Genomic DNA, 70,076 nt, shown 5'->3' on the forward strand with positions numbered 1-70,076 from the left:
GCGTTGCATGGCATGTGTCAATGGCGCGTGTGGCAGCTTTGGCCCTAGGCTTGCACGGCTTGGTATGCCAAGTTGCAAGCGTTGCACGACATGTGCCAATGGCGCGTGTAGCGGCTTTGGCCCTAGGCTTGCCCGGCATGGCATTGCCAAGTTGCAAGGGTTGCATGGCATGTGCCAACGGCGCGTGTGGCGGCTTTGGCCCTAGGCTTGCACGGCATGGCATTGCCAAGTTGCAAGGGTTGCATGGCATGTGCCAATGGCGCGTGTGGCGGCATTGGCCCTAGGTTGCACGGCTTGGTATGCCATATTTTGCACAATGATTGCATGGTACATGCAAATGCTATGTTTCGTGTGATGAGTGCACGGTGCGTGCATTTGGCATGTTTGCCATGATTTTACCTACTGATTGCATGGTACGTGCAATTGCTATGTTTTGCGCGGTGTTTGCACGGTACGTGCATTTAACATGTTGCGTGACATGTGTGAGTGGCATGATTGCCATGCTTTGGCGCAGTGATCGCACGGTACGTGCAATTGCTATATTCTGCGCAATGATTGCACGGTGCGTGCATTTGGCATGCTTGCCATGCTTTTTGCGTAATGGTTGCGCGGTATGTGTCAACTTAGGGTTTCGCGCATTGAAACCCTAATTTAGTATTTGAAAAAGGGCACCCTGGTAATTTTTACATAAGCGCGTTAAATGCCCCAATAAATGTACTAGTGTCACAGGTGACGTCATGCTATACGTGAGGTTTTACGGTTTTACCCCTTGTTCAAAAACCACCATCAACAGCTATATAGACTCTGATTATACACATTTGTTATTTCGAGCCGAGTTTATCTCGCGTATACATTTCTCGAAATATGTGTTAGTAAGCTTTCGCTTTGGCCAAGTTCATCTTTACTAATGACGAAAGTCATATTTAGTTTCAATTATTTGAAAATGGCCTTGATGAAAAATGGTTTGTGAATAACAATCATATAACGTCCTGTAAGAATGTTTGAATGATTGAAATGAGAGTTTAGAATATATAACCTTGGAAGGATATAAACATTATGTAGTAAAACATATTTGTGTAAGTCCTTATTCCTTGAACCAAAGTATGCGTACTTTGCTGCTCAGGAAAACCGGAACTAAAGTCCGCGTACCAGTACGCGCACCATCGGAAGTTCACGTCCCGTGAAAATCTGCTGGAGTTTGTGAACTGAAAACAAACTCATTCCGGGTACTTAAGTCCGCGTACCAGTTCGCGTACTTAGGTTGGTTATTTTCTAAAAACGATTATTCGTGAACTTAAACTTATATAAACTAAGGAATGCATAATTGCAAACCGTGGCTATAAAGTTCATGAATTAATTCGAGTGAATCAAATCATTTTTGCTTCGATTGTGTCTTGTATACTTCTATAAGATCTAAGCAATTGAACAACTCTCTAACTAGTTCATTTGAGTCATTTGAACTAGTTTTGGTAAAGAAGAATATGGTTGATATGAAAGTGCTCATATGGCTAACCATTTGGTTAATTATTGTTGAACCAACTAAATGTACATGCTTGGGTACGGTTACACAAACCTAAATAAACGTGCATTTCATTTGTGTGTAACAAGCTAAGTTCGATCTAACGGTTGAAAGATATTAGCTTGAATCTAATCAGGTTTTCATCTAATGGTAAATATTGAATGCTTTGTTACCATGGTAACTTAGATTGCAAACCCTGATTTGGAAGTCTATATAAAGGAGAACCCTAGCAACTGGGAAACCTACTAGTTGTATTAGCTAGAGTCGATTCTCCTTTAACCTTAGGTTTCTTCTCGAGACCCTGTAGGTTAACGACTTGAAGACTTCATTGGGATTGTGCATCCAGACCCAATTATTTTCTTTGTAGTTGCGTGATCTGATCTTGTCGTTTATATCGTATTTGAGTACAATCGTAAGATTGGCTTGAGATTGATTTATCCGATAGACAAGATATAAAAGAAGTCACAAACACCTTCGTCTCATCGTTTGTGATTACGCAATATCTTATTTCACTAGTCGATTAAGATTATTGTGAGGTGATTGATAATACTAGGCCGTTCTTCGGGAATATAAGTTCAGGTTATCAATATGTTCTGGTTCACCTTGATTTATCAAAAGATGGAACAAAAACTCGTAGGTATTTATGTGGGAGACAGATTTATCTATTAACGAAGACTTTTCTGTATGATATAGATTTGTTTATTCAAGTCTTCGACTTTGGGTCGTAGCAACTCTTAGTTATGGGTGAGATCAGCTAAGGGAATCAAGTGCGCAGTATCCTGCTGGGATCAGAGACGTAAGGAGTGCAACTGTACCTTGGATAAGTGTGAGATTGATTGGGGTTCAAATACAGTCCAGACCGAAGTTAGTTTGTAGTAGACTAGTGTCTGTAGCGGCTTAATACAGTGTGTGTTCAATCTGGACTAGGTCCCGGGGTTTTTCTGCATTTGTGGTTTCCTCGTTAACAAAACTTTACGTGTCTGTGTTATTTCTTTTCCGTATTTTATTTTGTTACATAATTGAAATATCACAGGTTGTGCGTTTGAATCAATCAATTGGGAAATCCAACCTTTGCCTGTTGATTGAAATTGATTGATCCTTGAACATTGGTCTTTGGTACCGCTCAAGTGTTTTCTCTTGTATTCATTTAGACTCGCAAATTTGTATTTTCTTGAGTAAGTATTGAATCGAGAAAGTGAGATATAACTCTTTGATATACTTTTATTAAGATTGAGTCTGACTGTCTAGTTGATTCTCTTAAAAGTATATTGGAGTTAGTCCATACAGATTGCTAAGCGAAATATTGGGTCTGATTGTTATACCCCCGCTTTTTCAATTGGTATCACTAAGGGAAAGGACATTGGTGCTTAAAGGTTTATCTAACGAAAGAGTGAAAGCATAGACTAAGGGGGAGTAACATATCATATACTTGTAGTTATATGGAGTACAAAGGAAATAACAAAGACGTGCAGATTGATAAAATCTACCTATCTTACCTTTAGGGGGAGTATTAGATTTGCTATCATAATGTCAACATCGGCATTTAAGGATTGAATGTATACAGGTTATTCTGCTGTCGAATTCGGGAATCAAGCACATGAGTAATGAATTCTTGTAATTTGTTTATCCATATAATGTAAGAGTTTTGTCACTAAAATTGACAAAGGGGGGGGATTGTTAGAGCATAGTTCGGTTGAACCCACCAAGCGTTGGTATGTCAAGTTTGGTTGTAATATTTTAGTGAGCAAAAACTCATTTAAGAGTCGCTTGATTATGTACTAGATTCAACTTCATATATGTTAGCTTGAAAGTATTAGGATATGAGACATTACAAGTATTGCGAAGACTTGAAGAAGTGAAGAAGTAAGGAGCTACAACGACAACATCATCCTTCCACTTGAGGTTAATAATATTTGACTTGAACTGTTTCATTCCCTAAACGTATCTTTCAAGTCGTGCATATTGAAAACAAAACTGCGAAGCATGAATGATGATACTCTAGTTATACATAGTATTAAGGAACACAATACGAGGTTTGTTGCTTAACCATTAAACTTTGTAGATAAGACATCGACATAATCGTTTGAAAGCTATTGTGATTATGTATGGGTATAAGGTGAAGATTTCATCCTAGGAAACAATATTTTACATTTTTTTTAAGGAAGTAAATTCATGAACTTGTTTTGTGAATCGAAAGAGAAATCGCCAGGCATTATTGGTACTGTTATTCATTACATATCTATTGAACTACCAATATATGTGATTAGTATAACCACTCATGACTTGTTTATTTTCTTGGTAAAACTATTCACAAAGGCCTGACTTTTGTATCGATATGACTTTTATTAGTGAAACCAATCTTAAGTAACCACCTGAGATGGTATGATCGATTTAGTGTTATTGGTATGACCGACTCTAGGTAAAGGGGAACCGATCCTAGTAGAGGTGCAACCTATCACAAATGGGAATCGATCCTTGTATGAGGTGCAACACGTTTTTAGGAAAAGGGGAACCGATCCTATGGACATGTGCAGCAAGTACAAGTTAGATACCATATATATGTGGGGAACCGATCCTAGTACCTAGTAAACCGAATTTTGGAAAGCTAGTGTGACTATGCACAGTACTCACATGGAGGTAGAACCGAAACTTGTTTTGGTAGAACCGTTAAACCCTTGATTTGTGATTGAGTGTTCTTGCTCAATCACATAGTTCTTGAAAGTTAGATTGACCAATTCTAAACTTGTTTGGAAGTGTGGCAAACCGGTTTCAAGATTGTAAGTATGAAAGAGGACTTACAAAGTAAAGATGTCGACATACTTTGAACATGTGCAGTAACGCTTATCTTTAATTGTTCAAAGTTATTCCTTAATATCTAAAGGAAGAAAATCCCAGATCGAATAAAATAAATTGAGAATCTTTTATTTAAGGTTTTTAATTTTATTTTAGGAAAATGAAAATTAGTAATGTTGTAGGATCCAAATATCGCACAAGTATTTGTAAGTGTGCGAGATTCATAAAAGGCTTTGCGATAATGTCGCACGGAGAATAGGAAATAAAAGGAAATATGAAATAAAAGGAAATATGAGCTGTCATCCACTAGGTAGCATCCTATATAAAGAGAAAGGTAGGAGAGAGAAAAGTAACTGGTATTATTATTATTTTCTTATTCTTCCCCAAAAACCAGAGAGAGAGAGCTCCAAATACTCATTAATGGAGTCTCAATTGTAATTCATATGTAATTCAACAATCATAGTGAAGATCCCTAACCCCGTGGATGTAGATCACATTGATCTAACTACGTAAATCTTGTGTCTTATTTTCTATTTTCATTATCTTTATCTTTATTTTCATATCAAATAAGTTTAGATCTAGAAATCATAGTCATGATAATACAAGGGGTGTGTTGTAGGATTTCCTGCAAGTACATTTTTGGCGCTAAAAACAGGGAGGAGTAAAGGATTTATCCCTCCTGTAGCTTGTTGGTTCAAGAAGTTTCCATGAAGATTAGCTACTGTTCATATTTTTCTAGATCTACAAAGTTTAAGTTCAAAATTGGAAATTTCATGGAAGAAATCACACTTTCAGGTATTAAACATCATCAACAATTCAAAGACATGAAAAGAGTGAGAGAAAAAAATTAGTTGTTGTGGTGAAATTTAAGGAAAAAAATGGAAGTTTCAGTGGAAGATTTTCATGCTCAGGAGAAGAAGGCAAATGTGAAAGAAGTTAAGGAAGGACGAAGAAAAGATAAGAGGCAGATGCTGCAATTTCTATCACAAATAGAAATTCGCACTGATGGTTCAAGGCTGAGCGAACAACAAATAGGTCACGGGTTCGAATTCGCAGAGACACATATTTTTAATTTTCTTCTCATTTGCATGGGAGAATAAAAGAATAAGGAAAAAAGTTATGCGCTAATTTCGCAGAGAGGTTCTTGCACAATTGGTCCAGAGAGCAGTATGTGTGTTCGTGGTCGCAAGTTCGAATTTGCCTGCGAATATAGTTTTCTTCTTTTTTACAGATAGCGAAAAAATGAATAATTTCGCAATATTGTTTCATTATTTCGCAAACAAGAGGCAGCACAATTGGTCATCTGCGAATTTAATGAGTTCATGGTCGTGTGATCAAGTCCCAACACATGCGTATTTTTTCGCACAAATATTTCTTTGATTATTTTGCACATAAGAGAGTTGATGATAATTTCGCAAAGAAGAAGCTTGCACAGTTGGTCAGGAGGCATGAATGCAAGCAGCAGGTTGCGGGTTCAATTCTTGCTTCTCGCATGTTTATTTTTGTTACGCGAAATTTATACAGAATTGCCTCTCACACAGTTGGAATACTTCGCAAGAACTTTGATTATTTCGCAAGAGAGGCTTAGCACAGTTGGTATGGTGTGAGAATATGCAAGTAGCAGGTCGCGGGTTCAATTCTTGCCTCTCACATCTATTTTTGCTAAGCGACATTTATACTTCATGCAATGTATTTTTCGCGCGAGATTGATAACAACAACGAATCACATAAAAGCTAAGTATCACTTTCCTTGAACATTTTACTTTTACAGAAAATAAAAGATTTTTGATTTGATTTACGAAAGGGAGATATAATCGCAGAATTACAGAAATTTCAGAATTACAAAGATTCCACAATTACAAAAGAAACCGAGAAAAATCTCGCACAGATCATTTTATATATTTCTCTTGAAAATTTGCTTTGTTTCAAATGAGAATGATATCTAACATGGAGAGTAGTAGGAGGAAAAATAAGACCTTCCATCAACAGGCTAGTAAGACCTTCCATCAACAGGCTGCGTAAGACCTCATTAGGATCATTTCCATGAAAGATGTTTATCGGATGAGACGAAACAAGTTATACGAAGGAAATCAAAACAAAGAAAAACGATTTGAACTTGCAATTAAATGAAAATTTTTGATAAAAGAAATGTTGAATACTAATATAAATTCTTATTTGCATTACAGCATTGCATGAGGCAGAGAACGTGGAGTATAATTTCGCAATACTTCTTATTCGCAATCAAGGACGGATACTTCTTATACTTCTCAAAGGATACTTCATACTTCATACTTCTTATATATTTCGAGGATTAAGTACTTCTTATACTTCTCAAAGGATACTTCATACTTCATACTTCTTATATATTTCGAGGATTGAGTACTTCTTATACTTCTTCAAGGATACTTCATACTTCACATACTTCAAGAGATGATACTTCTTATTTACTTAGCAACGCTTCGGAACTTCACAAAAGAATAGAGGCAAGTACGTACTTTTCAAGTCTAGTATTCTTTCACTCGTTCCTTCATCAACAAAGATCAAAGACTACTCCAACAACACGTATCTCGCTCCAACAACTACAACGACGGATTTTTTCCTGAAGATCGCTCTTCAAGCAATATTCAAGAAAAAAAGGCAAAATGTAGGATCCAAATATCGCACAAGTATTTGTAAGTGTGCGATATTCATAAAAGGCTTTGCGATAATTTCGCACGGAGAATAGGAAATAAAAGGAAATATGAAATAAAAGGAAATATGAGTTGTCATCCACTAGGTAGCATCCTATATAAAGAGAAAGGTAGGAGAGAGAAAAGTAACTGGTATTATTATTATCTTCTTATTCTTCCGCAAAAACCAGAGAGAGAGAGCTCCAAATACTCATTAATGGAGTCTCAATTGTAATTCATATGTAATTCAAAAATCATTGTGAAGATCCCTAACCCCGTGGATTTAGATCACATTGATCGAACCACGTAAATCTTGTGTCTTATTTTCTATTTTCATTATCTTTATCTTTATTTTCATATCAAATAAGTTTAGATCTAGAAATCATAGTCATGATAATACAAGGGGTGTGTTGTAGGATTTCCTGCAAGTACAAATGTGCATTTACTAGTTGGAGATTTTCTAAGAGTTTTTCGGTCAATATTTGGACAAAGCATTTCCAGGAATTATGGAAACCGAATCTGGAATATATTGCATATCTTGAGAATATTTTCGATTTTGGAAATTCCTTGGTGTCCAAACTTCCTTGGTCTATAAATATGAAAGTTTGCATTTTGAGCAAATTAATCCTCGTACAACAAGAACTATCTCAGTTGTGTTGCTACTGGTGAAGCCGCCTATTCGGAGAGGAGAGTAACTTAATTAGGCAAAATCTCTTACGACCGCTCAGTTTAAAGTCTTCTTTGGGATTGAGAAGGTCTATTAGTACCGTTGGTGGGAAACTAGATAATTGCGGTTTATCTTTTGTTTTCGATTGATTTGATTGACTAATGGTGGTTGAACTTTGATTGCACCTAGTTTGTTTGTGCTTGAGAATCTTCTCTTCTGATATAAGATTTACTCAAACTAGATCGAAGTTTCGATGGGGATCTTTAGACTGTTTGTAGATCTAAAGACGTCTTGTGATAGTCCATTGTTAACAGACTTCGTTCTGTGCGTGATTGATCACAAGAGATTCAAGTTGATTGTGTGCAGGTGTTTATTGAAGATCTAAGAAGATTTGAAGACAAAGAAGACTTTGAAGATTTCTGATTTGGGATTCATACTCTTTGGTGTGCACAATACTTGTTTCGGTAAAAGAGGATCCAACTATAATCGGTTTATCCTTGTGGTAGATTAGATTGATTAGTTGTGTAGATCAACATCAATACAATTCTTTGTGATTAAAAGTATTGATTGCAAAACCTTAACAATTACTTCGGTAGTTGATAACAAGATAGATCTAAGAACCTGACAAAGGAGGTTATTGAGATAAACAGAAGAGCCTTTGTCGAACTCATATCACTTGGTTGAAAATAGTTGATACCAAACAAATTTGTTGTTCCTTTACTGTTTGGAATACGAACCAAAGGAATTGCTCCAAGTACGTCACTCATTACAGGTCGGAGGCGTGGGAATACAGACGGAACTAGGTGAACTATAGGTTTAGTTTCTTGGTCTCAACTATACGAAGTTGGTTTGATTTTTTATAACGGCTTAATCTTGAGAGTATTCAATTCTGGACAAGGTCCCGGGGTTTTTCTGCATTTGCGGTTTCCTCGTTAACAAAATCTTGCTGTATCATTTACTTTTATTTTCCGTAATTATAATTGTTGTTATTATAATTTAAAGTAAATTACACAAACGTTAATTCCTATTTACTTGATAAGCAATCCTACTGTGTTTGGTTAAGTCCGAACCTTTTATCAAGTAAACATACTTTTTTGTTGTATTGTCTCGATCTCGTATCCATAGACGATCACACGAAGTGTGAACCGATTTTTTGTATTGTCTCGACTCAGTCCATAGACAATCACTTTCGGAGAAAGGACTTATAGGTGGAAAAGTTTTAGATTGAGGTATATTTGGGTACCCTCGTCTTTTCACCTTGATAATCAAAAGATCTTGATCAGGAATCAGAAGAAACTCATTCTGGACTGTGTCAAAGCTAGGCATCTTGCCCGCATCGTTGATCGGAAAGTTAATGTTCTCATTCATGAACATGGAGTCTCTATGGTCAAAAGAATCAAGGATATTAGTGATACCTTTTATGATGGACCCTTTCAAAGGTATTAAGTTATCAAAGAAACTTGATTTTTCTATTTTGTCTAGGAAACTTCTTATGAGAATTTATTCTTGTGTTTTAAAAAGGATAACTAGGGTTTGGAATAGCCATTATTGTGAGTACACATGGCTATTTCCAACGATTTTCATCTTGCAATGTTTTTAGATTTATTTATTTAAATTCTAAAGTTTATTTGGAAGATGATTTTGCAGTATTAATCTTTATGGTTTTATATATTGCAACTTGTTATGGGATATGTGTGTTTGCGTCCGTAAACTATGATTGTCCCATATATGTCAAAAGTTCAGTCTTTCATATGTCATTATGCAAATATTGATAAAGGATTGAATGAATTTTTGACAACAAAAGTTAAGCCTATTATGTCATTATGCAAATATTGATGGAAGATAGTTTTGTTTACAAAGATTAAGTCTATTATATGTCTCTATGAAAATAGTGATGAAAGATATAATGATTCTTTGTCTATTCCGCATTATTGGTCTTCCCTGATCCACATCTTTGTGTAAATACCGTGCGGCTCCATAAGTTCTCTTATGTGAGCATTTCCGATTAAATTAATCATGGGTTCTCTTGTGGTTAATTCAATTGAGTATTTTGGATACAAATTCATTTTTCATGTGATTTTTTAATGTCAAGAAATCCTTCTTTTCTTGTGAAAGTAAGGTCGCTCTTGTTGTTCGTTCGGGAATGACATTTTATGGGGGAGAGTTCTTAATTTAACTTGTGCTTAATTGCCAAATCTTTGTGGGGAGTGCGGCTGTGGAATATTGTAGGAGTTATCGTGTATCTTTATAAATAAACTCTTTGATGAATGCATTTAATTTCGGCTATATGATGGCATCTAATTAAACAAGTTGATATGTTGTTCTCTTTTGGTCATGAAGTATTTCTATGGAAATTTCATTATGACCCCACTAATTTTCGTACCTTTGCCAATTTTTATTGACAAAAAGGAGGAGAATTAATGTGTAGTTCACACTATAAATACATATGGTTTACGGATCATTATATAAGGGGGAGTGGTTTTCATGTGAAATGAAGTATTGACTAAGGGGGAGTGATAAATATCACCATAATATTGTTGTCAAAGTTGTTGTGATATAATTGAACTTTGATGTTGTGTAATAATACTATGACACTGTATAACAATGATTGGGAGCAACTGTTTTATCATTGTTATAGATATGGATCTTCAACAACTATGATGCTGAGTTGAACACGCTCAAAATCATTGGAGTACTTGGAACTGACGAATATTTCGAGTAATGTTGAAGAACCAAGGAAATCAAGCATTTGGATTGAGATCTACAAAGTTAATTTATTATGTATTTCATATGAATTGATAGTTGTCACTAAAATTGACAAAGGGGAGATTGTTAGAGCACTGCTCAGTCGAACTCGCAAGTGTTGCTATCTCAAGCTTGTTTGTCAAGTTTAGTTGCCAAAACTATAAGTCTTTATTTCTAGTCTACTTATAGCTAAGTCTCGGATTAGGATAGAAAGTGTAATTGAGCTTTAGACTTCACGGCGTTCATCGATTGAAGACGGAGAACTACTAAGGGGGGATTGTGGAACTTCATCAACAAAAGTTATGTGGAGACTTGAACTCATCCATCACTCAAAATCCTATCTACTCTATCTCCTATTTGAGACAAAAGTCGTATAGCTATATAGACTTTGATTATACACGTTTGATATTTTGATCTGAGTTTAAATAGCTTACATATTTCTCGAAATATGTGTTGGTAAGCTTTCGCTTTAACCAAGTTCATCTTATATTCTTAATGAAAGTCAAAAGATGATCATGTGAAGATCGCCTGGTAGCATCTTACATGATTTGTGTGAGACATTCATTTGATGTAGACTCGGAATGTTTCGTATTGATCATTCGATCACTTGAAAATTGCTTTGAAGCTAATATGAGACAGCTATTCCCATCTTCCAAGAATGTTTCAATGGTTGAATGAGAGTTTAGAACAATTGGATTTAAGCATAATATGCGTACTTGCATATATGTAATCCATGTCCGGGAACCATGCTATGAAAGTGTTCATATGGATAACTTCGGTTAACTATTAGTGAGCCAACAAGGTGTACACGTTTAGGTACGGTTACTCATATCTAAATGAAGTCACTTTTCATTTGTGTGTAACAAGCTAAGTTCAATCTAACGATTGAAAGATATGACTTGAGTCTAATCAGGTTTTCATCTAACGGTGAATATTGAATGCTTTTTTACCAAGGTAACATTGATTGCAAACCCTAATTTGAAGACTATATAAAGGAGAACTCTAGCAACTGGGAAACCTAATCCCCACACCTCCTGTGTGATAGCAGTTGCGACTAGAGTCGATTCTCCTTTAACCTTAGGTTTTTCATGAAACCCTGTAGGTTAAAGACTTAAAGACTTCATTGGGATTGTGAAGCCAGACCCAACTATTTTCTCTGTAGTTGCGTGATCTGATCTTGTTCTTTCTATCGTGATTGAGTACTATCTTTTCTAAGATTGGCTCGAGATTTAATCTCCGATAGGCAAGATAAAAATTAGTCACAAGCATCTTCGTCTCATCGTTTGTGATTCCACAATATCTTGTTTCGCTACCAAAATTGTGAGGTGATTGATATTTCTAGACTGTTCTTCGGGAATATAAGTCCGGTATATCAATTGGTTTTTGTTCACGTTGATTTATCAAAAAACGAAACAAAACTCATAGGTTTATCTAAGGGAGACAGATTTATCTATACAATAGACTTTTATGTGTGAGACAGATTTGTTTATCAAGTCTTCGACTTTGGGTCGTAGCAACTCTTAGTTGTGGGTGAGATCAGCTAAGGGAATCAAGTGCGTAGAGTCCTGCTGGGATTCAGAGACGTAAGGAGCGTAATTGTACCTTGATCAATGTGAGATTGGTTAGGTCTCAACTACAATCCAGTCTGAAGTTAACTTGGAGTAGGCTAGTGTTTGTAGCGGCTTAATACAATGTGGCGTTCAAATGTGGACTAGGTCCCGTGGTTTTTCTGCATTTGCGGTTTCCTCGTTAACAAATTTCTGGTGTCTGTGTTATTTCTTTTCCGCATTATATTTTGTTATATAATAGAAATATCATAGGTTGTGCGTAAGTTCAATCAATTGTGAATCCAACCTTTGGTTGTTGATTAAATTGATTGACACTTGGATATTGGTTTTATACCGTCCAAATTATTTCTTATATTCCATCGGGCTTGGAAATTCCTATTTGTTTGATTGCAGATTGAATTGAGAAATAGAGATACAAACTCTTGGAAATATTTTCATTGATTAAGTCTGACTGTCTAGTTGATTCTATTGGAATTATATTGGAGTTGTCCATACAGATTGCTAAGCGAAATATTGGGTGTGGTTGTTAGACCCCCGCTTTTTCAGTTTGGTTTTGGCGTAAAGCTAAGCCAATAAAATGTTTTTCTGTTTTGAAAAATAAAATAATTTACTTGGGAATAATAGGCCGTCTAGTTTTCTGATTGTAGAAATTGCTTACGCATCTTAAACATCACGTGTAGGTCTCTGTAGTCGAAGGCTAGCGTACTATTTGACTCGAGTGTGCGGCTAGCATAAAAATTATTTTATAAAGTTTTTCTTTAATAAAAGTTTTGTTGCTTAAAAAAGTGGGAGATGTTGGCATTTATGTGTTTTTCGCAACAAATCTCCATTTGGTTAAACTAATCTTGTTTATACTATGTTAAGTCGGATTAGTCTTAATCCGCATTAAGGCATGATGCTAGATAAGGTTGAGTTTAAGCATGACATGTCCTTTGGCTTGACATGTCATATGAGGTGTCCAACGTAGCCATGAGGTGTCATCCAACTCATGATGGAAAGGTTGGTGGACATATGGAAGCACGACTAGGATTCTTTTCTAGCCTCACATGTTTTCTTTAAAAGAAAATCTGTTTTTCATTCCATCAAAAAGTAATGTGAGGAAATAGAAGTTGATAAAAAGTCATGAAAGGTTTAGTGTCTTGAGTGTTTCTATTTTCTTGTTCTCAACCTGTTTTACTATGAACTATATGTAGTATTATAACTATGTGTGGTGTTGTTTTCAGTGAGTTGTTGAGTATGCTAATACTAGGTTCAAGTCTAATTTCAGCATGTAGTCAGCTTATATGATGTTTAGTGGTAAAGCATAAAGGTTAAGGAGCTGAAATTCCAACAGAGATAATCGGAGAAGCTTGTGACTAAGATCGGTTAAAAAGGTCGGGAGCGATCAACATTAACATCATCAGTAGTTGGTACTGATAGCAGTTGGTGGTGGTATGCATCAACAAGAGTTCAGGCAGAAAGAGAAAATCATGCCCTCATCCAGGTGTCTGCTCCATCATGCCGCTTCAACTATCCAATAACTTCGGTGTACATCTTGAATTTTTCATTCCAGGATTAATTGTGTAAATATAGATCCGAGTGTGGACTCTCATTGTCTTCTGTAATTTCGATGATGGTCTAGAAATGGGAAGGCAGATGTCGTCGGTGATAGGGAAATCATCCTCGATGTTGGTAGAGGAGCCAATGATAACCCTATGGAAGGAATTGAAAACATATAGGTAGTCGTTTCCCATGAGTACCCATTGTTGAAGTCAAGACGAAGCTTTCAACTTGGTAGCTGTTGTTGCTGGCGGAGAAGATAAACGGTAGGAATCTAAGTAATGCTTGAAAGCTTCAAGTAAGTAATTTCGTTGGTGTGAGAAGTGGTGAATCAAGCATCTGATATGAGGGTTTAAGTGCTCAAAAGGAAAAACCTGGACACCCAGTCCCCAAGTCCAAGTAGGAAATGCACAATATGAGGCTGTCTTTGTTTCATGAGATGGTTAAAGTAGCGTTAACGAAAGAAGTCTCGAGGCTGGCATCATCATTAATATTGAGGATGAAGATGGTTGTGGATGCTTTGTTATCATTGATAGTTAGAACTTCAAATTTATTGCAACATGTCTTCAACATCATATCGGTGTTCCGGAGCAGAGTTGGCAGCATGGGCGCAGTCCCTACTCTACATGGTACACAAGTGGAGGAGGCCTCTTAATGGGTTGAGGGTCCTGGTATAAATAGATTTCGTAGATTATGCTTGCTACTTATGGTATTGATGACTATGGAGACATTCTGCTGAAATTGGCGGATGTTCTTTTACCAATAAATCTCTTTAGTGTCCTTCTAGTATCTCTAACAATGTCTCAAGGAGAGATAACTTATTTTAATTGATACATGATGAGTAAGTTTCTGATTCATGTTATAAGTGATGCCACGTCTCTGTAAGGTGTCTGCTTCAAGGTCATTTTGGGTTCATACTCCATAGGTGCTGTGATAAGCCATCTTCAAATTCTATCCTCCCGCAACAGGTAAGACTCTCTTCCGGATGAGGTGAACATATCAGGTCGATATTGATGACTGTGTTGGGTCGAAATCAGTCCCAAGTAGCTAACTTGGATTCTACCGGACATGAGATAATTTGACCATGCTTTTATCCACTTGATCTTCTCACAGAGTCTCCGTGTATCTTTGGTTGGTGCTGACGCGCTGGTTCTAGAGAAAAAATTTGGATGAAAGTTGAAGTTGAAGTCTGTGTTAACGTGAATCGTATGAGTTGTCAAGCATGGAGTTGTCCTCGCATATGTATTGCGCTTCATAAATGGTTAGGCACATCACTGGATGTTGTCAATATGTCTGCTCTTTTAGGTATCCGTACGTCTTTTAGTATCTTGATGAGATGATATTGACAACGGTGGTGCATCGACTAGTGTCTTGCAAAATTCAGTATCTTTGAGATGAATAGTAGTTAGCAGTCCCCAATCACATTTTTTTCCTTTACCATCTGAGCAGGTTCAAGGTGTATTCCATTTCCATTTGAAAAAGATAATCGTCCTCCTGACATAACACATTTAAGAGAGATGAGGATATTGTTGCATTGTGCCTTTGAGAAATATGAAAGTCTAAACAACTTGATTGATGGGTTCCGCAGACATGATGAAGCTCCTGATATGGATAGAGTCCATGTGCACCCTTTAAGTTCCCAAGTGCAATTCCCCTGAATCAATATCTTCTTTGAAGATACGTTTCAATCTATCGCAATCACTTGTAGGATGATTGACGAATCTACGAAAATGACAATATTTGGGATCTTCAATTTCTTGTCAGGTTAGTGGTCGTCTGACAGGAGGTAACTTGATTGCACCATCTTGAATCCACACCTCCAGCAATTCAACCACCTCTTCCATGGGGAGAGGAAAGTCTGGGAGCGTCTCTCTTGTTGATGTTATTGGCGTTGAGCCAGAGATGGTGTAGCTTGGACATGATTTTCTCTTCGCGACATTCACGTCTGTAGTTTTGGAGTTGGAGCTGGTGGGGATGCAGGTGCAGGATGTTGCATCTCTGAGGCGATGGATTTCCTCTTGCTCCTTCAAAGCGTACAGAAGGTCGAAGGTTGTATTGCTTGTTGATCCTTTAATGACAAACCATCAACGACATCAACCGGTGCTTCATCGTCTTTTAGGATAATAGCTTTGGAGGTTCCAGGATCATCAGTGGATTGTTGAAGCATTCTTGGCTTGCTTTGGCGTTGCTCGATCAGAGGCTTGAGAAAATTGAGTAACTTCGACGACTATACCTTCTTGATTCTTAGCAAGGATCTCTTGCGTTTGCATCAGATCGGCTATGGTAAGCAGAGCTCGATTGTTTCCGGCTTCTTTCTCCAGAGAGAGGTGAGTTGATAGTATCACCATTGATTCCAGTGTTGGTGAAGGCGGTATCACCTGGATTGCTAACATTACCATCATTTTTGTTGACAGAAGGATTGCTACCTAGAGTACCGATATAGGAGAAAGAAGTAGTGGCACCAGGAGTCCCACCGACGTTGGTATTGAGATTAGGGTTGCATTTTATGTGAAATTGAAAGAAATTGAATCGGGAGAAATTGACTTTGCAACCGAGAGATTAATCTCCCACAGTGGTCACTAATTTGTTGTAGGGTAAAATTGATTCTGCCGAAAATGGAAAAATGGGGTAGGTTGATGACAAATGAGTCTAAATCCTAAACAAATGTAATGTACATGAGTACATTAGATTCGAGAGATCAATCTGTACAATTCTGTCCTAAACCAAGAAATGTTTGTTCCAGTCTTGCTTCGATCACAAAAGAAAGATAAGTGGTAGATTATGTGAGGTGCGATGGTGTATGGATGTATATCATAAGATATGACTCGCTTGTTACGATAAGCGATGTGTTCTCTCCGTGTTTCTGGATACTTGTGATGATGATTACGATTACTTGTTCATACATATATCAGAAAATCTATTTACGTGTAATCATGCATGTACACCCTAATCTCATAGGAAGTGTAAGTGGAGGAGTGAGAAGGTGGAGATCGTGTGAAAGTGATAAAATCGTGTCCCTTTCATGGAGGGAAGACTGGATGGTTGCGTACCCACTACTCCTTCACTTGTTAACTATTCACATTTCTTGACACTTTCTCATAATGGGTGCATTGCACACCGTATTGTCGTAAACCGCCAGACCAATACCGTGATGAACATTCCCCCATTTGTGACATTGTTGATGTCTCGAGTGTTTTGGTAGAAAATACTACTTAGTTGTAAATGTGACCTGTATGACTAGGTTAGCCTGCATGACTAGGGCTTACCTGCATGACTAGGGATTACTTGCATAACTAAGGTTTACTTGCATGAATAGGGCTTATCTTCATGACTAGGGCTTACCTGCATAACTAGGTTGACCTGCATGACTCTTCACACCCATCTGATGAGGCTGACAAGTTGTGAGAGTATGTCATGTCACTGTTTTGAGAGTCTTAATCAAGTTGTGAGAGTTCATCCGTGTCAATCAGTGTTGACATGCTTGGATGAACATGTGATGTCGAATGTGGCTATTGAGTAAGCCAAGCACTGTTTTTAATGATATCAGCGAGAGGTGATGGGTGGTCATGAAAGAGTGCAGAAAAAGATACATGAGTATGGAAGTAGTCACGCATATATAGCAGGACATATAGTCTCATAATCGCATTAACACACTTCTTGAATAAAAGAATGAATGGAAATTTATGTTGATGTATGCAAAAATTCGTGAAATTTCGTAGTAAGAAAATTCAGATGTAAGACCCTTCACTAAAACTATTGTAGATTCTTCATACGAACTCAGATTTTGATCGTTGACCCCACAATTCTAAACATAAGAGAATTTTCTACCTTTTCACTCGGGAATATTTAGGTTTTGAGATTGTTTAGGAGGTAAAAATAGCCCGGCAGTAAAAGTTGGGGATGAATTATGTCAGTTTTCAGCGATGACCTAATTTGCTCTTTAGGCTATATTTTTTAGCTCGTCCATCCAATTGATATGATTTTTAAAATGGTATACTAGAATACCATGCGAAACTTTTGGCATAATTAAAGCAAAATTTCCAACAATAGGTGAAATCCAGTGTTACAGTTGGTTGTCCATATATATCTGTTATGTGATCGATCAAAATTCAAAAATAAATGTGATCGATAAAAATTCAAAAATAAATAAATATTTGTTATGGGCATTTAATGTATGAGTTGGTGTGCAAATACGAGAGGTTGAAAGCGCTTTACTTGCTTTCCATCAAAAGAAGAAAAAAAGCGTTGTTGCTTAAAATTATCGATTCCGCCTCGTGTACCCCCCACTTAGCATCCAATCCTGGTCAATAGTCAAAACTGCCAGAGTAAATAATAGTAAAAAATACTAGAACCCCCTTCTATATGGGTTCAATATATAGAAGCCCCACTAAATGGATCATCCATTGTCAACTCCGTACTTTCAGATTTTGATATTTTTAGGCCCAGAACTTTTAATATTGGGGCCAGGTTTTGAAATTTCCCTGGTCGATGACGTCATAAAAAAGAACTAAAGTACCAAAACTAACCCTCAGATATATACCTAGTTATATTAGAAACAGAATCAGGAAATCAGATTCATTTTTCTTTTCTCTTTCAGAAACTTCCAGAGCTCCAGGCGATTTTTTTTTGTTTCTTCTACGTGCAATCGATTTAGAGGATTGAATCGATTTGATTCCATATATTATACAACTAATGATAAATTAATCTACAAACTCAAATCATTCACTCAATCGATTGATTTGAATCTAAGTTTTGAGTTGGTTCCAAGTTATTTCAGGTTAGGTTTTCGTTTTTATTTGTTCGATTAGCTTTTAATTTTTGTATTGATTGATTCAAGCATCGAAGAAGAACAACCAGATTTTTCTTGAATCAGGTGATTTCACTTTTTTTTTTGAACATTTAGGTTTTTCCTCCTGGATCTAAAAATTGTTGACTCTAGAATTTCCTTATGAATCTGAAATTGCAGCTTCGTCAGATCTTCTTTATCTCTCATCTATTCAGAAATCTTCTATAACTGGTTATTGTTTCATCTCATCAATTTCTTCTTTCATCTTCTTCACGGTTCTTTTAAGTTGTAATTTCTTCTACTTTGTTGTTTCTCATGTGTGTTCTAACCTTAATCATTGCTTGTTGTGCAGGTTTAACAATGGAATTAAGAAGATCTTCAACCACAACAGATATGAAATCGTCGTCATTCATCTTCAGCTTTTACAACAACTAATGAAAATGCACCTAATAATAATAACACTTTCCTGATTGAAAATCAAACTCTAGGTTTGTAATCAACGCAACTTAATCTCTATTAACTATCAAAAATTTTCTTATTCGATGTTCTTTTGAATTTTGACCTAAAGGATTTGATATGCATTTGGTGTTTCGTATATTTATAAAGAAAACAAAAGGTTTCCAACCTATGATTTACTATAAATAATGAAGAATCCCTTTCCTATTTCAGAATCAGTTCTCAAGGTTCCTGATTATGATGAAGGAAAATTCATATAGTTATTGATCATAATGTGTACAAGGATATTTGAATGCATAATAGTACTATTTTCAACCACATCATTAATTACACAATGTCCAGATCCTCCGCGAGTAAATGTGTAACTTCCGGATTATTCATCTGGTAAGGCTTACTACGGCTCAAACCCATCTTTCACTTGGTAACTATTTGATATCCCCTGTGAATGTTGTATATATTACCTCATAGGTAGCTGACATTGTTATATATTCCATATGTATGAAGTTTTGGTATTTCCAAATGTATATCTTACCTCTTAGGTAGTTATGGCTTTGTACTTCGTGTTGTGTTGTTGGTCTTTCTGGCATGGATAATGTTTCTCCTCTTTAGTTCATCTTTGATAGTTGTATTGCTACCACTAGGACGTGTACTGCTCAGTTCCATTTTTAATATCCCAATACTCATGGTGTGAAGTGAAATAATAATTAATGTCCTTGTAATTGTACTTTCTGCTATATTTCATGCTTTTTCGGTGAATCTTATTATTAACGCTAAGCTTTGAAATTGAGAATCTACTCGGCTGTTGTAGATTATAGGCTATTGTATCCATACAACTATATTAAGTTTCCTTCGAGGATTGTTGAGCCTCATCCAGATGGTATGAAATTTACAACTCATAATTTCATTTTTTTTTTGCGAATGTATTTCAGTCGTTATATGTATGTGTAACTAGTAATTACACAAGCTATATGGATGTGTAACCACTAGTTACACAAGATATATCGATGTGTAACCGCTAGTTACACATGTTGGGATATAATGTGTATGTTATATATATTTCATTTTCTTACATTTTTTGCACTAAGTTTCGTACTAGTGGACTTGCATTGTCTTGTGAGCTCTTTCCATGTTTGCCAACTGAGGTTTTTATGTTAATTCGCAGTATGTTATGGTTCTACTAAAAGGACCAGTCCCTATCTGAAGAGAACAATGATTTTGGTGAGCTAAAATCTATATGAGGTGGTAATGCCAATGTAAACAAGAAACTGAGTGCAACAATTCTCGAAGACAAGATCTCTGTGTCCAAATCTCGCTTCTTTATCAAGTTCACTGACACAAAGGCAAGCAATCTAAAACTCCTTGCAGATCTACTTTGGCATATGTTGCGTAGTCATTCATTTACTCATTGATCTAATGCATGCTTACACCGACATTAGAAAATATAGAGAATACCATCCAGTGTTTCAAAACCACTAGAAATGTTCTTTTCAACTTTCAAGTATCATTAAAACATCTTCTGATTGTACTTCCAGTAATTTTTTACCTCTTCAATTAGTATCTTTTGGTACTTATGCCATTGTTTCTTTTGTCTGTGCAGGGGTGAACTTTGGATGGAATTGGTCCGCTTTCTAAAACCTTTCTTGTATCTTAAATTTCTTTTGATGAAATTGTGTGGCTATAAGCATGTGTATCTACTAGTTACACATGCTTTCTAGCATGTGTATCTGCTAGTTACACATGTTTTTAGGATGTGTAATTGCTGGTTACACTTGCATGTTGGATGCGTAATTGCTGATTACACATGTATTTAGTGATGTATATCTGCCATGTATAGATGATTCTTCTCTCAAACTATACATTTCAAAAGGAAAATAATATAAATTTGCTTACTTGGGGTTGTGCGGTTCGCATTTGATGTCCTTATCAACGGTCTAGCAATTATGCCCATATCGATGGTCTAACATTAATTAACAGTATTTCAATGTAAGAATTAAGATCTGCCTTAGTATTGTTCAACAGTCTGCTTGACTTCTCCTTGAGTTATCATTATTTAGCAAGTTGAATTGATTTTTTTTTCTCTTTTGCATTTTGGGCCAACAGGTTATCACAGTGTTCCAACTGGTTTTAGTTGCTGCTGCTCTTGTACAACAAGAATTTGGCACCTTAGAAACTGAAGAGTACATCAAATACTTGAGGTATGCTTTTTTCTGCGATATCAGTTTAAGTTCTCAACTGAACATCCATTAGTGATGACGACTTTGTCGATTTACAATGAGTACTAGCTTAATATAACGACTAATAATCTCATCAACATCTGTGGCTACATAATGAATCACGTCGAATATAAGTATCATCTCTTTAAAGTATCTTAGCTACTATATATTCTCCATGAGTACTCTTAGGTCAAAACTGATGCAATATGCTTATCTTTGATTGAAATATTTTAAATTTTCTGAACTTTATGTGACGAAATTCACTAACTTGGCAAGCTAAATGGGTGTGTGGATACTAGTTACACATGATAATTAGTTGTGTAGCTTCTAGTTACACAAGCTAAATGGATGTGTAGCTACTAGTTACACATGCTAACCAAATGTGTATCTTATAGATACATATGCTAATTGGATAGGATAAAAAGTCTACGTTTTTGTTTGTGCAAGCTCTTACGGAATGAGATATCATGCAGATTGGATGATACTGTAAATTGTATAATAAGATGCACAATCTAATAAGATTAAACTATAAATTGTATGTGCCAGGTACACGAGCCTTCTGACTTTACGAGTGCTATATGGATGTGTAGCTACTAGTTACACATGCTAATTGGATGTGTAGTTGGTAGTTACACATGCTAGCCAACATTGTTTTGAGCCAGATTATTTGTCTGGTTGAGACAGCCCAAATGTCCAAAGATCCTGTTCAGAAATTTGTTGATTTTGTAAGTATCAATGAAACAGTTACTTATGGTGCTTACTTTTATACATATTTAATCTATGAAATGTCTCATGCTAAATTTTTTTGCTTTATCTTCTACAATATTGAAGTAGTGCTGTAATTGTAATTATGTGACTTTACTATTCTCATTATCTGCATGTCTCATACAGGTTGCTAGGATTTTTGTCCCCACAGTTGTCATATTGTCATTCTTGACATTGGTTAGTTGGTGCGTAATTTATTATCTCAGTCACTATGGTTTTCCAGTCAGAAAATGAATATTCAGATTCTAGTGTGTTTTGTTTGGCTATTCAGCTGATAACCTTTTCGACCATCCTGATACTCTTGCAGGTATATCTTTGGAGCATTAGGAGTATACCCAGATGACTGGTTGACTAAAAACAACAATCATTTTGTGTTTGCCCTCATGTTTTCAATCTCGGAGAAACTATTGTAGTCATTGCATGCCCATATGTAACCGATAAACATAGAATTATTGTAAATGAAATTATTATTTCAATAACAACTGAATATATGTTTCTTTTTGGCGTGTAACTGTTGAGATGAACATTTATATGCATGTGTAACTTGTAGATACACATGTTATACGCATGTGTAACTTCTGCTTACACGTGTAACTGTTGAGTTAAATTATTTTAATAATTTTGGGTCTGAATTTAAATTTTATTTAATTATGGGCCTGACAATATGCATAAGGGTATCAAAGTCTTTTAATATTTCGGGGCCTAGATTTAAAATTCTTTTAATTAAGGGCTTGATATTATGGGTAATCCATGGGTCGGACCTTAGCCTAATTTTCCCTAAATAATACACCTGTCCGGTGTTAATTTGGTTTTCATCTGGTAACGTTGTACAAAAATGGTGTCCGGTAGTCCACAAATACTGGTTTACTAAAGTTAAATTTCCTTAATCATAAAAAAAGAAAAATTCACCGCAAAAATATGGATAAGACAAGAGTAAATTATGACACGCAGGAATAGGATGTCGTTCTCTATACCGTGCTCTTTGAAACGTTTAGAATCTGCGAAACGTACATCCTGCAGGATATTGCGTCCATGATTTGGAATCTTAATATCACCACCCTGCAACTGTTTCCAGTAACAACCATATTACAGAGAGCAACACCAAAAGGTTTTCATCCGAAAAAGGAAAACAGAAAATGTTGTCAGTGTAGAAACTAAGCTGTACATGATAGCATCCTAACTTTCTTACGCCAAGTTTATTTTACACCTTCTTTTTGGCAGATCGAACGGTATGTATCAAGTCGGGTATAATGACTCGTTGATTTACAGATCAAATTGTCGTGATAAACGAAGATGCTGGACAAACACCAGTTAAATTCCAGTGTAATGCGATGCACCGTGTAATGTTAGTCTAGTTGTTGTTATAAAAAGTTTGTTTCCTCACGAATTCCCTCCACTACCCTGAAGTTCGTCTTTCTAGTGACAGAGCGAGAGAGCTATAGAGAGAGAGAGAAAGAGAGTCAGAAAGAGAGAGAAATCTTAGAGGTGAAGAAAAACTTGAGAAATTCTGAAGGGGTTTTTTAATTCATCAACCAAAACCCTGAATTAGGGTTTTTAAAATCTTTTCAGGTAAAATTACTTTCCTGTTTACAAGCTTCTTTACTCATAAGTTGTGATTCTCGTTTTCTTCTGTTTTCTTTCTTTAAAATCTCCATGGGAGATTATTCTATGAAGTATTTGAAGTTTCTTAAAGCGATTTTCTGAGTAATAGATGTAAAATCAATTTCTACATTACCGTATTTGTTGATTTTTCGTTTTTTTCGTTCTGGGTTTGTTATAGCTTAATCGGAGAGATTTTTGAGGTTTTGAAGTGTTTTCTAACAGATTAATCGAGTTTCTTATGTTTAGGAAGTATATGAATGAGTGCATTACAGTGATTTCACTATAATGGATTTTGATTTTTGGTGGATGGTTTTTGATTTTGGTTCGCATGGTATCTTGTTAAAATTACTTCTGCAACATGTTTGATGTTTGTTGTTGTGTTATTCTTAGTGGAAACTTTGATTTGTACTTCTATTTCTGCTGTATTAGTTTCTACTTATTGATTTGGTGAACTTTTGGGATGTTGTTTGAGTTTGGAACTCGATTTCTCCTTTTTCTTCTTTGGTTTTGCTTATACTGTACTTTTTATTGAGGATCCGTTTTTACTTTCATGCATATATGAGGTCTCATGGATAGTGATATTCATGCATTTGCTTGTTCTTGAGAGACTGGTGTGTATGTATGTGATTTAAGCTTTGGTTATTTAGTTTCCTGTTTTTATGAGTTGTTCATGTATGTAGAAATATTAGTATTCTGATGAAGTGGTGATGGCTTAGTGGGTGCTTCATATTTGTGACTCATAGTTATAGGTTTGAGTCTCTGAAATTTTGGTGGGTTTTTTACACAACTTCTTGATTTGTGTTATGATTTCTTAGATGCTGTTATATGTTTTCTGTATGGTTATTGTTAACCCTGCCTGTACTCCTTTACTCCTGGAAAGTCTCTTATATGGTAGTGTATCTCGTCCTGCTAGTTACAGATTACTTGAACACTTGAACTCTTGGTTATTCTTAGAGTAGACAATCTCTTGAGCATTGTGCAACGTCCTTCTTCGGTCTGGCATGGGTTTGTGTGCATTATGTTTTATCGGCTATGTCTGGATCACACTTTTTTGCTTAGTAGTGAACTTAGTAATATTATGGCATTTGTGGATATGAGTATTTTTGCTTAGTTTAATTGTTCCATCTACATGTATGCTTGTTCCTTGAATTGTCATGTCGATTGGTTTGAACAAGCATTTACTTTATTTCGTTTCAGGAAACCCATTCTTTCAAGATATGGAAATGACCAGGGATGGATACGAAGATTTGCCTCCTCCACCTCCAATTTTATCACCAAGTGTGATCCCAGAGAGATTAGAGGCACCGGTCCTGACCCCAGAGAAATTAGAGGCACGTGACGTGAAGCCAGAGAAATTAGAGGCACCGGACGTGAAGCCAGAGAAACAATATGTCCCAAACCGTATACCAATGTCCAGGCCTGGAGTTGGCAGAGATGGAAACCGCATCCCGCTGCTTGCTAACCATTTCAGAGTGGCGGTTAATGTTCCAGATGCAACATTCTATCAGTATACTGTATGTACAAAATAAACCCGTGTCTTTAATTTTTGAATGTATGTATGTAGGTGTGTTCAACTCATTAGTTAGAAATGTGCAGGTTTCTATTACCTCTGAAGATAAACGAGCAGTTGAAAGCAAGGGGATTGGGAGGAAGCTTATGGACAATCTGTGTCAAACTTACTGTTCAGAGCTAGGAAGGAAACATTTAGCTTATGATGGAGAGAAAAGCTTGTTTACAGTGGGTCCCCTTCCTCAGAACAAGTTTGAGTTCAAAGTTGTGTTAGAAGAGTCATCTGTCAAACGGTTTGTCTCCTACCCCCTTTGCATTTCCTCATATACCCCTCACAGATTTTTATCCTCAGCATGACATATACTGTTCCAATGTGATTTGTGGGTTGTTTCAGCAATGGGAGTCCTGGCTCTGGTAGCCCCAGTGAAATTGAGCGTAAAAGATCAAAGCGTTCTGCTGCTTATCAAGCAGCGCAGACGTTTAAGGTAGAGATTAGCTTTGCTACAAAAATTCCTATGAGATCTATCTCATTAGCTCTCAAAGGAAGTGATGCAGAAGGTACTGGGGATGCACTGAGAGTGCTTGATATTATACTGAGGCAGCAAGCGGCCGAGAGGTGGGTCAATTTTTTATTGTCTGATAACTTGTTTGTTGATTTTTAGGCTGTATTGATCTCTTATTTTCTCATTCCGTGGTTTTTGAGCATAGGGGTTGCCTTCTAGTTAGACAATCCTTTTTTCATGGTGATGTGAGGAACTTCGTTGATATTGGTGGGGGAGTTACTGGTGTTCGAGGGTTTCATTCAAGTTTCCGTACCACACAGAGTGGTTTGACCTTGAATATGGGTAATCCCATTCTTTTCATTACTACCCTTGTTTCTAGTTTTCACCAACAATTTATTGCTTTATCCAATCTTATTTCATTGCTTTCTACAGATGTGTCCACAACAATGACCTTGACTCCTGGTCCTGTGCTGCAATTTTTACTTACTAACCAGAACGCGAGGGATCCTCGCCAAATTGACTGGGGAAAGGTACTAGTGGCCATTGAATTCTAGTCCTTGAACCTTTTTTCTCATCATTTCTTCAGCTTGTGATGTTTATCATTTGGACTTTCAGGCCAAAAGAATGCTGAAGAACATGAGAATCAAGACGAAGCATAATAATATGGATTTCAAGATCATGGGATTAAGCGAAAAGCCCTGCAAAGAGCTAGTGTATTTCATTTGATCACTATGCCTTCTGTGATTCGTTTTAGTTCTAGTTGATTAGATACTTCTTGATGGAGATTAAAACTTGTTTTCTTGTTCTGTTACAGCTTCCCCATGAAAGTGAGAAATGAAGATGGCGCGGATGAAGGGCAAACTGTTGAGGTTACTGTTTACGATTATTTTACAAAGCATCGTAAGTTAGAGCTTACTACTTCTGCATACATGCCCTGTGTGGACGTTGGCAGGCCAAAGAAACCCAATTACATTCCTCTAGAGGTTAGTACGATGCTTGTGCTATCTGGTCATGTGCAATGTTATCTCTCCTTTCTCTCTCTTATGCTTTTGCTTGTCTGCATTTCAGCTCTGTTCGCTTGTGCCACTGCAACGCTATACAAAGTCTTTATCTACTATGCAAAGATCTTCTTTAGTTGAAAAATCAAGACAAAAGCCTTTAGAACGTATTAAGACGCTGACAGATGTAAGCATCCTTTTGCTGACTTTCCTTGGCATTCATATTTCATTAGTTATTCATTTCTGTACTTTGTCTTTTTCAGTCTATCAATAACAACCGTTATGATGCGGATCCATCACTTTCTGCCTGTGGGGTGTCTATCGAGAAAGAGTTGATTTCCCTTGAAGGACGTGTTCTTGGAGCACCTGCTGTGAGCTTTTTTATTGTTTATATTCTAGATATGGTTGTATGATGCATTGGTTTAATTCGTGAAATTTTACCACTTGGTCCACTTCAATTGCAGTTGAAAGTCGGCAATAATGTTGATTGCATCCCTAACAATGGACGGTGGAATTACAATAGGCAGGTCAGTCATGAGGTTTTGTTTGCCTTTTCGAACATGTCTTATTGTTATCTGATTGAGGAAATTGATGTCAAAGTGGTTCCTTCTTTTCCAGACACTATATGAACCCGTTCAAATTCAAAGGTGGGCACTCGTTAACTTTTCTGCTCGTTGCAACACTAGCCAGATTTCTAGGGATCTTATTGATTGTGCAAGAAATAAGGGAATAGTGAGTCTTCTGACTTTTTTTTAACTGCATTTGCTTTCATACTTGTCATTGTGGTTTATGAGGCATTGTATTAATCCTGTTCCACTTTATGCAGAATATGGAGCGTCCATATTCACTAATTGAGGAAGATAACCAATCAAGGAGATTACCTCCTATTGCCCGGGTGGAAGCGATGTTTGAACAGATAAAACAGAAGCTACCCGGTCCTCCTGAATTTCTTTTGTGTGCCCTGGCAGAGCGGAAAAATTCTGATGTTTATGGTTTGGTGCCTAAAACATAATTCAACATTCAATTCTTCTTTTAATGATCTTTAAAATTTGAATTTGTTTTACTTTTTGTATTGAAGGACCTTGGAAGAAGAAGTGCCTTTCTGAAGCAGGTATTGTCACACAATGCATCTGCCCAATGAAAGTAAATGATCAGTACCTTACTAATGTCCTTTTGAAAATCAATACGAAGGTAAACCTTGTACTCTGCTACTTGTTTTTTTCCCTTCCTCCTTTTTTTAGGGGCTTAGTCTCTTATTTGCATGTCCATCTTGTTTCTCTCTGTTTATTAGCTTGGGGGTAAGAATTCTTTGCTAGCTGTTGAACAAATACCTCGCATTCCCCTTATTAGTGAAACTCCAACTATGATATTGGGAATGGATGTTTCTCATGGGTCACCAGGTCAATCAGATATCCCATCAATTGCTGCTGTAAGTTTTTTTGTTTTAGTTTTTTATCCCTTGGTATTGAATTAGTGTTTCATGAACTTGGAAATTGTATCCTAATTGACATTGCTGGTAAATATGCTGGAACTGTCAGGTTGTTGGTTCTAGATGTTGGCCCTTAATTTCAAGGTACAGGGCATCTGTACGTACCCAATCCCCAAAAGTGGAGATGATCGACTCCTTGTACAAAGTATTACCAAGTGGGGAGGATGACGGAATTATGAGGTGGTAATTTCAACAGTTTTAAATATCATAACATAGCACCTGAGTAGTGTGTCAATGTTTATTTTCTTATTGCTAATCTTCTTTGTTGTGGATTCCAGAGAGCTTTTGGTGGATTTCTACCAGACAAGTAATGGGAGAAAGCCAAGCCAAATTATCATTTTTAGGTATATTAATTTTCTAGATTCTCAATTTTCACTTCGAGCAGTCTTCTTTCCCTTTAGTACAAAGAAACCAGGATATGTGTTTTAATGGATTATGGTTACACTTTTCAGGGATGGAGTGAGTGAGTCTCAATTCAACCAAGTATTGAACGTCGAGTTGGAGCAGATCATTAAGGTTCGTTTGGCTCCAATTTAGTTACAACAATAAGAACCATGGGGATTATTCAACATCTATGGCTCTTTTTCTTGCTTATGGATTCAATATCTGTAAATGTATCTCCATTCGGGCATAATTTTAAACCTAAAATGTTCCTGTTTGCTTTAGGCAATAACTCACTTGGGAGAGACGAAGCTGCCAAAGTTCACACTAATTGTCGCACAGAAAAACCACCATACAAAATTATTCAAAGCTGGTGGCCGCCCCGAGAATGTTCCACCAGGTTTCACTTTGTTATCCTTAAAACTTTGTGCATCTGTACTCTCTACTGCCTTCCCTGTTTTAGAATTTTAGATTTTCAGATTCCATCTTTACTAGTTTTTGTGTATTTATGTTATTCTACAGGAACGGTGGTGGATACAAAAGTTGTGCATCCTAGGAATTATGACTTTTACATGTGCGCCCATAATGGAGCTATTGTAAGTGATCAAATGTTTATGATGTTCGTATGACTTTCTGTCTGTATATTTTTGTATTTGCTAAACTTAACTCTGTAATTTGATGTAATGAAGGGAACATCTCGCCCTGCACACTACAATGTCTTGCTTGATGAGATTGGTTTCTCACCTGACGATTTGCAGAAGCTCGTGCACTCTCTTTCGTATGTGTAAGTACCCAACTCAGGTCTCAAATCTGCTTCTAAAAGCTATAGTGATCTTATTTCCTAAAGCTGATAAATATATTTTAACTTCCTGCTTTATTTCTTAAAGCTAATCAATATGTTCTAACTTCCTGCTTTGCTGCTGATACAGGTACCAGCGCAGTACAACAGCAGTCTCAATTGGTAATTTTATACTTTATCGCTTTCTTTCCCAGAGCTATTAGATTATCTTTTCAGGCTATCAATTTGCAACTTTGACAACAAGTGATAGTCTTCTTATCAAGACCGCCTTTTGTCTGTTTTAAAGTACCTATCTTTGTAAATTTGTATATTTAATTTAAGCGCTGCTGTTCTAACGATGTCTTATGTCATCTTTTGTTGTTCTTCTGTAGTTGCACCCATTTGCTATGCCCATCACGCTGCTTCACAGATGGGCCAGTTCATAAAGTTTGAAGATTTCTCTGACTCGTCATCTGGAATCGGTGGTAATTTGACTTCTGCATCGAGTGTTCCTGTTCCAGAGCTTCCAAGGCTTCATCAGAATGTCCGAAGCTCTATGTTCTTCTGCTGAGGTTAGGGGTACATACCATACACCTACATTTACCTAGATCATATTTACAGTTTGAACTACTTGGCAAACTGAAAATTATCTGGGCATTGTCTGTAGGAGAGTCATGGTTGACTTTATTTAATTTTCTTGGGTTAGAATGGTATATATCAAATACGGGGAGGTGTAAAGAAGGAAAAAAGGTTGACAGTTTACAGTCCATCCATTAGTTCAGTTGATACTGCGAAGAAATGATTTCCCATTAGAGGCGCTAGATCTCTATTAATTATCGACTCATTTTGAAACTCGGAAGTCATGTGTTTTTGTTTGGGTTTTATTTACCTAAACGAAACATGAAACTTTGTTTTCCTTGTGAGTACAAGGATTTTTGTATGGATGCAAATAAATAGCACTGAATTTTGATCTCTCAACTTATTCTCGGTCTTTTTCATTCTTGTGATCTTGTCTCCAAAAGAACATATCTAGAATTCTGGATAGATTGCAACTTTTTGACAAGTTGTAGAAAGTGGAAGATGGTCAATTCAACAGTATCATATATTGTGCTTTTTTACCCAAGTTTTCTATTCCTAACTGGTAAAGGCATGAGACACATCTAACTCCACCAAATAGATTCTGACCAGCAGGTAATACCAGTTTTCCCATATTTTTTTCTGCTTAGTAATCTCTTCAAGTTTTGTTTTTTCTTATGATTTCAGTAATTTGTGTTTGCAACTTGGTTGTTATATCTACATAACAGGATTTAAGAAAAGCTAATTTAGTTATGCTTGTTCAAGTTTGTATGAAAACTTTTGATAGAGTTTGGAGATTGGAACTTGAAGTTCGCCACTAATCAATTGTAGTACTGTTTTTTTCCTTCACTTTTGCAGTTGCGTAGTTTTGAGTGACCATTTTTACATTCTTCAGTAAAAAAAGATTTTGTTGTACATTCATTGATAGATTTTTCTCTTCTGTTCCAAGATTCAGCCATTTCAGAAGCGGCCTGTTCTCATATTCGAAGACTAGATCCCGCCTATTGTACTACTTCAGTTCAGTGTGTAATAAATAGCATCAGTACCAACCAACTAACGTCTCTACTTTTATCAGTCAAAACTCAAAAGACTCGAAAACCTATTCTGACATGAATGAATGACTAAAAAGACTCTACAAAAATTTTACTTTGTTGTTTTTTAGCTTTTGTTGAGAAAATCACTTTTTCATACAAAAGCATAGGTCAAAACACAGGTGTGGTATTGCAAGTTTGCAACAAAGTCATAGTTTTCTCTTCCTGCCTGCGTTCACAGCCATGTAGAAAACATACCACTTTATTTGTTGACTTTTCTTTATTAGCAGGAATCACCAATACTTGAAAAGAAAACATTCTCATTATTGTCATTCATCATGCTTACCTAAGCTTGTAATCAAAATTGTAACCGATTTCTTTTCGGTTTTTAATCATGTAGATTCTGATTTTGGTCATCGCTAATCTTTTATAGACACATCATATTCACATATAGTGTTTTCTTTCAGGCTTAAAACATGCAGAATAAAGGTAATAAGCAAGGTGGTGGTCAAGAGAATTCATAGGCTTCCCCCCACTTCTTCCTTCCCTGAGTGGCATTCAGCTAGTAAATCGGTGAGAAGATCTCATTTAAGAGATTAGTGGGCCGTGGGCCCACCTCTAACCTCCCCACTTTCTTCATCACGTAGAAAAGAATCCGAAAGAAAGAAACCGTACACACTACCCACACTCACAAAATCGTTCTTCTTCCTCCTCCTCGTGCTCGTAGTGATTTTGTGAGTGCACTATGGGGCCTACCAACACTCTAAGAATTCCTCCTTAGATAGCTAGACAGCTAGGCTACCCCTAGGACTGTGTATGAGTTGTGCTGCTGTTAAACCTAAAATAACCCAACTCCAACTTCTCTCTGACTCTGACGTTATAAATACGCGCACCACGCAAATATTATTCGTTCCCATTTTGATTACTTCCCTTTTTCATGATTCAGTGAGGTTATTTCAACACTTTAATTCGGTGGTATTAATTTTAACGTACAGATTTATTTAATTTCTACGACCCACTAATTAATATCAGTACCAGGCATTACCGTTTAACCTAACTTAGAAAAATACTTACTGCACTTTCTAACATATGATCGTTTAGACGAATATTTCTAGTTTAATAAATAAATTCTTTAAATTTCAAAGATCAAACATTCTGTTAAGACGAATTTTAGTGTGCTGACTTGTGTGATCTTATGACAAGCAAACAAAACCGAAGAATATCCGTGAGAATTAACATGGTCAACAGTTTTGTCAAATTCAATATAATAACAAGATTATTATAAACTAATTTTATTACTCTGATTGCCGGTAATTATATGTGGATAATTAAATTTAAGTCTGGGGTCCGTCAATGTAGTGTGAACACGCAATCACGCTGTCAACTCATGCATGCATCTAGACGTAACACACACGAATTTTCGGAGCTGCTAGCAGTACCGAATCAAAACTCAATACAGAACATAAAATATCTAACGGCCCTTAACCGCTTACGCTAACCCATGCGGTTTCGCGCGCATACGGTAACGTCATTTTTAATTGATTAATTAAATTAGTTAAAAAGGTTATTAATAGAGTAATTCATAATTTTGACTAAAAATGAAGGAAATGTACGAAGTTAGAAAATAGATAGTGAGAGAGAAAAAGGAAGAAGAAGAAGACCCTTTCATACTTTTCTCATTTTTTCCCCCTTTTTCTTTTTCTCTCTCTTTAAATTTATTTGAGGAAGAAAAACAAAAAAGATCCCCAATTTTCTCCAAAAAAGAAAAAAAAAAAAGTGAAAAAAAAATGTAGTAAGAGAGAAAAACACGAATCGATCGTTTTTTGTTTTTTAATTAAATTTTCTGGTTTGTAAGTTCCATATAATTTCTGCAACGTTTACTCATTAATGCTTTTCTTTTCTTCTGCTGGCTGTTTTACTTGAATTGGTGAAGGATCACGAAATTTCACGCTGGAATTTGTTTACCCTTTTAAGGATAATTGAATTATTTTACCCATTGAAATAAAAAGAAATTTTGTGAGTTATAATTGTAGTTGAAGTTATAGTGGTAGAAGTAGAACAAGTTTTGGTTGGTGTTTGGAGAAAGTAAGGGTTTGTTTATAGAACTCAGAGAGAAATTCTACTTCTTTGGCTCCTCCTTTAAGATTATTATCGATGCCGGATAATAATTGGCAGGTTCAGAATGGTGTATCATCTACTTCTATTGCCACCTCTGATAATTTAGAAGGTAATTTCCTAATTTTCCTTTCTACTCTGATTTCTTATAAATTTTCATTTTAAGAAAAGATCCGATCTTTGTAGAATTACGTGTATATTGCTGAATTTTCTTAGTTGGGTTCATCTTTTGGTTCGAGTATCTACGGAAATGCCTTTTTTTCTTTTTACTTGCTTTGGGTGTTTTGATTGTTTTGGCAATGTATGTTTATGGAATTATGGTTAAAGAATTGATGGATGTGATGTTTACTATGTTTATGCACAGGATTGCACCAAATTGTTGAATTATGTGGTTATTTTGTGATCTTAGGATGTGATGTTTCGGATGTTCCGTCTTTGTTTTTTTGTTAAATTAGGCAGAATTGCGTTCATACATTAAGAAAATGTGGTCATAAATACGATTTCTGTTGCCGCGGATGATTAAAGCTCTGTCTAACTTGATGATTATCTTAAAAAAAAATTCTTCTGCAGAAGCGATGTGGCAATTGAAAATACAGGCTCAGGAGGGCCAAGACGGAATAGCTTCCAATCCAGCTTCTTATCCTGATCGCCCTGGTGAACCTGACTGTATCTATTATTTAAGGACAGGGTTGTGTGGTTATGGCACTAATTGTCGATTTAATCATCCTGTCTATTCAGGGCAGGTACAAAAATATGCTTCTATTGTAAAAATCCAGTTTTTGTTTAAGTTGCTTGCTTAGTTTGGATTAAGTTGAATACTTTTAGTTCTATTGTTCTAAATGCCCTTAGTCAATGTTCATCTGTACTTTCTTGAAGTCAGGTATTAATGTTGTGATCCAGTTGAGCTTTTAATTATCTCATGTTTTTTCAATGGTTGTTATTTGAATTGAATGTTTAAGATGTTTTTGGTTCTTTTGCATACAGGCTGCTCAGCACAGGGGTGAACTTCCTGAAAGAGCTGGACAACCAGACTGCCAGGTATGTTATTTTAGTAATTACCAAGTTTCTTTAGTAGCCGGAGTTGGTCTCCTCATTACACTTTCAGTGTTAAGTATTACGTACACGCTGATGTTTACCATTACAAAGCATATGTCGCAGTATTTTATGAAGACCGGTACTTGCAAATTTGGTGCAATTTGTAAATATAATCACCCACGAGATAGACATGATGCAGGACAGATTCCACTAAACATTTTGGGTCTACCCATGCGTCAGGTGCTTAATTCCTTGTCAATTGTCTGTGTTGATTTCTGTCGTTGGATCTATATTTGCTTTTAATGATTCACTTTCGTTATCGGTTTAGAATGTTGTGTTCGAAAAGTGTTAACAAGATCACAGATTGCTTTACGTTTGTTGCGCTAACAGGAAGAGAAGCCTTGTCCATATTATATGCGAACTGGTAACTGTAAGTTCGGAATTGCCTGCAAGTTCAATCATCCCCAGCCTGCTGCTGCGCTTGGAGCTGTATTACCAGTCACTGGACCCACTGCTTATGGGTCCGCGGGTTCATCTGTAACACCTCCTTCAGGTCTTCCATATGCAGGTGGTCTTCCTACATGGTCTTTGCCGAGAGGACCATCTATCTCTGGCCAATCCATGCAAGGAGGACCTCAGGCATACATGCCTGTAGTTCTTTCGTCTTCACAAGGCCTGTTGCCTACACAGCCAGGATGGAGTACTTATATGGTAAGTAATGAATCTGTCAACTCCACATGCATATTAGTATCAGGTTGGGATCTCTTTTTGTTCGAATATCTTTTCTCTCGTGAATGACTATCCTCTTACATGCTCTGACATCATCGTCTGGCAAGCAGTTAGCCATTTGAAGGGTTATCGTTGTCACCTTGAAGTTCAATAGTTTGTTCATATACAATGTTAGAGCCACTTTAGAGTTTCTTCATAGTTTTGGCATTCTGCCTCTGGCCTTAAGTTCTTTGTCATTTAGTCTATGCAAATGGAACAAGGTATATACTCACCTTGTATACCTTACCTGAATACCTCTATAACGCATATTTGGATATGGTTTTGTTTTGTTTTCTAATAATATGACCCCATAGTTTTCACTCTTTGCTGTTAGAGTTAACATGTTAGTAACTTATCGAAAGTGTAAATTAAAATTAGCCTCTCAAATTGAATTCATTAGATCCTTTGAATGATGCTTTATTTAGTCTACGTGCTTTGGCTGTCCACGTAGTGGCATATTTTTATTGTTCAACCTCTCAGTTCCTTGGCCAAGTTTTTGTTGTTCCTTCATATTCCATGGCTAATCAAGGTATATTTGTTTATTACTTTTGCCTTCTTGCATTGGTTTCATAGAATTCAGGAGTTACTGTGTTAGGTAAGTTGAAACATTGACGAGGAAGATGAACCTCTCGCCTCAAGCAAATGCTGACTTGAACCCTATTAATGTTGTCTCCCACTTGGCACTTCAGAAATACTTTTGTGTTCCTCTTTAAACCAAATGTCTCTGGAAAGTCCTTTGTGAATTATTCAGAAAATATACGACAGCTAGACTGATTTCGTTTGACGCAGAATTTCAGGATTTTGTAAAGATTGGATATGTTGTAGTTAAAACTAGCTTGTTGTAAAGACCTGTCACCCATAACATGGAGCGCTCAACCATTTCTATTGGATTACTATACACCATTGTCAGATCTCTAGATTGCTTGTAGCCATGTTGTACAGTTCCTACTGTATTTTTATTTTGCTACTTTATTTATTAATCAGGGAACTATGACCCCTGTATCATCTACAAACGTTCTTGGATCCCACCTTGTCTACGCTTCGAAGCAAGGCGAGTCAGGTCCAAATGGGCAGGTGCACTCGTCATCTTTCACGCAGTACCCTGAGAGACCTGAACAACCAGAATGTCAGTATTACATGAAGACTGGAAGATGCAAATTTGGACCCTCTTGCAAGTACCACCACCCAAGAGACAAGATTGCTCCATTGGCTACAAATTCAATGAGTCCATATGGATTACCTTTAAGACCTGTGAGTGCATGTCCTTTCTGTTACATATATCTTAACTTCGCTTCGATACTAATTTTTGTTTCATATTAATTTCTTAATTATGTTCTGTAAATTCTTTTTATGTATCTAGGGCCAAGCAGTTTGCACATACTACAGTCTTTATGGAATCTGCAAGTATGGTGCAGCTTGCAAATTCGATCATCCCATGGCAGGATTCTATAATTGTGGCGGGAGCATGCCATCTTTATCTATACCAGACTCATCTATCATTCCTTACCAAAGAAACTCGCTACCATCCCAGTCACCAGAAACTTCTCCATCCAAATCTTCCAGGTTACCCGACCAAACCGAAGAATCTAATGGCAAACAGCAAGACCAAAATATAAAACCTCCAGAAGATCCTAAACAAGATTCTCTCTCTTCTACAAATCCTAAATCATCTTCACTGGAACCTCTAAACGATCTATCTGATTAAATTATACCTTGCCCATTTTGACCTTTTCTTCTACTTTTTCTCGCTACTTTTACTTGTGTTCAGTTCCTTGAGAGGAAAATTCTCTCACGTCTTATGCTCTGCATCCCTGATATCACCTGCGACTAAGCGAATTGGGTTAGGATAATTTTTGTAGAGATGCATTGGGGTGGGGTGAGACTGTGTAGGCATTCGGGGGACAGCTTTTCTTCTGGTGAATAAAACAAATGCAGGTGAAATCTCAGTTTTTTGGTTCTCAAAATTGTTTTTCGTCCTTCATAAGTTGAGATGTTATCTAGTTGTTCCTATCTTGTGACCACTTTGAGTTTGGGAACTTTCCCTAGGGGTTTGTTTAGAAAGGGGGAGGGTTACTCATGTTTCTACTGTTGGCTCTTTTTAATTTTATTCTCGTTTTCTTTTCTTTCCCGTTTGGGATGTGCTTATTACCAAGACTTGTTGTTCAGAAACACTGGTTTGTGTGCCATATCAGATAAAACATTTTTATGCAAATAATTGTCCATTTATTAGCAGGTAAAAACTGTAATCTACTTTTGGTAGGAGGTACTGAGAAATCCAGGAATATGCATATGTTGCTGTTTGTAGCTTTCATGAAGCAAACGCTTGTCTGCTATTCTTTTTCCAAATAATCTGGGACTCCTTGGAGAGAATTTTCTTCTTTTCAGCTCTCTATTGAACGCACTGGTGTGTTTCTAAGTTTTTCAGTATTGTAATCTGAGTTTCTCCTTAAATGGAGGTGTGCGGTTGAGCTTAAATGTTTGCTAATAATAATGTGAAATAGCTAAATAGGGGAGAGGAAATGGCAGCACCATCTTTTGGATGATTAGCCACGTATGTTCCTTGTTGTTCCTGTTTTAACTTTAGATTTTTAGTAAAGCTTTTGTAAATGTTGTCCCTAATTTTCCAGCTTTGTATCCTCCGGGTATCTCAAATTATTTGGAATCATTTATCCTGGAAGATCCTATTCAGAAGAACTTAAGACAGAAGCTGATAATAATATAGTCATGTGACAGGTTCCAGTCGTCCACTCATCTCCTAAAAATTCATTTTCAACAAAAACTTGTTGGAAGCTGGAACGTGTGTGTTCATGTGGGGTTAACTCACGAGTCGACGTCACTCTACCGAATCAAAACGTGGATTTTTCAAAGAAGAGAATTCGATAGAAAATGGTGGAGTGATTCATATGAATCTATAACCGTAGAGGTGTGGGTCGTATGGCCTCTAAATAACAGCATAACATTCACTCCTTTCTTTTCCCTTTGTTTTGATGTTATCGTTAACTAAAAAATCCAACCACAAACGCATACACTTGAAAACCTTCCTCCTAAGAGTATGGGTAGTCTCCTTCATTTTGAAGGAGCACTTGATCGAAGGAGTGATCCACTATGGGAAAGGAGGAAAACAAGACCAGAAGGGAGGCTCTTCCCCGTCTAAAAAAAAAAATTCAAAAATTCAAAAAAAAAAAATCTCTACGTGAGGGATTGGCTCCCGTCCAAGACAAACTTTTTTGTTACACGGGAGACAGTCTTCCGTGTAGGGTAAAAAATTTGTTATACAGGAGATGATCTCTTGCACCACCTTCTTGTTTCACATAGGAGAGTCTCCCGTGTGGTGTCCACTACCAACCACTCCTTTCCCTGAAGGAGTGTATAAAAGAGTTTGGGGGAGAAGGAGTGTTGGAAGACCCCATAGTAGGAGCAAATTAGCTTTAGTTGGTAATCCCTTCTTCATTTTGAAGGAGTGACACTACCCATAGAATTTTCTCTAAGAATTCCTTTTTTTTTCTTTTTGGAAACTTATGTAAGAATAAAATATATAGTTCAAATTCCAGAAAATGAACTGCGATAAAAATGAAATGACATAGAAAATGAACCGTCAAAATGAGCTATTTAACATCTAACAAAAAAAATGAAAAAAAAAGGTGATCCTCGAAATTTCATTGATATAGAAAAATTGTACACATCATGTTAAGATACATAATTGAAAAACATAATAAAATACATATTTTTGTATCACAATAGTAAGTAAATTGTAATATAAACGTATTAAACACATGAATTTCAAATTAGAAGTTGATGATACTTGAGGGATGGCATTTGAATAAATATTTTGCCATTTGGGTTTAAAGAATTTGTCTTCTTCATTAAGATGGAATTGTCCCATAAGGGAGTAATAAGCACAAAACACCATTATCACAATCAAATCCGGTAGCCATGGATCTTCATGAGAATGTCGTTCTTGATGTACTTGAAACAATTATAACAATCGTCACCATGAGAGCGATAATGAAATCGGAAAAGCCTAAAAATTGCACAGAATATCGATGTTTTATTTAATAAAACTACTAATAGAAATATTTGCTTATTGTATCCAAATCTGATTGGAAGATTTGAATAATTCAGATAATATCCAACATTTTTGGAGTACAATTTCGGAGGATCAAAGATTTAGGAAGATTTGTTTGCAGAGATTTTTTTGGAAAAAACGGTTATAGGAGAGAACGGAGAGAGTATCTAACAAAATGAACTATTAAATAACCCGTTCATCTAGCAAAATGGTATGTCATCCCACAGTTCGTTTTCCAAAATGAACTGATAAATTAATTGTTCATATAGTAAAATGAACTACATCCACAAATTATTTATTCAAGCAAAACGAACTCATTCTCCAAAATAATTTGTCATCTTATAATTCATTTTTCAAACTGAACTTCCTTCCCATGATCATTTATTCTAGCGGTTATATTTTAGCAAATGATCTACCATAGTACAATATCATGGAGAGGTCTTAAAAGTTTGTGTTAGGATCAATTTGTCCACTCCTTTGCGCAAAGGAGCCCTTGCAATAACTGCAGCTGGTACAACAGTATGGATCAGGTACTTATATAAGAAACAACTACACAAGATTTACAAGGAGTGTTACATACTCAAGCACTCTAAGAAGGATTGTGTGAATAATGTGGCAAAACTTGCTGAGATACATAATGAACCATTGAGATATGGAAGTTTAAAGATTTCAAGGAAGAATACAAATGTAAGAGTGAGAAATGGTACTCCCAAAAAATCAGAATACTAGAAAGACGGTGAAACCAATCCCTTTCATCCCGCCAAAAGATAGACTTATGGTGCCAAGTTTGGAGTCAAATACTAGTACTTCTGTTAATGAAGTCATGGGGGATGAAATTGAAGAAAGTGCGAGGCTAGGGAAAAGGCAAAGAAGATCAACCACTCACTATCAAGAAAACAACAGGGTTGAATCTGATTATGTCAATCAAAACATTAATCATCAAAAAGATTCCACTGCAATGATCATGACTACTCAAGGAGATAAGTAAGTTGTTTCTAAGATTGGACAAGCTGTATCAACAACAGGAGAAACTCGGGCACCTCACAGACATTTCAATCATACTCAATATTTTTTCTAAATTGTTGTATTTGCTGTTCTCTTGAAAATATTCTTTGCTCTCATCAACATTTCTTTTTTTCAAAAATATTGTTTACTATGAAGATCCTCTCTTGGAATGTCTTTGGTTTTGGTAACGAAAATACTAGGAATTATCTAAAATATTTGAAAAGATCTAATGTTCATGATATCATCTTCCTTATAGAAACCAAAAATATAACTACAAAAATAAAGCAATACATCAACCCTTACAGTTATCCTAATTATTGTTTTCAATTTCATTGAAGGTAGGCTAAATTCTTTTCAATGTACCATCAAAATGGATGCTATAACTAGTTATTCCTTTGTTAGCTTCCTTTATGGAGCTCTAGATGATCATACTGGGCAAATTCAGTGGAATTTTATGCAGAATTTAACAAAGGAAAAGAAGATGGTAATATGGTTAGTCAATTTCAGTTAGACTTCTATAATGGCCTTATAGATTGCAATGACCTTCACACTATCCCCTACATATGAAATCCTTTTACCTAGACTAGTAGCAGGAAAGGGAAAGAACTCATTCTTGAAAACATTGATAGGTTGGTTGCTGACATTATAATTGGCTAAATGATTTCCCTGATTCTGTTACTTACCATTGAATTCTTTTTGCAAGTGACCACAACCCAATTTTGTTAGCTACCACGAGAATGGAGAATAATAGTCATAACCATTTAGAGTTAACAAAATGTGGTTTAGGGATCCTAGATGCAAAGAAGTCATTTGTGATAATTGAGACTCAAACTTCCAAGGTTCTGCTGCTTTTAGAATATCTAAAACTCTATTTCATACAAAGCAAATTCGTAGGAATTGAAATTATTTACATTTTGGGAATATATCTACGAAGATTAATAAAGTTAATCTCAAATTAAGCTTGTATGTTCTCGTACTACTAATCCTATTGATCCCGAGTTGCTAAGATTGCGGGATAGGCTAAACTATTGGTATGATGTGGAAGCTGATTATTGGAAACAAAGAGGTAAGGATGATGATCTCTTACTTGGAGATAGGAATACTGGTTATTTTCACCAAAAAATAAATTCTAGAAGGAGAAGAAGCCAAATTGATTCTATCAAGAATGAAGTTGGTATTTGGTTGACTGATAGGAAAGACATCTCTCTTAATCTTAAAACTCATTTCTTTAATATGTTTAGATATTCTAATCCTCCTCGTGCTAATAGTTATCATGATTTCATATCTCCCTATATTACTGATGGTGATAACATCATGCTTATAGCTAATTCTACTAGTGAGGAAATTAAGAGTATTGTTTTTGCTATGAAATCTTGGACTACCCTCGGCCCAAACGGTTTTCCTCTAGGTTTTTTATAAACGGATGTGGGTACTGTAGGACCTGATCTGGTAAGTATGGTACAAGCTTTTTTCCATTGTATGCATATCCTTAAGCAAATGAATCACAATTTCATTTCTTTGATTCCTAAAAATAATTTCCCTATGACTGCTGCTGATTTTAGGACAATTAGTCTTTGTAATAACTTTTACAAAGTTATTTCGGAACTTTTGGAAACTAGGATTAAAACAATATTAGAGAAATGTATTTCTCATCAAACTGCTTTTATTGCTCGTAGATATATTACTCAATGAGAAATAACAAATCTAAGAAGGTATGTATGGCTATAAAATTAGACATGTCTAAGGATTTTGATAAAATTGAATGACCATTTCTGTTAACTACCCGGAAGAAACTTGGTTTATGTACTAAATTTTGTGCGATAATTGAACAATGTATTAGTACCGTTATTACTTCTTCTCTTCTTAACGGTGCTCAGGGTGACGTTTTTGCACCTCAGAGCGAGGGGTCTGGGAAAAGGAGATCTTATCTCTCCTTATCTTTTTATTTTAAGTATGGATTCTTTCTCAAGAGCCCTTATGTATGCTGAGAATAGTGATCTCATCCATGGTATCAATGTGAATAAGCATTGTCCAGCTATTTCACATCTTTTTTTTTTTGCAGATGATTGTTTGGTTTTTGCAAAAGCAAATGCTAAAGAAGCTAGGAATTTGGTAATTATTATTGAGAAATTCAGCTCTTTCTCAGGTCAGTCTATTGATTATCAAAAGTCTGGAATTTCTTTTAGTAGAGATGTTAATACTCAGGTAAAAAATGAAGTCTCTAATATTTTGAATATTCAAAAGCTTGTTGTAAATGACAAATACCTAGGTACACCCCTACTTTTGTAAAAAAAAAAAGATTCAATCATTCTCTAATCTTCGTGATAGATACAATGATAGACTGGCTCCTTGGAAATCAAAATTTATAAAGCAACCAGGTAGAACTGTGCTTACCCAATATGTTCTTAGTAGTTTGACTTCTCATCACATGTCTGTTGTTCCGATCCCCAAAACCTTGACTGATATGATCGACATTATTCAGATGAGATTTTGGTGGAAAAAGAAAAAATGTAAGAAGGGCATGTATTTTTAAAAGTGGAAAGAGGTATCCCAACCAAAAGAAATTGGAGGAATGAACATTAAGCAAACTGAGATAATGAATAATGCTCTGCTTGCTAAATTAGTTTGGAGAATGTTACATTATCAAGATGCTATGTGGGGAAAACTTCTCAAAGTAAGTATTTTCATAACTCTGATCCGTTAACTGATGTTATAAGTTCTAACGGTTCATGGATTTGGAATGGGCATATGTAGAGGCCTGGAAATAGTGAAGCAATATGCTTGTTGAAAAGTCGTTGATGATGGAAATATTAACATTTGGAAGAATAGATGGATTCCATCTATGAATTCAATTATTAACTCCAATAATTACTCTGTTAATATGATGCATGTTTCTCCACTCATTGATGTGGATTCTAAATCTTGGAATGTGCAAGTGTTGAATGTTATGTTTGATTACTGTTTCAAAATGTATTAGCATCAGGATTCCATTCACCGGGGATGATCATCTCAGATGGCATCCTAGTCCAAATGAAAACTTTTCTGTGAAGTCAACCTATAGAGCTATTCTAAACACTAGGAATCATGAAACTGGTTTTACCAATACTGTTCAAATTTCTTGGAATTATTTTGGAAAAATTGTCCACCTAATGGCATTTTGCATTTTCTATGGAAGTGTTTGCAAAAATGCTTTCCAGTGGGTGATAAGATAGCTTGACACTGCAACAATTTTGACCTTATTTGTCCTCTCTGTAATATGCATACTGAATCGATGCAACACTTGTTCATTGATTGTAACTTCTCTAAGGAAGTTTGAAGTGCAGTTGATAGTTTCAACATGATCTTGGATAATACTATATATTTTGATTGGTTACTTAGTTTATTTAATGATAATAATCAAGGACTAATATGAATAAAATGATGGAATGGTTTGGTTTTGTTATATGGCAAATTGGAAATGCAGGTGTAGAAAAATATTTGAAAATGAGTAAGTAGTTTTATCCAAAGTAGTTCATTTAATAAAAATGGATCATTCAGACTCGCATAGAACAAAAGTTTATATTACACGTAATAACATTTTTATTTGTGCAGTAACAAACATAATGTAGCATAGACCATAAGATCCCTTTATTAAACTAAACTTTGATGCAGCGGTTAAAGAAGAAACTAATGAAATGGGATTTTGTCAAATATTGAGGTATTTTGCAGGTAATACAGATGAAGTTAGATGCGGGAGTACGAACGCAATAGACCCAGAGCAAGTGGAGGCTAAAGCTTTGCTGGAAGCTCTGATTTGGGATAAGAGTAAAGGGATACAAGATCTGCATTTAGAAGGGGATCTCCAGAATGTGATTCACGCCTTGAATGAAAATTCAGATTCATTAAAATGTACTTCTAGAAATTTGATTTCAAACTGTCTTAGTATCTTAAATTCTTTAATGACTTGGAAATGTACTTACGTGCATAGATATGGTAACCATGTAGCTCATGCTCTAGAAAAACATGTTATAACAAGTCTCTTAAGTGAGGAATGGATAAACAATCGCCCTGCTTGAATAATTCAACGTATCCATACAGACGAATCTATGTAACTTTATATCTGATCAATAAATTCATCTTTCGTATTTAAAAAAATACAAATTAAATGAATTAATATTTAGCTAAACTTGATAATGTGAAGACTAAGCTTTTCAAAAAAAAAAAAAAAAACTTTTTCATTTTCGTAGTGGTGTTTGTATTCATTGTATATGTCTCGTCGAAAGCTTCTTGCATATCTGAAATTTGATAATTATAATTTATATTTTAAGAATATGTTATTTGTCAAGTTTCTCGAATATTATTTCATCCCGTGTTTTTGAGAACCAACTAGCAATTTTTATACAAAATGAATAAAATCTTTTGAAGAAATGGACCATAAAGCATCCGAGTCAGACCTATAAAACCAAATCAATGAATAACTCCCAATACTATAGAAGTTTCTACTGTAATAATTATATTACTGTAAATACATCCAATTTGCGCTAGGTATAATGTATCAAAAGTAGACTTTGCATATTGGCTTTGTTCTTTAAACAAGAGTGGATTTCGTGAATTTATATATTACTGAAAAGGCGACGATTTTCTTCTAAAACCTCTCTGTCCTTTAATAAGGAGATTTCGGTTATCTTTTCAGGCAAAAACTAAGCTAATTCTAACAAGATCAAATTCTCCTTTTAGAGTATATTTAAGCTCCTCTCTACTTTCTCATCTTAGATCTTCGATTATTTTGAGTTTTAGTTTTTGGATATCTTGTTCTTGGGCATTTAAATAAAAAAATTAGGGTTGATTTGTTGGATCTTCTTAGTTTTTTGTTGTTTAATCGGTTTCTTCATGTTGATCACCTATTTATTTTTGCACTCTTATGATGATTTTTAATGGATCTTATGTGACTATAGTGGGTTTATGCCGATGGAAAGTTTTGTTCGGAAAGCTTTATATTTTTGAGAGAAATAAGATTAAGGGTTTTGGATTAATTAAGGCGTTTACATCAAAGAATTTGGCACATTATTCAATACTTATTGGATCACATTTTCTTCCCGAGAAAATTATATCAAAATGTTAGAGCATTGCTTGGTTGAACACACCGGAATTGATATGTAAAGTTAGTTGTTAAATTTAGTCGCCAAAACATTCTTGAATTAGCCTACTAAGGCCAGTTTCAGACTAGATTAGGTTTAGCTAGTAGAATATCGAATTAAAGCTATCCTGGAAGACTGGAGATTGAAGACTATCGATAATTTCAGTAAAGGTTAGCAACAAATACTTGATTCTCTTGTTTACTCTACCTCTCCATCTATCGAAACAAAGTGCTCAATATTTGGAACAATTCCCATGACAGTGAATATACTTTATTATAAACAATAGAGGAGTTTTGATCCCAATACTTTAGATATAATATCTATTGGCCTTGGAAAGGTGTCCATGTTATAGTGAACGAAAAGACGAAACCACGATACCAACAATCCAATATCACCTGATTCCGAGTTATAATGAAAAAGTTATGAGTGATTTACGAAAGATGAAAAGTGTGGTTGAAGATCCAGTTCGTGAATAAGATACGATACACGAACTTTTAGTGACAGTTGGCGAACTAAACCGCAAAAACGTGACTTTATGCCTATCTTAGTCATGTTTTTGATGTTTCTTTCCTAGACAAGGTGGCTTGAATTCTAAGCAACATAACCTTGGTCATTCACTATAAATAGAGGTTTTATGTAACTACACAAATCAACCCTTGGAAAATTGTGTGTGTTTCCATAAGGTTATTTTCCACATATTTGTTCTTCAAGAACAACTGTAAGATTTTGAAGACTTTACTTGGGGATCTTAAATCACAAATTGGATCATTTCTTATGGATTCGTTGAGAATTATTTTGATCTAGTTCATGGCCTATTAGAAGTAGAAGGCGTTCTGGTGAGATCCTCACGGACAAAAAAATTGCAGAACCTGTATCTAGGTGATTACAATAATCCTTTTCCGTCCAAGGTCCTTGTCTTCTGCTATAAGGCGATTCAATGATCATTTATCATAAACTATAAATTTAATAGATAAAAATATCTCTATAATATTTTTAGTATATCTTATGAGGTAAAGTCAATTAGGTTATGGAATGTGTAAACCTTAATTGTAGAGGAACGTCTTCTAAAGAGAATTAATGTTCTGCTAGAAGATTTATAAGAGAAATTCATGTTAGAGCATTGCTCGATCGAACTCACGAGTGTTGTTATATCAAGCTTGTTGTCAAATTTAGTTGTCAAAACTATATCTTGACTTCTAGTCTACAATTAGTTAAGTCTCGGTCTAGGATACTGGATTTGAGAAACGAACCAGTCATCATTTGCGTTCTACCGTTTGAAGGCGAAGATCAACCGAAGCATTTCAAGAACTTCATCAACAAAAGGTAAGTGAATACTGAACCACCTATTTCTCAAGTTATATTCACCTTTCTATCCTTGAGACGATTGTCACATAACTAATTAGACTAGCTTGCATAGACAAGAATTTCGAGTCGAGAACTAATTATTTAGTTTACAAATTTCTCGAAATATAATGACTAAGTTTAATGAAAATTTTTTCATACTTGATCAAATTCAGTGGAGAACAATTTATTGTTCGAAACCAAATCATGATTCAAGTTTATCATTCGAAAATAACTTGGAACCGTGACATGTGTCATTGATGTTATTCAGGAATATTTTGAATTGATTTAGAGAAATATAAAACTACTATATTCGGAATACAAGACAGTGTTATCAGTCTTATAAACTAAGAAAACTGTTATGTATGTCTGAAGTCGTATTACATGTATTCGTACACGTAGAGGAGTAACTATATATCGACTTTCAGATTCGTGTGATATGCATATTCGTATGTACATCATGGTAAAATCTGTTTATTTCGTGACCCATCTAGGAATGTATATTCGCATACAAACCATTTTGGAACTGTGGTAAGGGAACCAGGTTAAAATAATCAAACCGGTATATTCTAGAACCAGTTTAGTACCCAAACCGGTACGCAAGCTGAATGTTCTGTGAATTCTGGAACCGGAAAAGTTAGTAAGTTTGAAAACCGTTACGTGAACTAAAAAGTTCTGTAGACTCCGGAACTTTGAGTTGGTTCAAAGTTTGCAAACCGGTATGTGAACTGAAAAGTTCTATAGAGTTCGGAACTCGGCTATTGCATAAGTTTGCAAACCGGTTTATGAACTGAAAAATTCTGTAGACTCCGGAACTCGGTAATTGCATATAAGTTTGCAAACCGGTCCGCGTACTATGACTCGTCCGATTCACGAACAATTCAAGTAATTTTACTTTGTGCATTTACAAACTATGTCGATTATGATTCAATTGCGATTAAATTATTTCGATGAAGTAATTTTCATTTGATCAATTCTCTAATTAACACTAGACTCGTTTGATCACATGATTGTGACTCAATATTAATGTCTTAGTGAACATGAAAATGAGTGCTAAGCTTTTAAGTTCAAATCCGCTAGTTTTGGCTAACCATGTTGAACATAGTCTTAATACACGGTTCGGTTACGGTTTACCTGACCATAGTGTATATCATGTATATGTGAATAAGATTTAAAGCTTTCATCTAACGGTGAATATTGATTGTTTGGTTCCAAAGTTATCTTAGCTTAAACCTAAAGAAACCTAGGCTTTGAAGTCTATATAAGGGGAACTTTTGGAAACTGGGATCTTTGAATCCTGACACTACTTTTTTGTGTGTCCTAGTTGTATCTAGAGTCGTCCTCTCCAGAAACCCTTTTACGGTTTAGCGATTAAAAAGACTTCATTGGGATTCGTGAAGCCAGGTCCAGTTATCTTTTATCTTGATAACTTGAGTATCCTGATCTTCCCGATCTTGATTGTTTGTAGATCCTTGCTCCATCAATAAAGATAGATATTAATCAACAAAGTATCTTCGTCCCATACTTTGTTGATTCCGTAAGTTTTATACTTGTGAGGTGAATAATAATATAGGTTGCACTTCGGGTTGCATAAGTCCGTATTTTGAGGATAGCCAGACCTTTGTCTAAGTTGTTATCGATTTCCATCGCTTGGATCTTTCGTTTGATCTGATTATCCGTTTAGATCGTAAATCAGGAAATCAATCATAGGCTTAATCCGTGGGAGACATATTTGGTTTCAAGTCTTCAATGGAGTTGAAGCAACTCTTGGTTGGCGTGATACCGTCTAAGGGAATCAATTGCGCAGAGTCTTGTTGGGTTTCAAGAGGCGTAAGGAACGCGACTGTACCAGATTAGTGGGAGACTGAGTTCGGGCTCAACTACATTCCAGAACTAATTTAATTGGTAGTAGGATAGTGTTTGTAGCGGCTTAATACAATTTTGTTTTCAATCTGGACTAGGTCCCTGGGTTTTTCTGCATTTGCGGTTTCCTCGTTAACAAAATTTATGGTGTATGTGTTATTTCTTTTTCCTCTTTATATTGTTTATCTTTATAATTGAAATATCACAGGTTGTGCGTTGATCAATCTTAATAGGTAGGTCCAACCTTGTCAGTTGGATAAGACTTGATTGATCCTTGGACATTGGTCTTTGGTACCATCCAAGAACTCTCTTTGTAGTTAGGTTCACGGATTCAATTCTGTAAACGTTCTAACAACAAGAGAGAGAGAGAGAGAGATAACTCTAGGAACTTTCCTTGATTGAGTTTTTACTCTCGGAGTTGTGTTGAGTTTGTCCATACACATTTCCTAAGAAAAAGTTGGTGGTGTATTTTGGTACCCCCAGTGCTTTCAATTCCTAAAGAGAGTCGATATTCTATTATGTTGTAGACGAAGATTCTAGCTTTGCAAATATGACACCAGAGTGCCAGGGATTGAGACTCATGTTGCAATAGTTCTCTATTTATAGAATATAAAGCTTCGGGTAGATTTTGTTAGAGCACTGCTCGGTCAAACTCGCAAGTTTTTTTATCTCAACCTTGTTGTCAATGTTAGATGCACAAAACCATATCTTGATTTCTAGTCTACTAAGTCAAGTATCAAACTAGGATTAGAGTATGGTAGTTGTGTATCATATATGACCAAATATACCTCAAAGATTGAAGACAAAAGATCAAACAAATACATTTGGAGAACTTCATCGACAAAGAGGTATGTGAGGACTGAACCATCCCGTACTCATGACATTTACCGTTTTATATTATGAGACTATGTCGTATGATTTTATTTTGCAAAGAAGAAATTTTGAGTCAAGCTTGTCTTGATAAATTTCTCGAAATATGATTCAAGCAATGGATGTTAGAGATCCTTGAAAATCTTGGTTAAAACCAATTTATTATTTATGAGTTATTTTTGTTCAAGTTGATCATTCACAAATTGCCCACGTAATGATATTTATTATATACGGCGATTGGGAATGTTTCTAATTGCTTAGAAAGAGTTTTCAGGACTTACAACATTCTGGACAAGGGTAAGTATGCATACCCAATGCGCGTACCTTAGTAATCTGAGTTCCGGAATGGGAGAGGTACGCATACCCAGTACGCTTACCCCATGGTTATGAGTTCGTTAATGAGAGGGAGGTACGCATACCCAGTATGCTTACCCCTGGAATGTGAGTTCGTAAATGCCTAAGGGTACAATATCCGGTACGCGTACCTCAACAACCTGAGTTCACGGGCTGGTCCATAGGTATTTGTACCCTTATATATACTTACCCAGTACAAATCTAAGAAAATGCTCATAAAATATTTTCACAATTATATTTGGCATTGCTACAACTCTATAAACATTTTTAAGACAACTTTGTTCATTAAATTACCATGTGTGTGTTAATCATGGTTTATGACTTGAGTGTTAAAGAACACGACTTTATGCTTGATAGTTCAAAGGGCATATTTACCAATACGAACCATCATTGTACACGGTTCCAAAACTTTAAACGAAAGTGTTATTCTTTTTTTTTGTAATTTGAGACAGACTTCTAATATGCTTACATGAATTCCTTATAAAGAATTTTATTTAAACTAAGAAAGTGTTTGCTTGGATCTCAAGTTATCTTATATTGAATTCAAAACTAACTAGAGTCTTGAAAATCTATAATTAGAGAGACCCATGCAACATGATTTCCTAATCTCTAGCACTTCTTGTCCTAGTTGCTTGCTAGAGTCATCCTCTAAAAACCAAGGTTTTCTCCGAGAACCATAATTAGGTTACGACTTAAAGACTTAACTTAGGGATTCGTGAATCTCGGTATAACTATCCTTTTACCTGATATTCCATGTATTTGGATCTTGTTATTATTGATCTTCGAGGTTCTTATTATCTCGGATCAGGAATGAGATATATAGAAATCGTAAATCTCTCTTCTTATTATACTTTGTGATTCCTTAAAATATATATCTAGACTCTTCTTAAATTTTCTTGGATTGTTCTTGATATGTGGATAGTAATCTAGGCTTCTCAGCTAACTGAGTGTAAGTATTCCGGATTTGTGAGGTTTGCTGGACTTTTTCTATTGCAAACATATTTCCAAACCTAGATCAAAAAGAAAATCAGATAGGTTTATCTGTTAGAGTCAATTAGTTTGAAGCAACTCTTAGGTTATAAAGGATGTTAGTTAAGAGAATCAATTGCGTATAACCTTACGAGGTTCAAGAGACATAAGGAGCACGACTGCAGCTGAATTGATTGGAGGGTTAATTAGGTCTTAACTATATTACAATATGAAGTCCGATAGTATGTTATTGTCGGTAATGGCTTAATAAAATTTGGTGTTTAAAGTTTGATGGAGTCTCGGGTTTTTTCTGCAGGTGTAGTTTTCCTCGTTAACAAAACTTCTGGTGTCTTTTGTTTTTATTTTTCTACATTATATTGTTTTATCTTTGTAATAGGATTATCATAAGTAGTACGTAATTAATCTAGATGGTTTAATTTCTCATTAATTAGAATAAAAAACAAGATACACTCTTGTTGAATCTGTATCTTGAATGATAGATTGCGCAAGTTTCATACTTGATAAAATTCAGATTCTCTTGATTTGGATACAACTAGATTGATCTTGGATATTGATTTTTGAGATCGTCCAAGAACTCTTTTATACAATCAGGTTCACGGACTTTATGTCTAGAAATACAGATTGTGGAAGAGAAAAAGAAAAACTCTATATACATATTGTTCAAGGATCTTTACTTTATTCTACTTGCAATTATATTAGGCTTTGTTCATGCCGGTTGCTGAATAAAAAGTTGGTGGTGTACTTGGTACCCTCTTTTTTTTTAGCTTTGAACTCAATCTTAGATTAGCTTGAGATCCAAGCAAACACTTTCCCTGTTTAGATGAAATTCTTATTCGGAATTGATGTAAGCATGTGAAAAGTCCTCCTTGAAAGTACACAAAAAGAATATGCATTATGGTCCATGGTTCTGGAACCTTGCACAATGATAGTCCACAATGGAAAGTATGCCTTTGAACTAACAAGCACTGGCAGTGTTCAATAACATGCAAGACTAAACAATAATCCACAAGCCCAAAGTGATTTTTTGTGAATAAGGTTGTCTTAGAAGTGTCTATAAGAGTTGTAACAAAAGCGACCATAGTGATATTGATGAACGATTTTTCTTTGTGGGACTTTGGCCGCCCTGAGAGTCGTCATAGAAATAAGATTAGTAGAAGTTCCTGTATCGACGAGAGCTCTCCTGAATTCAGAGTCTTTGATAAAAGCAGTCACGTACAAGGCTCGGTAATGTCCTTCTTCTGCCATTCGGTCTTCTCTAGTGAAGGTAATATTGTTTACGAATGTTCGGACACCATGGATACTTCTTCAACTGCTAGAGATGACGGATTTATTTGCACGTCATATGATATTTGGTTGAGTGCAACAAACGTGTTCATACGCTGATCTATGGAGAAGTGCAGGAGTTCACATAATTTTTTGATTAGATGTGTAACTTCCTGATCCACCGGCTTCTCATAAGTAGTGAAACTGTTGGCTTGAGAATGGGTATCAATGGTGTCAGGAGATGAACGTTCCACCACTTGAGCTCCCAAAATTATTGTCAAATCCACCATGCAGTTGAATAAATTATAAATTTCTCCCTTCAGTCGATTCACATTTCTTGCCAAAATCTCTTGCCTTCGTGCTAGTTCGGTCAATGTTGGAATTTCTCCATCAAATGTATCAATAGAGAGGAAGCGAGTGGTAAATAAGAGCGATGACCATTACCAGAATTGTTCAAAGGAGCATGAAGAGTATTTCCATTCGAAAGATTCTGATCGGAGTTCAAAGTAGTTGGATCAGACATTAGACCGACCATCTCTGTGAAAATTAAGATTGCAACCGAGAGATTAATCTCCCACTGTGATCGCCAATCTGTTGATGGGTGAAAACGATTTACTGATTTTTTAGGAAAGCGAAGACTCGAACGTGCGGACGGAGACTCCTCAAACGAGGAGATTTCCTAAACCTTTTTCAAACAGATGCACTGCATGGGAGTGCTTGAATTCTAAAGATCAATCTGTAAGACTCCGTCCTAAACCAAAAAAATGGTCGTTCCAGAGTCAATTTGGCCATAAAAAAGGATGCGGGTCGATCTGTAGGAGGGAAGCTGAGAACTGTGTGAGATCAATGATGATCAAGGACTGTGAATATGTTGATGATTTCTGCAAGTTGGTGAACTGTTGAGTTCAGATGAAATAAGTTTTGATCGATTGAGTGATAATTCTTGTTGGTCGAAATTGTTGTTGTTCAATCGTGGATTCAGATACTTATTTATATTGCAAGAATAGTAGACAAATTGATCCCAGTATGTATGACGGTTGTTGTAGTGAAAGAGTGGGAAATCATGATTAAACCAGTTCCACGTCGTGTGGAGATTTGGTTGATTGTCCATCAACTATTTAGCTAACTTTCTCAACTGCTTGCACGACTTACTCACATTTCTCATCGTGGGTGTACACACGTGCCGTATGTCTCCAGACCAAAACCCTAGTGAATATCTCCCCATGTGACATGATTGATGTCTCATGAATGTGGAGTCTGCAAGGCAAACGTGTATTTAATTAGTCCGTTGTTGACTTGACTAGACAATGAGTCTTAGCTTTTGAAAAATCGTGGGTCTAACAACCACACCCAATATTTCGTTCGGCAATCTGAATAGAGAAACTCCAATATACTTTCAAGAGAATCAACTAGACAGTCAGACTGAATCTAGATAAAAGTATATCAAAGAGTTTATATCTCAATTTCTCAATTCAATCCACAATCAGCAAATAGGAATTTGCGAGCCCGATTGAATAAGAGAAATAACTTGAACGATACCAAAGACTAATATTCAAGTGTCAATCAATTTATATCAACAACAAAAGGTTGGATTATCTAATTGATTGATCTTAACACACAACTTGTGATATTTCCATTATATAACAAAATATAATGCGGAAAAGAAATAACACAGACACCAGAATTTTGTTAACGAGGAAAACCGCAAATGCAGAAAAACCCCCGGGACCTAGTCCAGTTTTGAATACCACACTGTATTAAGCCGCTACAGACACTAGCCTGCTACCAATGAACTTCAGACTGGAATGTAGTTGAGCCCTAATCAATCTCACACTGATCAAGGTACATTTGCGCTCCTTACGTCTCTGAACCCCAGCAGGATTCTACGCACTTGATTCCCTTAGCTGATCTCACCCACAACAAAGAGTTGCTACGACCCAAAGTCGAAGACTTGATAAACAAATCTGTCTCACACAGAAAAGTCTATTGGAATAGATAAATCTGTCTCCCACATAAATACCTACGAGTTTTGTTCCATATTTTGATAAATCAAGGTGCACAGGAACCAATTGATAAACTGGAATTATATTCCCGAAGAACAGCCTAGTATTATCAAACACCTCACAATAATCTTAATCGTATGGTAGCGAAACAAGATATTGTGGAATCACAAACGATAAGACGAATATGTTTGTGACTGCTTTTAATTTTACCTATCGGAGATAAATCTCAAGCAAATCTTAGCAAAGATAATACTCAATCACCATAGTAAAAGTAAGATCAGAGAACGCAATTACAGAGAAAATAGTTGGGTCTGGATTCACAATCCCAATGAAGCCTTCAAGTCGTTAACCTACAGGGTTTCATGAAAAACCTAAGGTTAAAGGACAATCGACTCTAGTCGCAACTAGTATCACACAGGAGGTGTGGGGATTAGGTTTCACAGTTGCTAGAATTTTTCTTTATATAGTTTTCAAATCAGGTTTTGCAATCTAAGTTACCTTGGTAACAAAGCATTCAATATTCACCGTTAGATGAAAACCTGATAGCTTCAAGTAATATCTTTCAACCGTCAGATCGAACTTAGCTTGTAATAAACAAATGAAATGCACCTTCATTTAGGTTTAAGTAACCATACCTAAACGTGTACACTCAATAGTAGTTAACCGAGATTAGCTTATGAACACTCTCATATCAACCTTATTCATCTTAACCATAACTAGTTCAAATGACTCAAATGAAACTATTTAAAGAGTTGTTCAATTGGTATATTCTCATAGAAGTATACAAGAACACAATTGAAGCAAAATCAGTTTGATTCACTTAAACCAATTCATGAACATTATATCCACGGATTGTAAAGAATGCATTCCTTATTATATAAATGTATTTGTTCATGTCACAACCGATTTTAGAACTTTAACCACTCAAGTATGCAAATGGGTACCCATACTTAAGTAGCCGGACCAAGTTTGGTTTTCGTCAGTATGCGAACGGGTAGGCATACCTCCAAACCAAGCAGAATTTTCCGGACATGAACCTTACGCCAGTACGCGTACGAGTACGTGTACTTAGGTTCCCGGACTTCTCAAACCAATAGGTACGCATACGGGTATGCATACTATGGTTCCCAGACATGGATCACATAAATGCAAAAGTGTATAACATGTTTATAATCCAATGATGGTTAAGTGTTCTAAACTCTATTTCAATTATTGAAACTTTCTTAGAGGATGACAATAGCCGTTTTCACACACTATTAGCATCAAAGCAATTTCAAGTTATTGAAATAATCATAACGAAACATTCCAAGTCTACACCAAATGATTGTATTACACAAACCATGTAAGATGTTACTCGACGATTTTCACATGATCATATTTTGACTTTCGTCAAGAATATAAGATGAACTTGGTTGAAGCGAAATCTCACCAACACATATTTCGAGAAATATGTAACCAAGTTAAAATCAGCTCGAAATCTCAAATATGCATAATCGAAAACTATGTAGTAATACGACTTACGTCTCAATATATGAGATAGAGTAGAAACAAACTTTCCAAGTGATATATGAGTTTTAGTCTCCACATACCTTTTGTTGATGAAGTTCCACAAGCTCTCCTTAGTAGTTCTTCGTCTTCAATTGATGAACGTCGTGAAGTCTAATGCTCAACTACATAATCTATCCTAGTCCGAGACATCACTATAAGTAGACTAGAAATCAAGACTTATAGTTCTGATCACTAACATTGACAAACAAGCTTGAGATATCAATGCTTGTGAGTTCGACCAAGCAGTTCTCTAACAACTTTGGTGAGTCGAGCATAATGAATGAATGTGGTATGCTCTGAAACTCCTGGATTGAGCATAATGGAAATACATTGAGTCTTGAAAAATTGTGATATATCATTTTACCAGTCGAGGTAATAATGATATATTGATAATTTGGATCGAGCATCCCATGAGATTGCTCGACCAAAGACTTTTTTTTATATGTCGAGTATTCGACAAGAAATCAAAGATATTGTTGAATTATACAGAATGCTCGTTTCTGATCTAATATATCATGAATGATCGAATGAATAAGTAGGAATCAGAAATATTGGATGGTCTTCTGTTCGAACCATGTTGCTCAGTCGAGCAAAAATGTTGGTAGCAGGACCAAACATTAAATATAAATTAGAATATTGATTGATGGATCTATAGAACTCTCGAATGTTGATAATTGAATCAACATGAGGAATATTGCTCGGTTGAGCAATTTAATATTGATAGTTGAATCAATATTTCTAAAAGTGAGTTCTGAACCCAGTTGATCATGTATTTTCCTAACTCAAGCAATTTAGTATTGACATATGAGCAAAAATAAATATTGCGCGTTTGAGCAACATTGTTCGATTCATGAATTATCGGTAGCGGGACCGAATAAAATATTGATTAAGAATACTGGTAGCTGGACCGAATATTGTATAATTAATTAGGATGTTGATTGCTGGATCAACATAAAATTATTATTGATTAAAAAAACTGGTAGCTGGACCGAATATTGTATAATTAATTAGGATGTTGATTACTGGATCAACATAAAATTATTAGTGTTTGAACTTGCTCAGAATTATGCTAAGCATTTGGTTTGAAACCCTAATTTTGATCGATTGTTGATCAATGAATGATTTACTGAAAATCAATCATGAGTGAGATAGGGACTGGCTACAGGAGATGGTGGGACCACCATGTAGTACCCAAGTGCTTGAATGAGCATGCACCACAAGTACTTTGTAGACCAGTTGGTGAAAGGATGATTAAATGCTCGTTTAATCATTATTAAAATAGTGCTCGTCTGAGCATTAGGTTGTAAAACCTAATTTTGAAGAGAGAGGGACCGACCAAGGGATATGAAACCGACCCTTGGTTGTCGTGGGACCAACTGATGGCCGATTTATCAAATTCCAAGTTGTTTGGAAAGAGTTTGAACCCAATATGAATTACGGAAGATTAATTAGTTCAAAATCATAAAAGGATGTGGGACCGGCTTTTGCAGGCCAAAGGGCCGACCTTGGTTGGTCAAGGTAGCATGCCCGTGTCACCATGTTACCCGTGACTCAATTCTGAGAATTTTGATATTTTCTGGTGTGCGTTCGAGCAATATCTTGGATTTTCATAAGAGTTTGATCTTGACTGAAACTCTCGATATTGCTTGAATGAGCAAGTAGAAATTTCATCTTGCGACCAATATTTTGAGAATATTAAAATAATAATATTTTAATATTTGTCGTGAGAAGCCCAGATGGCCGTGTGGCAATTTGACTTTTTGGTTTTTTGGTAGTTTGAGCAGTATTTGAGAAATATGGAAAAATTAGGTTTTTGCTCAAACGAGGGAGTTCCATGAGATGAGAGAAGAAATAATAATAAGAAAATAAGGAAATAGAGAGGCGTGGGACTGGCCACGGCCAAGGCATGGCCGTCCGGCCAACGTGCCCGGTTCCGTGCTCTTCCCTATTTTATATTATTATTTTTCATCATGTGAGGAAATATGAAGAAACTAGGAGTCTTGCTCAAACAAATGAGTTTTCATGAGATGAGGAAAATAATAAAATAAGATAAAAAATAAAAGGGAAGGCGTTGGACCGGTGGGCCCGGTTCCGTGCGCGCCTCTCTTTTATTTATTTTTATTACTCCCCCTGTCCTAAAATTTATGTCCTCTATTCTATTTTCGGTTGTCCTAAAATACTGGTCTGATTTTGTTTATAGTCAAACTCTCAAATATACCCTTCAATTTTTTATAATTATAAAATTATTTTTAAATATAACCAATCTAAAATATTAAATGACATTTTCCTAAATAGAAAACAAATCTACTAAATCAATCCATAAATATTTTTAATTTTATCATCTATTTAAACATTTCTATAAATAATAAAATTACCAAATATATATATTTTTTACATACTCCATACTCCATAATACATATATTCCTTTTAATTTTGGTAATAACAAAGCATTTAATAGGGGTAGTTTTGTACACTCCTCCGATCTCCTTAATATCTCGATTTAGTCAAAGCGGACTAATAATTTCGGACGGAGGGAGTATTATTTTCCTTTCCTACTTCGCATAGGTTTCCTCGTTCGTCCATATTTTTGAATGCTCGTTTATGCATTTGGGTGCTCATTTATTCATATTGGTGGGCCCGAAGGAGTGTGAAAATATGAGCGTAATGAAACGGGCCTACAGTAATACCGCAAGTGCACGGTCGTCAGTTGTAGCTCGTGCAAGTACGGGTCGATCCACAGAGATTGGGAGTGTTTGGAGTTTCTAGCTATTTGGGCTCTAAATTGCTATTGGGCTTCTAATTGTGCTTTGGGCTTAGTGGGTTTTTTGTAACAATGAAATGGTTTTGGGCTCAGTGGGCTTTTGGATTGACTGTGAACTTATGGGCTTTTGGTCTTTAGAGTTGCACTGGGCTTTGGGCTAACAGTGAACTGGGCTTAGTAACAGTGAATTGGGCCTTAGACCTTAACCTGAACTGTGGCTGGGCCTTGAACCTGGGCTTTTATTAAGTCCACAGTGGGCTTTTGTTATGAATCTGGGCTTCAGCAGTGCACAGCAGCAGCAGAAGCAGTGCACAGCAGCAGTGGTGGCTTCAGCAGCAGCAAGTAGTAGCACAGCAGCAGCAGCTGGGGGAGAACAAGGCAGTGAATGCAGTAGCAAGAACAGGAGAAACAAAAGAGAAGAAAGAGCAAATAGTGGCAGTGAAACAAACTAACAATGATCATGGGAAAGAAGCAAAAATCAGTGGCAATGAGGCACAAAGGCAGTTAGCCTAAGGCAAGGGAGCAGCAATGAAACAAATGGTAACAGTGGCAGTTAACAGGAAACAAAATCAAATAAACCAAGGCTGTTAGCCAAGGGCAGGGAGGAGTTTGCAGCTGTGGCTAAGCTAAGGCTTAGAATCCACCTTGTGTCCTAGCTAAACAATGCAATTCTAGATTTAAAAACTTAAGCATCCAACTAGAATGGGAAGAAAATCAGCTTGCTCACTGATTTGCCCCTACAGGCATATCAGAGCACCAACTACTTCCCATTACTCAAGCAAAACAGGTCTTCCTAGCAATTCATCATTCATTAGTGCACTAAGGTTTCATCTGAGCCTCAGCAGTGAACTCAGAACATAATTAACACTACAATGGAACTAAACATGATCATTTAAACTACTAAACAGTGAATGAAAATTGCAAATGAAGAACCCTAAAAATTAACAGTGAAATCAAAATTGACATTAAATTAAATTAACCCAATTAGGGGGTATCTCGGTTAACCAAGAACACCCTTTAACATCCTACATCACTTCCTATTTATAGTTTACAACCAAATACCTAATTTCACCAAAACCCTAAATTCGAAACCCTAATTTTTGGGGAAACTCAAATTCTCTCACCAATTTCCTGAATTGAGCTCGACCCATGCTTTGGGTATGTCCCCTCTGCTCTTCTGAAGCTTTTCCTCCCTTCAATTGTGTCTTCTCCTCGCTGTTGGTGAAACCCTAGCTCGAGTTATTTTACTCACCCCAAAACCTAGGGTTTCAGTGGTTGTGAGATGGGGAAAATAACTAGGCTAGGGAGATGGGTTTGAGGTGGTGTCCTTGTGGTCGGGGAAGAAGATGGAAGTGGTGAAGCTCGAGGGGAGGCAGAGAGCAGAGCTCTGTTGGGGGATGGTTGTTGCAGAGGATTTGGGGAGAAGAGAGCTCGATGGATAATGAGATTAGGGTCTGTTTGTTTGGGGTGTAGGTGTTTGGTTGCTAGGGTGTTGATCGGGGATAGCGAACTTTGATGATCTGCGACAAGGAGCGATGGATGGGAAGATGGTAGGTGGATCCAACGGCGATACGGAGGTAAGCGTGGAGCGACCGTCGGATGAAGGGATGTAGCAAAACGGACGACCCAAGATGGAGATGGGCGTTGCGATGTAAAGCGGGGGCTTCAGAGTTTGATGTGCGATGATGGAGCGACCGTAGGATGCTGAAATGCTTCGATCTGACGGCTGAAATCCGAGACGGGCTTGGATAGTGGAAATGTGTTTGAGTAAGGGTTTTGGGCCTTGGGTATGCCAAGCACATATCTTCTTTAAGGACAATTCTTCTTCTTCAAGCCCACTTCTAGCCTTTTGGTCTTGTGCACAACATTCTTCGCGGCTTCCTTGTGTAATTCCTCCCGGCTTTTCACTACTTTTCTGCTCTTTTCCGCTCTGCTATTCATCCAAACTTTATTTATTACCTAAAAATGCAAAATTAAGTAAGAAAAATATTTATTCTTGAAAACAATGAAAATACAGAATATGGGATAAAATGTAGAATTACTGCACAAAAGATGAGTTAAATGCCAACAAAAAGGGATAAATATATACATTATTTGGCACTCATCAAATACCCCCAAACCTGAATTTTACTTGTCCTCAAGTAAAACAAAACTAAGGAAATCCTACCTATACCACTGTCGCTGGTCTCTCGAATGCATTTAGCGTATGCACTAAGCCTTTTAAACCACTAAGTGTCCCTAGTGGACGAGTTGAAGTCTCGTGAAGGTTTGATTAGAACGTACCTACAAAGTTCTAGGTCAAAATATAAGCTCAGATTCCATCAAATGTGACATGTGCAAGACAGTTTAAGCTCACAGCAAAATGGAGATGTCAATCTAGCTATCAAAGGCACAATCCTAGCACTGATAACAAATAAAGACATGTGATAAGAGTGTAAAGTGTATCTACACATGTGTAAAGAAAGATCGGATGTTATGACTACTAATCACCAAGAGATAGTTTCTCAGGCTAAGAACCAAGGTCGAAATCTAGCTAGCTGTCCGGACTTTACGAGAATTGTGAATGAGTTGGAGGTATTTCACAATTACTCGCGTTGTACATCAATGGCATACACCCTTCCTTGCTTATTACAATGAAACAACAAAATGACTATTTACATGACTCTTATTTACATTGACTATTCTCTTTTTATTTTTGGAACAAGAGATGATGGAATTGATAAATACTTGATTTTTTTTTTTTTTTTTTTTTTTTTTTTTTTTTTTTTTTTTTTTTTTTTTTTTTTTTTTTTTTTTTTTTTTTTTTTTTTTTTTTTTTTTTTTTTTTTTTTTTTTTTTTTTTTTTTTTTTTTTTTTTTTGAACAAGGAAACACTTTTGATACATATACAAAAGGAAACAAAAGATTACATGACACTTTGCAAGAGGTAGCCCTTTTTGATGCACCCAGTTAAATTCGATGGTTGTCTTTCTTAATGTAACCTCCACCTTCTATCCCAACCAACCAAAGAACAAGCTAGTCAAGTTTCGTTCAGTATTCTAAAGTGATTGGCAATCGTGACTTCCTATCAAACACCTTGAAGATCGAGGCTATACATGTATTGGTAGATCGTGCGCGTGCAAATTTCTTATCACTATGTGAATTGTGCTAGAATCAGGGTGCCTAAATATCTAGACTAAGACTCCTAATAATTACATATTTGCACAAGAGTCAACATTTCAAGGTAAATGAGCTCCATTTTTATGTTTTGTTTTTTTCAATTTTTAAATTTTTTATTTTGATTTTTCAATTTTTTTTGGAATTTTTCAATTTTTTCAAAAAGATGGAGTTTTGTTTTCAATTATGGCATATTATCGTGGTATCTACTCTATACCCCCAAACCTAAACTAAACATTGTCCTGAATGTTTAAAAATATGGAAAGAATTAAAATGCAACATATGGAAAGGGACATGCTGAGTAGAGTAAAAGGAGAGAGAATACCCGATTTCGGCGAAAGCAGAATTAAAACTCCGTTATCCAAGGCAAAACTCCAACATATTCAGAGTCACAATGGATGAGCACAAAATATATACAAAAGGAAATTGAACTAACACATTATCTACAAGAAAATTTGGTTTTTAATGGGATTGGACTTTTTGGGAAAAATTTGGTTTTGTCGGGAGACATTTGGTTTTGATGGGAAAAAGAAAAATTTTGGTTTTTAGGGAAACATTTGGAAAACTTTGGTTTTTATGGGAGAAATTTTTGATTTTTGAATGGGAGAGAAAATATTTATTTAAGAAAATAAATTTGTTTTCTTTTTTTCTTTTTTTTTTTGAATTTGGGAGCAAGCCCACTGTTGGTCCTCTAATGGAATGGGAGGAAGGCTGCGGCCCACGAAACACTAAGTTTTAATTTTGAAAGTTTAATTTGGCCCAGTTGGTTAAGGCCCGATGTTTGTTTTAAAACTTTGGTTTCGAGGTCCACTCTTGAGTGGAAACAAGCCCACAATCGGTTACAAGCTCAGCTGGGTTTAAACCCAGAGTCCAAAATACAAGTCCAATGAAAGAATTTAAACAAGCCCACAAATTAAACAAACAAGCCCACAAAAATTAATTACAAACCCAACAGAAAATAAAAAGCCCAAAAATTGGCTTTAATATTACAAGCCCACAATTAAAAATTGGAAGCCCACAATTCGGGTTCTCTTAAATGGGTTACCTTTTAAGCACAGCCCAGCTGCTCTGATATTGTTGCAAAAACCCAGTTGGTCTTTGGTTCTTTTCCTTGGTGGCGTCCCAGCAGAGGAAAAACAGGTTCAGAACAGCAGGTCCAACAGCAAATGAAGTGAAGCAGATGCAGATGCAAATGCTATGCAGTGAAATGCAAAAATAGCTAATAAAACTACAAGAAAAACACAGCACCAATCCCCGGCAGCGGCGCCAAAAACTTAGTGGGCCCGGAAAAGCGTGTAAATATGAAGCGAAATGAAACGCGGGCCTACAGTAATACCGCAAGTGCACGGTCGTCAGTTGTAGCTCGTGCAAGTACGGGTCGATCCACAGAGATTGGGAGTGTTTGGAGTTTCTAGCTATTTGGGCTCTAAATTGCTATTGGGCTTCTAATTGTGCTTATGGCTTAGTGGGTTTGTTTGTAATGATGAAGTGCTTTAGGCCTTGGGCCTTTGAATGATTTTGGAATGAACTGTGAACTTGGGCTTAACAGTTCAATTGTGAATTGAGCTTTGGATTCAGTCAAGGATCTGGGCCTTTGGAAATGTAATGAATTTGGGTTCAAGTGAACTGAACTGAGCCTTGAACTCAGTTGGCTTGTATGAGGATCTGGGCTTGACAGTGACAGGCCTTAACTTGGAAAGTGAACTGTGAGCTGGGCTTGATAGAGCTATCAGTTTGGTTTTTGAATGAGTCCACAGTGAACTGGACTGGGCTCTTAATTATCAATGCACTTAGGCCACAGTGAGCTTCAATGGACTAATGGGGAGCAAAACAGAGAAACTAGAAGAGCAAAAGATAGCAAAAGAAAGAGAATAAAAGAGAACACAGACAGAGATGAGGAACATGGAAGAATAGGGAACAATAACTAAAGGATTAACAATGGCAGTGAAACAAACTAACAATGATCATGGGAAAGAAGCAAAAATCAGTGGCAATGAGGCACAAAGGCAGTTAGCCTAAGGCAAGGGAGCAGCAATGAAACAAATGGTAACAGTGGCAGTTAACAGGAAACAAAACCAAATAAACCAAGGCTGTTAGCCAAGGGCAGGGAGGAGAAGAAGTAACAAAACAGTTAAGTTGCAAGTGACTGTGAAAACAAAATGTGGGTTAAACTAAGGCTTTGAATCCACCCTTGTGTCCTAGCCAAACAATGTGATCCTAGGTTGAGTTGAAAATCCTATGCATACATCTAGAATGGGAGGAAAACTAATTTGCTCACTAGTTTGCCCCTAGCATTGACTGTCTTTTGACAGAACAATCAATCACAGGCACTATGAGCATCAATCTCTTCCCATTGCTCAATCAACACACTGCACTAAGGCTCTAACCTAGCATTCCACTACCTAACAGTCCACTAAAGCTTCATCTGAGCCTCAGCAGTGAACTCAGAACATGAGAAAACAGATGGAACAACACATAAATTGGAGAGACTGGCTAATCCAGTTCTCCCAAAACATCACATTAACAACAACAACAACAGGATATTAAAACAGGGAAAGGAATTAAACACATGAACATTACACAAAACAGAACATGAACATTACACAAAACAGAACATGAACATATGCAGAACATCAAAGTTCTGGACACTGGCTATTCCAGCATAAGCTTTTACATTACACCCACAGTCATATTTATACCCAATTACAAGTTAGGGTTCTTCCCAAAAAAATCCAAAATTCACTCACCTAACACACTGATAACAACCCAATCAACCAACCCATGCTTCAATTAGACGTACAATTGATTTCCCCCCAAAAGTTCCCAAATCAGAAAAATTAGGGTTTTAGAAATTAAAATTAGAAATTTACCTAATCTCTGACTCCAATCAAACTTCGACCCATGCTTAGAATTAGTCTTCTCTTGCTTCCCATACCGTCAATTTGCCTCTAGATCGACCTAATTTACCTATTTCACACTTTAGGGTTTCGGTTGAAAATGTGTGAAATAAGTAAAGTAGAGGGACTAGGGAGAGGGGAACAATGATGGGTTATCATTGTTTGACGCTGTGGTGATTATGGTGGTGATGGCGGAGCAGTTGGGAGAGCAGGTGGAGGAGATGGTGGTGGTATGGCGTCTGTAGAGGAATGGAGAAGATGGAGTCGATGGTTTTGGGAAGAAAGGTGCGTTTGGTTGGGTATAGGGTGTTCGATACTTGGGTGTTAGGCGGGTTCAGCGAGGTTTGATGATCTGCGACATGGAGCGATGGATGGGAAGATGGTAGGTGGATCCAACGGCGATACGGAGGTAAGCGTGGAGCGACCGTCGGATGAAGGGATGTAGCAAAACGGACGACCCAAGATGGAGATGGGCGTTGCGATGTAAAGCGGGGGCTTCAGAGTTTGATGTGCGATGATGGAGCGACCGTAGGATGCTGAAATGCTTCGATCTGACGGCTGAAATCCGAGACGGGCTTGGATATAGAAAATGGGTTTGGGTAAGGGTTTTGGGCCTTGGGTATGCCAAGCCCATATCTTCTTTAAGAACAATTCTTCCTCTTCAAGCCCACTTCTAGCCTTTTGGTGTTGTGCACGACATTCTTCGCGGCTTCCTTGTGTAACTCCTCCCGACTTTTCATTACTTTTCTTCTCTTTTCGCTCCGCAATTCATCCAAACTTTATTTACAACCTAAAAATGCAAAATTAATTAATAAAAATATTTATTCTTGAAAACAAAGAAAATACAGAATATGGGATAAAATATAGAATTAATGCACAAAAGATGAGTTAAATGCCAAGAAAAATATATAGAAATATGCACTTTTTAGCACTCATCAAATACCCCCAAACCTGAATTTTACTTGTCCTCAAGTAAAACAAAACTAAGGAAATCCTAACTATACCACTGTCGCTGGTCTCTCGAATGCATTTAGCGTATGCACTAAGCCTTTTAAACCACTAAGTGTCCCTAGTGGACGAGTTGAAGTCTCGTGAAGGTTTGCTTAGAACGTACCTACAAAGTTCTAGGTCAAAATATGAGCTCAGATTCCATGAAACGTGACATGTGCAAGACAGTTTAAGCTCACAGCAAAGGAATATGTCAATCTAGTTGTCAAAGGCACAATCCTAGCACTGATAACAACTAAAGACATGTGATAAGAGTGTAAAGTGTATCTACACATGTGTAAAGAAAGATCGGATGTTATGACTACTAATCACCAAGAGATAGTTTCTCAGGCTAAGAACCGAGGTCGAAATCTAGCTAGCTGTCCGGACTTTACGAGAATTGTGAATGAGTAGGAGGTATTTCACAATCACTCGCGTTGTACATCAATGGCATGCACCCTTCCTTGCTTAATAAAACAAAAAAATGACTCTTTACATGACTCTTATTTACATTGACTACTCTCTTTTATTTTTGGAACAAGAGAGAATGGAATTGATAAATACTTGATTTTTTTTTTTTTTTTTTTTTTTTTTTTTTTTTTTTTTTTTTTTTTTTTTTTTTTTTTTTTTTTTTTTTTTTTTTTTTTTTTTTTTTTTTTTTTTTTTTTTTTTTTTTTTTTTTTTTTTTTTTTTTTACAAGGAAACACTTTTGATACATAACAAAAAGAAACAAAAGATTACATGACACTTTGCAAGAGGTAGCCCTTTTTGATGCACCCAGTTAAATTCGATGGTTGTCTTTCTTAATGTAACCTCCACCTTCTATCCCAACCAACCAAAGAACAAGCTAGTCAAGTTTCGTTCAGTATTCTAAAGTTATTGGCAATCGTAACTTCCTATCAAACACCTTGAAGATCGAGGCCATACATGTATTGGTAGATCGTGCGCGTGCAAATTTCTTATCACTATGTGAATTGTGCTAGAATCAGGGTGCCTAAATATCTAGACTAAGACTCCTAATAAAAATACATATTTGCACAAGAGTCAACATTTCAAGGTAAATGAGCTCCATTTTTTATGATTTTTTTCAATTTTTTAATTTTTTTGAATTTTGATTTTTTAATTTTTTTGGAATTTTTCAATTTTTTCAAAAAGAAGAAGGAGTTTTGTTTTCAATTATGGCATATTATCGTGGTATCTACTCTATACCCCCAAACCTAAACTAAACATTGTCCTCAATGTTTAAAAATATGGAAAGAATTAGAATGCAACATATGGAAAGGGACATGCTGAGTAGAGTAAAAGGAGAGAGAATACCCGATTTCGGCGAAAGCAGAATTAAAACTCCGTTATCCAAGGCAAAACTCCAACATATTCGGAGTCACAATGGATGAGCACAAAATATATACAAAAGGAATTCTAACTAAGAAAATTTGGTTTTTAATGGGATTGGACTTTTTGGGAAAAATTTGGTTTTGTCGGGAGACATTTGGCTTTGATGGGAAAGAAAATTTTTGGTTTTTTTAGGGAAACATTTGGAAAACTTTGGTTTTGATGGGGGAAATTTTTGGTTTTTGAAATTGGAGAGAAAATATTTATTTTAAAAGAAAATATATATTTTTTTTTAAGAAAATAAAATGAAGAAAATAGAATTTGGTTTTTTTGAATGAGAGCACGCCCACTGTTTGTCCTCTAATGGAATGGAAGGCTGCGGCTCACGAAACACTAAGTTTTAACTTTGAAAGTTGAATTTGGCCCAGTTGGTTAAGGCCCGACGTTTGTTTTAAAACTTTGGTTTCGAGGTCCACTCTTGAGTGGAAACAAGCCCACAATCAGTTATAAGCTCAGCTGGGTTTAAACCCAGAGTCCAAAATACAAGTCCAATGGAAGAATTTAAACAAGCCCACACAAAATAAATACAAGCCCACAAATTAAACAAACAAGCCCAAAAATAATTAATTACAAACCCAAAATAGAGAAATAAAAAGCCCAAAAAAATTGGGTTAATTATTACAAGCCCACAATTAAAGAAATTTGGAAGCCCACAGGTTGGGTTCTCTTAATGGAATGGGTTTAGGCTTACCTTTTTAGCACAGCCCAGCTGCTCTGATATTGTTGCAAAAACCCAGTTGGGCTTTGGTTCTTTTCCTTGGTGGCGTCCCAGCAGAGGAAAAACAGGTTCAGAACAGCAGGTCCAACAGCAAATGAAGTGAAGCAGATGCAGATGCAAATGCTATGCAGTGAAATGCAAAAATAGCTAATAAAACTACAAGAAAAACACAGCACCAATCCCCGGCAACGGCGCCAAAAACTTGGTGGGCCCGAAGGAGTGTGAAAATATGAGCGTAATGAAACGGGCCTACAGTAATACCGCAAGTGCACGGTCGTCAGTTGTAGCTCGTGCAAGTACGGGTCGATCCACAGAGATTGGGAGTGTTTGGAGTTTTTAGCTATTTGGGCTCTAAATTGCTATTGGGCTTCTAATTGTGCTTTGGGCTTAGTGGGTTTTTTGTAACAATGAAATGGTTTTGGGCTCAGTGGGCTTTTGGATTGACTGTGAACTTATGGGCTTTTGGTCTTTAGTGTTGCACTGGGCTTTGGGCTAACAGTGAACTGGGCTTAGTAACAGTGAATTGGGCCTTAGACCTTAACCTGAACTGTGGCTGGGCCTTGAACCTGGGCTTTTATTAAGTCCACAGTGGGCTTTTGTTATGAATCTGGGCTTCAGCAGTGCACAGCAGCAGCAGAAGCAGTGCACAACAGCAGTGGTGGCTTCAGCAGCAGCAAGTAGTAGCACAGCAGCAGCAGCTGGGGGAGAACAAGGCAGTGAATGCAGTAGCAAGAACAGGAGAAACAAAAGAGAAGAAAGAGCAAATAGTGGCAGTGAAACAAACTAACAATGATCATGGGAAAGAAGCAAAAATCAGTGGCAATGAGGCACAAAGGCAGTTAGCCTAAGGCAAGGGAGCAACAATGAAACAAATGGTAACAGTGGCAGTTAACAGGAAACAAAATCAAATAAACCAAGGCTGTTAGCCAAGGGCAGGGAGGAGTTTGCAGCTGTGGCTAAGATAAGGCTTAGAATCCACCTTGTGTCCTAGCTAAACAATGCAATTCTAGATTTAAAAACTTAAGCATCCAACTAGAATGGGAAGAAAATCAGCTTGCTCACTGATTTGCCCCTACAGGCATATCAGAGCACCAACTACTTCCCATTACTCAAGCAAAACAGGTCTTCCTAGCAATTCATCATTCATTAGTGCACTAAGGTTTCATCTGAGCCTCAGCAGTGAACTCAGAACATAATTAACACTACAATGGAACTAAACATGATCATTTAAACTACTAAACAGTGAATGAAAATTGCAAATGAAGAACCCTAAAAATTAACAGTGAAATCAAAATTGACATTAAATTAAATTAACCCAATTAGGGGGTATCTCGGCTAACCAAGAACACCCTTTAACATCCTACATCACTTCCTATTTATAGTTTACAACCAAATACCTAATTTCACCAAAACCCTAAATTCGAAACCCTAATTTTTGGGGAAACTCAAATTCTCTCACCAATTTCCTGAATTGAGCTCGACCCATGCTTTGGGTATGTCCCCTCTGCTCTTCTGAAGCTTTTCCTGCCTTCAATTGTGTCTTCTCCTCGCTGTTGGTGAAACCCTAGCTTGAGTTATTTTACTCACCCCAAAACCTAGGGTTTCAGTGGTTGTGAGATGGGGAAAATAACTAGGCTAGGGAGATGGGTTTGAGGTGGTGTCCTTGTGGTCGGGGAAGAAGATGGAAGTGGTGAAGCTCGAGGGGAGGCAGAGAGCAGAGCTCTGTTGGGGGATGGTTGTTGCAGAGGATTTGGGGAGAAGAGAGCTCGATGGATAATGAGATTAGGGTCTGTTTGTTTGGGGTGTAGGTGTTTGGTTGCTAGGGTGTTGATCGGGGATAGCGAACTTTGATGATCTGCGACAAGGAGCGATGGATGGGAAGATGGTAGGTGGATCCAACGGCGATACGGAGGTAAGCGTGGAGCGACCGTCGGATGAAGGGATGTAGCAAAACGAACGACCCAAGATGGAGATGGGCGTTGCGATGTAAAGCGGGGGCTTCGGAGTTTGATGTGCGATGATGGAGCGACCGTAGGATGCTGAAATGCTTCGATCTGACGGCTGAAATCCGAGACGGTCTTGGATAGTGGAAATGTGTTTGAGTAAGGGTTTTGGGCCTTGGGTATGCCAAGCCCATATCTTCTTTAAGGACAATTCTTCTTCTTCAAGCCCACTTCTAGCCTTTTGGTCTTGTGCACAACATTCTTCGCGGCTTCCTTGTGTAATTCCTCCCGGCTTTTCACTACTTTTCTGCTCTTTTCCGCTCTGTTATTCATCCAAACTTTATTTATTACCTAAAAATGCAAAATTAAGTAAGAAAAATATTTATTCTTGAAAACAATGAAAATACAGAATATGGGATAAAATGTAGAATTACTGCACAAAAGATGAGTTAAATGCCAACAAAAAGGGATAAATATATACATTATTTGGCACTCATCAAATACCCCCAAACCTGAATTTTACTTGTCCTCAAGTAAAACAAAACTAATGAAATCCTACCTATACCACTGTCGCTGGTCTCTCGAATGCATTTAGCGTATGCACTAAGCCTTTTAAACCACTAAGTGTCCCTAGTGGACGAGTTGAAGTCTCGTGAAGGTTTGCTTAGAACGTACCTACAAAGTTCTAGGTCAAAATATAAGCTCAGGTTCCATCAAATGTGACATGTGCAAGACAGTTTAAGCTCACAGCAAAATGGAGATGTCAATCTAGCTATCAAAGGCACAATCCTAGCACTGATAACAAATAAAGACATGTGATAAGAGTGTAAAGTGTATCTACAGATGTGTAAAGAAAGATCGGATATTATGACTACTAATCACCAAGAGATAGTTTCTCAGGCTAAGAACCAAGGTCGAAATCTAGCTAGCTGTCCGGACTTTACGAGAATTGTGAATGAGTTGGAGGTATTTCACAATTACTCGCGTTGTACATCAATGGCATACACCCTTCCTTGCTTATTACAATGAAACAACAAAATGACTATTTACATGACTCTTATTTACATTGACTACTCTCTTTTATTTTTGGAACAAGAGAGAATGGAATTGATAAATACTTGATTTTTTTTTGTATTTTTTCTGATTTTTTTTTTTTTTTTTTTTTTTTTTATTTTTTTTTTTTTTTTTTTTTTTGAAAAAGAAACACTTTTGATACAAATACAAAAGGAAACAAAAAATTACATGACACTTTGCAAGAGGTAGCCCTTTTTGATGCACCCAGTTAAATTCGATGGTTG

General features: G+C 36.4%; 2 protein-coding genes across 3 annotated transcripts; both read left to right on the forward strand.

The window, feature by feature from the left end:
• Positions 1 to 23,143: 23,143 nt before the first annotated feature.
• LOC113303076 (protein argonaute 16-like) lies at positions 23,144 to 29,978 on the forward strand. The gene is made up of 23 exons (XM_026552070.1): positions 23,144 to 23,289; positions 24,520 to 24,836; positions 24,919 to 25,124; positions 25,226 to 25,447; positions 25,540 to 25,676; positions 25,767 to 25,864; positions 25,950 to 26,047; positions 26,149 to 26,317; positions 26,403 to 26,519; positions 26,596 to 26,703; positions 26,797 to 26,859; positions 26,951 to 27,064; positions 27,159 to 27,324; positions 27,411 to 27,523; positions 27,624 to 27,761; positions 27,871 to 28,001; positions 28,100 to 28,165; positions 28,274 to 28,337; positions 28,488 to 28,602; positions 28,725 to 28,798; positions 28,892 to 28,986; positions 29,132 to 29,163; positions 29,373 to 29,978. The coding sequence occupies exons 2-23, from the start codon at positions 24,540 to 24,542 to the stop codon at positions 29,549 to 29,551; spliced, it is 2,802 nt and encodes a 933-aa protein (XP_026407855.1). The 5' UTR covers positions 23,144 to 23,289; positions 24,520 to 24,539; the 3' UTR covers positions 29,552 to 29,978.
• A 2,315-nt stretch (positions 29,979 to 32,293) lies between these two features.
• On the forward strand, positions 32,294 to 36,821 carry LOC113303084 (zinc finger CCCH domain-containing protein ZFN-like). 2 transcript variants are annotated; one of them, XM_026552080.1, is made up of 7 exons: positions 32,294 to 32,814; positions 33,273 to 33,445; positions 33,687 to 33,740; positions 33,849 to 33,977; positions 34,128 to 34,448; positions 35,490 to 35,756; positions 35,866 to 36,821. In XM_026552080.1, the coding sequence occupies exons 1-7, from the start codon at positions 32,742 to 32,744 to the stop codon at positions 36,208 to 36,210; spliced, it is 1,362 nt and encodes a 453-aa protein (XP_026407865.1). In that variant the 5' UTR covers positions 32,294 to 32,741; the 3' UTR covers positions 36,211 to 36,821. The 2 variants fall into 2 exon arrangements, with proteins under 2 accessions (XP_026407865.1, XP_026407872.1); XM_026552087.1 differs by having other exon boundaries at positions 32,297 to 32,814; positions 33,861 to 33,977.
• The last annotated feature ends 33,255 nt before the right edge of the window (positions 36,822 to 70,076 follow it).

The sequence above is a fragment of the Papaver somniferum genome, chromosome 1 (assembly GCF_003573695.1).
Source record: "Papaver somniferum cultivar HN1 chromosome 1, ASM357369v1, whole genome shotgun sequence".
Lineage (NCBI taxonomy): Eukaryota > Viridiplantae > Streptophyta > Magnoliopsida > Ranunculales > Papaveraceae > Papaver > Papaver somniferum.

Bases quoted from the DNA above. Each gene is read 5' to 3' on its own strand.
- LOC113303084 (XM_026552080.1), top strand. From the start codon at position 32,742: ATGCCGGATAATAATTGGCAGGTTCAGAATGGTGTATCATCTACTTCT. The intron at 34,449-35,489 runs GTAAGTAATGAA...TTTATTAATCAG, and splicing joins CAGGATGGAGTACTTATATG to GGAACTATGACCCCTGTATC. The intron at 35,757-35,865 runs GTGAGTGCATGT...TTATGTATCTAG, and splicing joins ATGGATTACCTTTAAGACCT to GGCCAAGCAGTTTGCACATA.
- LOC113303076 (XM_026552070.1), top strand. From the start codon at position 24,540: ATGGAAATGACCAGGGATGGATACGAAGATTTGCCTCCTCCACCTCCA. The intron at 25,865-25,949 runs GTACTAGTGGCC...TTGGACTTTCAG, and splicing joins GCCAAATTGACTGGGGAAAG to GCCAAAAGAATGCTGAAGAA. The intron at 26,520-26,595 runs GTAAGCATCCTT...TGTCTTTTTCAG, and splicing joins GTATTAAGACGCTGACAGAT to TCTATCAATAACAACCGTTA.